The sequence below is a fragment of the Chionomys nivalis genome, chromosome 17 (genome assembly GCF_950005125.1).
Source record: "Chionomys nivalis chromosome 17, mChiNiv1.1, whole genome shotgun sequence".
Taxonomy (NCBI): Eukaryota; Metazoa; Chordata; class Mammalia; order Rodentia; family Cricetidae; genus Chionomys; species Chionomys nivalis.
Window position 1 is genome coordinate 116,621 of NC_080102.1, and position 72,089 is coordinate 188,709.

Below are 72,089 nucleotides of genomic sequence, written 5' to 3' on the forward strand. Positions count from 1 at the left end.
AAAAACAAAACAAAATAAAAAACCTAAAACCAAAATAAAAGTGTTTTTTGTTGTTTTTTGTTCTTAAAGACAAAGTCTTCACTATCTGGCTCTAGCTGTTCTGAAACTAGTGATGGTGAACATTGTGTTTAGAGGATATTTTACTCGTGCTAGGTTTGTGAAAACAAAATGGTTTTAGCTTGTATAATCTGTGAGGCAGTTGCTCCTATCTTGAATGTTCCCTGTCAGGAGGCTGGAGATGGGTCAGTTCCTGGTGCAGTTGGGCTATTCTTAAAAAATTGCTCATTGTTACAAAAATATTTCACTGCCTCAGTGCTCCCTACAAGATAATGGGTCACAGTATTCAACAAGTTAGCTGTTAAGTTCTGCTTTTGTTATGAAACACTTGGGGGCTGAGGCACCTGCTGGACAAAATCAAGCCCTGGGTATGTGGGGAAGGGGGGGGGGGAGATGCACACTTTTAACTCTTTGGGAGGCAATGGCAGCCAGATCTCTAAGAGTTTAAGACCAGCCTGGTCTACAGAGTGAGTTCTAAGATAACCAAGGCTTCACAAAGAAACAGTGTCTCAAAAAGAAGAAGAAAAACCCACAAAACAAACCACAATCAAGCCTTGCCTGTACCCAGACAGGATCTGAGTTAATTTGGCTCCCAAAAATTATAACTGTGGGTTTTGCCTTTATAATCTTTTGGCTAACAATGGCCAGTGCCTTACTTAGGAAACTCTTTGGTTTGGTTCTGGCCAGACTCTTTGTAATAAAAAGCCTCTAATTTACTAAAACTGAAACTTGAGTCAGACTGGTGGATCTCTGAAGGACTTTAGACTCACAAGGAATTAATTGTGTAGATCAGGCTACCCTCCAGCCCACAGGGACCCAACTGCCTCTGCTGAGTGCTGAAATTAAAGGTGTTGCACCATTACACCCGGCTTTGGTCTGAAATTTTAAAAATTCATGGTAACTGCTGTACTAAAAAAATAAAGAAGTGTTCAGGGACTCTAGTTTCTGAGCTGTGTGACCTTTATCGGGTCACAGAACCAGCTATGAGTACCCTAGGGCCATTGTTTTGAAACGGAGAAAGACTACAGTTCCCAGAGTGCCCTTCGTGGTTGCCAGGAGCAAACACAGAACGCTGACGAACAGAGGCTGGAGTCTGAGGAAAAACTGATTCACTGCTGTCAGCCATGGGGATGGATTACTATGCTGTACTCCAGGTCAATCGCAACTCGGAGGATGCCCAGATCAAGAAGGCGTAAGTCGACGGAATCGGAGCCTGGCTCCTGCTGAGGCAGCCCCACCCTGAAGCCACCCAAATCGCTTCCCTGTGAAGCTTAGGGCAGGAAAGGGGCACCTCTTTCCTCTTGCATACCATATCCTGGCTTTGAGCTGGTCAGGACGCAGACTGGAAATTCAGACACACCTGTAGTGCACCAGTGGGCTCCCCGTGTCCAGTCCTCGGCCCCATTATGTCCTATTGGGTCATGTTCGAATTCCTAGCTATGAAATGAGGACAACGGATAATTTGGACCTTATCCTGAGTCTCATAGAGATCACAGGACGGTGAACCAGAAATGACTTGGACAAGAGGATGTTGCAGTTTCCATTCTGGCCATTATATGGGTTTTTGTCACTGATTGATACTCATCTCTGAATATCTCTGTCAAGTCTCAGGGACTCTGTGAAAGTCTAGATATGGGTGTGATGGTACCTGCCTGTAATCCTCAAATAGTTGGTGCACAGCCTGAGCTACTTAGGCTGCACAGCAAGGCTCTGTTCAAAAGTGTGTTTAGGGGGGCATCTAGGACAGAAGTCAGACTGTATTGTTGAAATTTTTTGATCTTTTAAATTTTTTTCTTTGAAAAAAAGTTTTGGGCAAGAATTTATTGAGTACTAATTTCAGGTTGTGCACTGTGCAGGCCATTGTCATGGAATATGTATTGTTATAAAAGAAGTACCTGGTGCTGTCTTGAGAGGTGAGCGGCTTCTTGGGAAGCTGTCCTGATAATTAAGCCAAAAAACAAGGCTTAAAGGAGGGTTAAGGTGCTCTTTCATGGGCTGGAGAGGAAGAGAAGAAACTGAAGTTGACAATTGATTGTGCCATTAAAGGCATGAAGGAAAAGGAAGCATCAAGGCAACTCGAGGTTTGGGGACATGCTAGTTGCTTGTATTGGATGTGGAGAAGCTGTTCTGAGAGCTTTCTATCATTGTTTTACTTAATCCTCAAGTGACCCTGAAAGGTAAATGCCATTTTTATTCCAGGAGCTTGTATGTGACGAATGGAATCAGAAATTAGACACCATCCCTACCTCCCTAGGTCAGGTTCCTGTGTGGATTGAAGGGAGTGTCGAGTGGGGATAGAGAAAGATGATAAACTCATTTAAAAATTGAGAACAATTTGGTACAGTGGAAGATGCCACCCATTGCTCAGGGCTTTCACTGGCCAGTGAAAGGTTCCACTATCAAGTGGAAGGTTTCCATGATAGAAAGCAGGTAGTCAGTGGGACTCATCAAACGAAAAGTTAACAAACATACAAGCACAGCTTAGTCACTGCAAGACCAACTGCACTGGCTAGTTTTATGTCAACCTAGCACAAGCTAGAAACCCTTGAGACATCAAGTATGACACACTCAGGCAAGTCAACCTTTCTGAACCTCAGTTTCTATCTCTAAAAGAAGCAAAAGTGTGGAGGAGAAAAGGATATGGCCCAGTTGGTAAAATGTTTGCTGTACAAGCTGGAGGACCTGAGTTGGATCCCTAGAACCCACATTTAAAAAAAAAAAAAAAGTTGTGTTTTGCTTGTAACCCTGGCTCCTGGGAGGAGAGAAAGGTAATGAATTCCTGCGGTTGCCTAGACAATCAGCCTAGCTACTTGGAGAATCCCAGGTCAGTGAGAGACTGTGTTAATAACTGAGGTGGACAGAGGAACAACAGGAGAGGTTGTCCTCTGACCTCCACACGTGTGTGCCCACATGTGTACCTGTACAGATGCACACATACTTCTTAAAGAGCAGGAGTTGTGGTATTAAAATAGGATCAGATGAGATAATCTGTATGAAAATGCCCAGAAATCTAGCATATGGACTCATGGAGATAAGAGCGATAAAAAGAATTGTATGTTCCCAATGATAGCCCATAACTCTTCTACTGTAACTACTTTTAAAGTTTGAGCCTTGTGTATGTTACAGTCTCTCATGGGTGTGTCTTGAGACAGGCAGATCATTGGCACTTGAGAACCAGCAGCTGTAGTAGAATTTATGAGACAGTGAGAGATTATCTCAAAAAAAAAAAAAAAAAAAAAAGGCTTGGCTCCTAGCACGTTGTGCTACTGGGAAACAACTAGCTCATGAGGGTATAAACTTCATCATTAATTAATTGTTTGTTTGTTTGTTTGTTTTGGATTTTCGAGACAGGGTTTCTCCGTAGCTTTTGGTTCCTGTCCTGGAACTAGCTCTTGTAGACAAGGCTGGCCTCGAACTCACAGAGATACGCCTGCCTCTGCCTCCGAGTGCTGGTATTAAAGGTGTACGCCACCACCGCCCGGCCCTTCATTAATTAATTAATTGATGGGTTATTTTCTTCATATTGGAATAGGCTATCACAAGGCAGGGAGTATTAGAAACAGCACGTCTCTGGAGGTTAGCCTTTGATGTCTTGTCCTTGGACCTTCCCTCACCGTGTTTCTCTCTTCTCTCTCCTCTCCATACTATTTCTTTCTTTTCTCTTCCCTATCCATCCCCATTTTCCCTGCTCCCCCTCCCCCTTTCTCCTCTCTTCTCTCTTTCTCCCTCACCACTTTTCTTTCCGGCTGTCCTTCCTGGCTGTCATTCAGGTGATCAGCTTTGTTCTTGTTATGATGTTCAGCCTGAAAGCAGCAGTGCTAGCCAACCATGGATGAAAACTATTCGCCAAAATAAGTTGTTCCTCTTTTTAGGTAGTTATTCTCAGTTATGTTGTCACAGTGACAAAAAGCTGGCATTGGGGGTGTCCCGTGTCTCACAGGTGAACTATCACTAAATCTTTACTGAATTAGGTCTCGGCTGTGGGAGCTAAGAGGACAAGCAGCCTTTAACAGTTGTCTAGGTGGCAGCTGTCAGGGCTGCTGGCCAGTTGTGCTCTCTACCCCAAGGTCTCTTCCAAAAGATCCAAGCAGCACACCCCACAGCCACTGATATCCACACCACTCTCCATGGTTTGTACCAAAGCTAGACAGAAAAAGTCAGCCCTGAGCCATGCTCCAGCCCTCAGAAGCAGGTCAGAGGCAAGGGCTTGCATTTTCTCCCTCATCTAGGTACCGGAAACTTGCCCTGAAGAACCACCCATTGAAGTCAAACGAGCCATCTGCACCAGAGACATTCAGGCAAATAGCAGAAGCCTATGATGTGCTGAGCGACCGTGAGTGATGGTGGGGCTGTCACTCGCTGCTCCGTTAGGATCATTCCTCGAGTGTCTAGGCTGTCAGTAAAGAGTAAGCAAACAGCCGGGCTGTGGTGGCGCACGCCTTTAATACCAGCACTCGGGAGGCAGAGGCAGGCGAATCTCTGGGAGTTCGAGACCAGCCTGGTCTACAAGAGCTAGTTCCGGGACGGGCACCAAAGCTACAGAGAAACCCTGTTTCGAAAAACAAAAAAAAAAAAAAAAAAAAAACAAAACAAAAAAAAGAGTAAGCAACCATCCTCCCTGCACAGTATCTAGATAAACTGAGTACAAACCAGGCCATTAGGTGGGTGGGCTTATTGCTCGCCCCGCTGAGGCAGTTCAGCAGTGGGGCATGTTCCCTTGCCTCCAGCCAGGCAGAGAGGAGCCTCCCTGAGGTTCAGAGGAGGATGCCAGCTTCTGGGGCAGACGGCTGAGAAGGAGCAGGCACTCATTTATCCTTCCCAGACTGCCTTCAGGGACAGAAGGAGCAGAGAGCCACAGAGAGCCTTAGAGCCATAGGAAATCAGTTATGCGGGGTGAGGGTGACTCACGACCCAGCAAAGAACAGCAGCCCAGCAGGCCTCCTTAGGGCTGCTTTGGTGACTGTGATTGTGGCTATTGTTCATGAGAATAGCTAAACTATGACTCCCAGCCCTGACTTTTCAGAACTCTAAAATTTGCAAGTTCAGAATTCTTAGATTCTAAAATTTTAATTCTAGTTTCCCTTCCAAAAATGAACTAGGCCAAATCAGATACATACCTGACCTTCCAGTTCCAAACCAGGCAAATTTTTCTCATTGCTTTTCTGGGCTATCTGGCCATACTATAGACTCTATAGGATAGACAAATGACTTGGAAACTCACACAGTGATAGTGATACTGAAGCTCTAACTTCTAGACAGTTCCAGGCAGCAGGATGCAGAAGATAAGGCTGTCCTGGCCCATCACCTTCCCCAGCTTTCTCACTAGCTCCCAGCCTCTCCAGCCTCACAAGCCCCATGTCCCTCCTCAAAGTCACATGTATCCACAGCCGTGAAGAGAGGCATCTATGACAAGTTTGGCGAGGAAGGCCTGAAGGGTGGGATTCCTCTGGAGTTTGGATCTCAGACTCCATGGACAACAGGCTACGTCTTCCATGGCAACCCTGAAAAGGTGTTTCACGAGTTTTTTGGAGGAGACAACCCCTTCAGTGGTAAGAATCCCACCCTACCCCTTGCCTCACTGGGAAAGAACACAGCTGGAGAAAATACCTTTTTTGGTGGTTATGTTTGGTTACTTTTTATTTATTTTGTATTATTATTATTATTATTGAAACATGTATCCCACACCAGCCTTAGACTTGCTGTTTAACCAAGGATGACCTTAAATTTCTAAATCCTTGCCAGGCAGTGGTGGTGCATGCCTTTAATCTCAGCACTCAGAAGACAGAGGCAAGTGAATCTCTGTGAGTTCAAGGCCAGCCTGGCTACAAGAGTATGTTCCAGGACAGACTTTCATTGAAAAACAGAGAAACCCTGTCTTGAAAAAAAAAAAATAAAAGGGGGGGGGAGTGAAGAGATGGCTCAGTGGTTAAGAGCACTGACTGCTTTTCCAGAGGACCCAAGTTCAATTCCTAGTACCCACGTAGCAGCTCACACCTGTTCATACTTCCTGTTCCAGGGAATCTGATAGTCTCACACAGACGTACATGCAGGCAAAACACCAGTTTGAATAAAATACAATTAAATAAATTATTAAAAAACAAAACAAAACAAAAAACTCCTGGTCCTCCTGCCTCCCAAATGCTGGGATTATAGGCATGTGCCACTACACCCAGTTTTCTTTCTTTTTTATTTTTAAAAATTTTATATTTGTTTTATGTGTGTGGCAGTTATGCCTGTAGGTATGTGCACATGTGTGTGCTTGGTGCCCAAGGAAGTCAGAATAAAACATCAGATCCATGGAACAGGAATTAGGGATCGTTGTAAGTCGCCATGTAGGTACTGAAAACTGAATTTGGGTTCTCTGCAAGAGCAACAAGTGCTCTTTTTGTTTTTGTTTTTTTAAAAAAAATTTTTTGAGACAGGGTTTCTCTGTGTAGCCTTAGCTTTCCTGGAACCAGCTCTGTAGATCAGGTTGGCCTCAAACTCACAGAGATCTGCCCATCTCTGCATCCCGAGTGTTGGGATTAAAGGCACGTGCCACAACCGCCAAGCACCAGAAGTGCTCTTAACCACTGAGCCATCTCTGCAGCCTCCTAGGCTTGGTCTCTGTAGTGCATGTAGTTCCAAATTCATTTTGTAGTCCAGCTGGCTCTGTATTCATGGTGATCCTGGATTAGCCACCCAAGTGCTAGGATTACAGGTGTGAGTCACCACATTCAGCCCGGTTTTCTCTATTTGAAAAATAAACACAGTACATGGAGGGGGAAAGGATTACTTACTTATCTGAGTCAGGATCACTCTCTGTAGCCCAGGCTGGCTTCAAATTCTTTAGCCTCCCAAGTCCTGGATCACACATGTAAACCATCACACCAAAATCATAATGAAAGTTACTGAAAAATATTCTAACCCTCCATTTCTTTTCCTCTCCTAAATGCACCTACTTGTCATTAACATCTCCCATGTCCTTCCAGAAATCTTCTGTCTTTAAAAGTAGTCTCTGATGGGGGCTGAAGAGATGGCTCAGTGGTTAAGAGCATTGTCTGCTCTTCCAAAGGTCCTGAGTTCAATTCCTGACAACCACATGGTGGCTCACAACCATCTGGAATGAGGTCTAGTGCCCTCTTCTGGTCTGCAGACATACACACAGACAGAATATTGTATACATAATAAAAAAATAAATATTTTTAAAAATTTAAAAAAAATAGTCTGTGATGCTAAGAATTGAAATTGGGGCCTTGTATGGTCAGAGCAGTGGTTCTCAACCAATGAGTCACAGCCTTTCAACAAGGCTCTAACTCCAAAACTATTTACATTATAGTTCATAACAGTAGCAAAATTACAAAGTAGCAACAAAAATAACTTTATGATTGGGGGTCACCACAACATGAGGAACTGTATTAAAGGAAGGATCGAGCATTAGGAAGGTTGAGAACCACTGTTCTAGGCAAAGACTTTATCATGGAACTACGTTCTTGGTCATTTTTTTAAAAAGGATTTTTCTTACATTTATTTAGAGAGTATAAATCAAAGGACCACCCTCAGGAGTCAGTTGTCTGCTTCAACCTCAAGGAATTGGTCACAGTGCCCTTATTTGCTGAGCCGTGACACAGGTCCCTGGGCCATCACGTCTTCAGCCACTGCACATTCCCTACTGTTGAACATTCACCATCTAACTTGACACATTCATCCCATGACATTAGTCATGAGAAACTGGGTACATAACAGCCACCTCTGCAGAATACAAAGGACCCTCTCATTCCACTCTACAAAGGACCCCACATCTAGCAATATATCATAGTGACCAAGGCTACAGTTTCTGTGGTGAAGTGGTCTGGTGGTAGAAGTCCTAACATCATTACTCACTAGCTGTGGAGATGTGAGCATTTTGTTGACCTCTCTGAGCCAAAAAGTAAAGAAAGTCACTGGGTACAGAGCCTGATTCACAACAGGCTCACCCAAGGTTAGCTGTTTCTCATCTTAATGGTATAGATAGGGCAAGCATTACCCCATACCACAGGCTAAAGAACTGAGATCCAAAGAATTATAGTACTCTACACAGATCAGGAAGGGTATCTCTCTTTTGCTGCATCAGGCTAAAGGCAAGGGCATCAGGCAGGCAGGGGTAGATGAAGCTGACGGAAGGTACTTGAGACATGCCGGCAATCATTCACAGTTGCCATGGACCACCAAGTCCTTCTTCATATAAACTAGTAACTCTAGAGCACTTGACCCTGGCTTGTCTAGAATATTCTTGGGAGAGACGGAGAGGGGCCAGTGGGGTCTGAGGGTAGAGTAGATGGGCGGTTCGAACCTACTCCACCTGAATGGAGTCTTCTCTGCTCTACCAGGATCTCCCCCTTAGAGCGATGTCTCAGTGTGTTCACGCAGCAGGAGCTGGCAGCACCTCACTCCGTGGGAGTCCCAGGAAGCACTGGGGCCTGTCAAGCCTGATGCTCACTGGTCTGAAGCTAAGGGTAGTTTCTTAAAGCCAGTGTGGTGGCTCATACCTGTCATTCCAGCATTCAGGAGACTGGGACAGGAGGATTGCTTTGAGTTCAAGGCTAAAACCAAAATGAAATGAAATAAATAGCCCCTTGGTCTGTAGCTCTGAGAAGTGGAAATGTTACACTGAAACTTAGCCCTGGGTCACTGAAGAGGTTGAAGGGAATACGTGTGTGTGTGTGTGTGTGTGTGTGTGTACCTGTCTGTGTGTCTGTCATCTGTCTTCGGACATTATTTCTGTTACTCATCTTCCCATCTCCTTTTAGAATTTTTTGATGCAGAAGGAAATGATATAGATTTGAATTTTGGGGGCTTCGCGGCCGAGGAGTCCAGAAACAAGACCCTCCAATCGAACGAGACCTCTATTTGTCCCTTGAGGACTTATTCTTTGGCTGCACCAAAAAGATTAAGATCTCCCGAAGGGTGCGTATTAGCTTGCTCCTCTTAGCAGGCGCCTTCTAACCCTACAAATCTCCCTGTCACCTCCCCTTCGCCTAACTGTTGGGAAACTCGGTGATCCTTTCTGACAGAACCATTGGATCTTAGACCAAGAGACTCAGCAATTTTAGATTTTAGATTCTAGAATCTGACATTTGAAATGAATAACAGAGAGGATTCACCTTTCCTTCTGGTGCAGAAATCATTTCTGCAGCCTCCTCATGGGGACAGGATCCTTCCCTTTTCAGTCCAGTCCCACCATTTTGGAAAGTGGAGAAGTAGGAGCAGAAGGAATCTCCTACAAGCTCCATTCCAGGGCATTTCCAGACCACATTCCCAAGAGTATGTGTATGGCCACAGGGTGGACATGGAGGTGGGCTGGTACAGTCTCTAAGGTGACAGCTTAGGGAAGACCCTTGTGAATATTCATTCAGTACTTGGCCTGACCATGGTCTGTGGTCCAGCCCTCTTCCTCCCTTTGCTTGGGGGAGATGGCCACTTTGGCCATGCTTCCCAAAGGCAGTTCTCTGTGCTCATTGGATTGGGGACAGGATGGTGGGATGCTTTGTATGAGGTTCAATAGCTTACCTTCAGAAAGTCTGCTGCACTCTTGTGACCAGCCCCTATTTTCTTTATATCAACCAATAATTTAAACTATAAACTGAAGTCTGGGGTCTCTAGTGGGCTTGTACTAGACAGTAAAATGCCATGGAGCCTGGAGAAGGGTTGAGAGAACTTTGAGATAAGGTCAGACTTCTGGGATTTGGAGAGAGGAACCTTTCACTGTGTTCCTGTTGGTGACTGTTGTCTCAGGCCACAGCTTCATCAGTCTGAGGACATGCTTTGCCTTGGAGAGTCACAAGTTCTTAGATCCAGTGGCAGTGGCAGTGGGATGGGAGTGGGAATGGCTCTGGCAGTTCACCCGCATTGCTATGGGTACTGTCTGAGCACGAACTCCACAGAGACATCCCGAGTCGACTCCTCACTCCCACCTCTATTGCTGCAGGTGCTAAATGAAGATAAATATTCCTCAACCATAAAGGACAAGATTCTGACAATCGATGTGAGGCCTGGGTGGAGGCAGGGCACACGCATCACCTTTGAGAAGGAAGGGGACCAGGTGAGAGGGTGAGAAGCTAGCTGGGGTGAGTCTCCAGGCTCACATGGTGGGAGGACTGAGAGGGTAGGAGACCATGGTTTGTTTCTTTTGTTTTGTTTTGTTTTTCTTATTCCTACAAGTTCTGGTCTAGTAGAATGAGGTGGTCTCTAGAGTTCCTTCCCAAGGACAGAGCCTCAAAATGCTTCTGTAGATGCAGTTTGGGGTTATTATCATTTTACACAGTGGGAAAACTAGGGCTCCACATGGAAGGGACTTGCTCAAGATAAGAACACAAAAAGCACCAGATAGTGGTGGTACACACTGTTAATTCCATCATTCAGGAGGCAGAGACAGGTGGATCTCTTTGAGTTCGAGGCCAGCCTGGTCTACTAAGTTCCAGGCAGCCAGAGCTGCACAGAGAAACCCTGACTCAAAAAAACAAAACCAAAAAGAAAAGAACACAAAAGCTAAAAGAAGGGTTTGAGGAGGAGGTTCAATACCAGCCAAGGATGGAGACCTGGACTTGATCCTCAGCACCACTCCTGTAACCCCAGTGCTGGCAGACAGAGAGACAGAAGGGTCCTCAGCTTCCCCTCCAGTGTTCTTGGGTAGTAATCCCTAAGAAAGCCCAAGGAGAGAGGCTGCTCAGAAGCATTCTATTAATGATGATTTGAAATTAAAATACATATCTGTGGGAAAACATCGAATTACTGTGCTAAGGATGCTGAGTCCTTATGTGCTGAGATGAACTGAAATAATGGAGGGCTCAGAGCTGAAAGAGATTAATTCCCTTGCCTATACCCATTCTCTTTCTCACCTGTAGAATACCTGCTTCCAACAATCACTCTTCAATATGGTTCACTGGGAGTCGAAGCTACTCAGGAGCCTGAGGCAGGGGAATCACTTGAGCCTAGGAGTTCAAGTTCAGTCTTGACTTGGTGACTGTGTCAACTTGGGCTACAGAGCAAGACCCTGTCATAAGAAAGCAGGCAAACAACAGATACCCAAAGCCAACATCCCCTGCTCTGAGCAGCATTTCCCAATCTTCCCATATGACCCTAGAGTCTCCTCAGAGCCCAGCCTTTGGGCCTCCCTTTATCCTGGTCTTGAGCTTGCTGAGGAATAACTGTCGGGTTATTTCTCACACTGGGAGCTGCAGAAATAGCTTTCTTTCTGTCTACAGAGGCCAGAAGAGAGGTTTGAGTTCAGGGTGCCTTGCTGAAGCAGAGAAATAGTTTCTGAGTTACTGACCTGCAGAGAAGTTGTCTGGGCCAGCTCAGTGTCCAGCTGTCACACAAGGAAGTCCCTGCCCCATACTGAGTAGGTTTATATGGGCATGCTCAGTATAGAAGTACTTTGGGAACGGGGAGTGAAACAGGGTAGGCTTCTCTAGGAAGTGGCCCTAGGCCACCCTGAAAACTGGGCATAATTCTCCATTGCACAGGGGAAGACATGGAGGCAAGCAGCGGCTGAAAATTGGCCAAACCATGCAAGCAATAAACCTGTTACCCCTTGGCTTTTCCTGCCCAGGGCCCCAACATTATCCCGGCTGATATTATCTTCATCGTAAAGGAGAAACTGCATCCTCGCTTCCGCAGGGAGCTTGACAACCTCTTCTTTGTGTACCCCATTCCTTTGGGTAAGGTGAGTGGGTACAGTGAAGAAGAAGAGCATGGAGACCCAGAATGAACCCCACTTGTAGCAGCTTAGGCTTCATCTCCACCAACCAACTTCTAGAAATCACAGGGTCTTGTGTCTCTCTCCTTGGCACTGGGTGGATCTGTGGAATAGCTTCTCCTTGCCCCCTTCCTCATTTTTCTACACACTGTCCTGACCCTGCCGCCGTCCCCACTGTCTCTTCAGGGTGCCCCTGTTGACTTGTTCTTTGCCCTTCAGACTTCAGGGTGAGCACACCTGCCTGGTTGAGGCACTTTCATACCTGTCCACCTCACCCTGGAGGCTCTTCAATTGCTGTTACTGCTGTATGGTTCTCCTCCCACAGAACCTGCCATTACTGCCTCACAAAACCCTTACACTCTGTTATCACCAACCCGACCTACCATACTTCAAACTAGAAGGCAGGTCATGACTCATTCACAAGTAGTTCCTGAACAGCCTTTTGCCACCCTGCCTGGTGTCCAGCTCAGGGTTGGAACCCAAGTAAGCTCCTGAATGCCTTTAAAATAGAATGGCTGTGGTGACATTCTGCATATCCACCTCTCATTCAAACCTCTCCAGGCTCTCACCTGCTGCACCGTGGAGGTGAAGACCCTAGATGATCGTCTGCTCAACATCCCCATCAATGACATCGTCCAGTAAGTATATCTACCTGGTAACAAGTAAGGATGGACTGAGACTTGGACGGTGGAACTGTACAGGCTGCAGCCACAGGACGGCTCCCTCAGGCTGAAACCCAAATCCACCTTTCTCTCTGAGCTGTGGGGCTGTGTTCACTACAAAGAAGGAATGCTTTTCTCTAATATGTATGAAGCCCCCGTAGAGGCCTGAGAACCCCAGTATCAGTCATTCTCTTGCTTCCATTCTCCAAACTTCTCATCAGAATATGCAGGAGTGGCCCCCAAGTGTTTTTCCAAGAAAAGTCCCTGACAGGAAAGTTATGATTCTGCCCCCAGAGTCTGCTCTGCTCCCTAGGAAGTGTCGCACGGCCCATTCCTGTGGACCTGTGGGTTAGGGCGGTGTGGACCCGTTGGACACTCTCTCTCTGAGACTTCTATGCTTCTTTTCTCTCTCAGTCCCAAGTACTTCAAGATGGTGCCAGGTGAGGGTATGCCACTGCCTGAGGATCCTACCAAGAAGGGGGACCTCTTCATTTTCTTTGACATCCAATTCCCCACCCGCCTCACACCACAGAAGAAGCAGATGCTGCGCCAGGCATTGCTGACCTAATTCTGGGGCACCTGGACAGGAGCAGGGATGGAGAGGGCTAGCTGGGCCTTACACACTCAACTCCCACAGTGAAGATGGGGAAGTGTGAGACCTTAGGCCAATATAATAAAGATTCCTTTCCTATCCTCTATGACCTGAAGTGTGCTGGAGAGAAACTTCCTGCTTTGCCTTCCTTTGGACCCTGAAAAGCTAGGCACCTGGGGTACCATTTGGCTTCCTAGGCATGGACTATTCCCTGAGGGTTTAGAACCTCTTGCTTACATCTTGGTACATGGGGCAGGGCTATGTGACTGACCCTGTCAAAGGTCCCTCTGCTCTTGCCATTTCACAACATATATATACAAAGGAACCTTCTAGGAACTGTGCTGCTTCGGGAAACAGGAAACAGGAAGCACAGAAAGACGGCAGTTGTACCTGTGCTCCGGTGTCTATGGCTGAGCTGCCACCAGACCTTAGGCCAATCTGTATAGACTCACAAGCTTCAGTTAAAGTCACACCCAGGACACAATGCCAGAAGAGCTCTGTCTGCCTCTGGCTCTGGTTCTGTGTCTATGAGATGGGTCTCAGGCTGCTTTTAGGCCAGTGTTCTGGGAGGCATGGCACTTGGGCTCTGTCCAGGTCTGTCCCTGACTCTTGCATTTGTTACTAACTTGCTTAGTAGAGCTTACACCCTGCCTACAGGTGTGAGAACTGGGTCTTTGGTGTGAAAGCTCTTGGTAGACTCATGGTTAGATTATAGAGAGGGTAACTCCAGGTGGCCTGAAGGAGATCCTGCTTCCGGGTGCAGCCAGGGTTGTGTGGCCCACACCAGTACCTTCAAAGTTGACAGGACTGTGTTTCTTTTCCATGCTGGTATTTGAGTTTAGGCTGTGATGAGGTCTAGGCAACAAGCAGATTCAATGGCTTCCGAGATGTGAGAAAAAACAAACAAACAAACAAATTATTCATATTGCTTAGAATCCTGCCATTCAAAGTGCCCTATTAGCTTAAGGATTTGTCCTTTTGACTTTTCAAAAAAATTTCTTGCCGGGCGGTGGTGGCGCACGCCTTTAATCCCAGCACTCGGGAGGCAGAGGCAGGTGGATCTCTGTGAGTTCAAGACCAGCCTGGTCTACAAGAGCTAGTTCCAGGACAGGCTCCAAAACCACAGAGAAACCCTGTCTCGAAAAACCAAAAAAAAAAAACCCCTGATCTCCCGCCTCAGCATTCCACACACTGGATTATAGGCATGTGCCACCATGACCAACTGAAAGATTTTTTTTGTTGTTGTTGTTCATTGTTAAAAATGGGTGTTCAGCTCTTGGCAAGCATTTTGTTTTTGAATATGTTCAATCTTGTCCCTGCCGGCCCCAAACCCCTGAGCTTGTTATCCTACTGCCTGCAGTCACCTCTGATTCTTTTGTTTTTCAAGACAAGGTTTCTCTGTGTATCTTTGGGGCCTGTCCTGGAACTCATTCTGTAGACCAGGCTGGCCTTGAACTCAGAGATCCACCTGCCTCTGCCTCCCCAGTGCTGGGATTAAAGGTGTGCACCATCGCCACCTGGCTACAGCCATCTTTAAAACACCATGAAGGCAGCGGCAGTTAAATCTTGAAATAGGGGTTAAGGGTGGTGGCACACGCCTTTAATCCTAGAATTTAGGAGGCAGAGGCAAGTGGATCTCTGAGTTTAAGGCTAGCATGATCTACAGAGCGAGTTCCAGGACAGACAGGATTTCTGTATAAACAGAGAAACCTATCTCAAAAAGCAAGCAATAACAAAAAAATGAGACCTTGAGACAAAGGCTCTGGGACTGGGGCTCCAGGAAGCATCTCAGTATAACAGTCAAACGTGGGCCTTAGGTCAGATACCAGGACAGGGCAGGTCACTTCACTTCTCTGGGTCCTTTTTGTTGTTGCTTTGTTTTTCAACATAGGGTTTCATAGTGTAACCCTGGCCGTCCTGGAACTCACTCTGTAGGCCAGACTGGCCATGAACTCATAGAGATCCTCCTGCCTCTGCCTCCCAAATGCTGGGATAAAAGGCATGTGCCATCACCACCAGATGGTCCTTTTTAAAAAATAAAATCTTTTTGTTGTTTGTCTTGAAGTGTTTTTCCTACATTTGGTGCACCATGTGCATGCACTATTCTCAGAGGCCAGAAGGGGGCGACAGATCTCCATGGAACTGGAGTTACAGATACGGGTACTGGGTCTGCAAGAGTAGCTAGTGTTCTTAACTGCTGAGACATTCCTCTAGTCCTCTGAATCCTTTTACATATCTCAACCCCTTCATAATGACCTTGGAAAGCAGATGGCAAGTGAATCACTGCTCTGTGGAACTGACAACTGATTGTGACTGCCTGCTGTGAGGGCAAGCCTCGAGCTATAGGGAGGTTGTGGAAGTAGGACTTCTGGCCACTGCTACCCACCCTCCTGAAGGGCTCTGTGGGAAGCCTGGCTTCCACCAGACCTTTATGAGATTCCTGTCACCTCAATAACTGGGCTATCTAGGGGGCAAATCATCCACCCACTCATATTCCTGAGGCTTCTGCTACATTTTTAAATAACTGCCTCCCCTTTCTCAGATCATCTAATAGCATTCTCCATCATAAATCCAGTGGTCCCACATCTATACCACATGTCAGAACACATGGCTGGCATATTGTGTGCCCTCACATGACCTGTTTGTTAGCTGTTGGTAGACATGCCTAAGGTAGACATTCCCTGAAGGACTTAACACAATGGCCAGACCTCCATTTGTTATGTCCTTGTGTGGTGAAGCAAAGAGCCCAGGTTGCACTGCTGACCCACCCTCATTGTGGCTTGTTATCGGGCCTGAGACTGTGGCTGGAGTTATGAGAAACCGAGGACTGGGCACACTGTTCTCTGGGAGTCAGTCTAACATCCTGGCCTCTTGTCAAGCACTGGGAAGGTGCAGTCAGCCCTCTAGCTATGATCCACATCCTGCTAAGGAGTGGAGGGCCAGAAGGCGGAGCAGCTTTAGGTTGGGAGGACATCCTGTTCTCCAGGCCTGGCTTCACAGTGGCCAGACTCAGTTCCCCAAGGAGCCCCAGTACTGTATGCCTTGTCCTGGCCCTCATCCGAAACCTGTGTAAGATGGGCCTCGGAGACTTGACACAGTCCAGATCTGGGACCTTCACTACCTGAAGACAGTGGAAAGAGGACGAACTGAACAACCTAAGCCTTGGCTGGTCGCCAACCTCGGAGAGGGTAAGACTTCCAAGAGAGGGTCCTTAGAAGTCAGGTGTGGTGCTGTAATCTCAGCACTTGGGAAGCTGAGGCAGAATCGTAGTAAGTTTGAGGACAGCCTGGACTACAAAGTGAGTTCCAGGCCAGCCTGGGCTACAGTGTGAAACCCTGTCTCAAACATCAAAACAAAATCCCTACAAGCTGAATGTTTGCCAGGGACTCAAGTCCAGTCCTTCAGTGGGTCAGGCCTGCCCTGTCCTGGTTCAGGGCACGCCTAAGGGTGTGACTATAGTCAGGGAGAGCTTAACTTGCCCTCAGGAGTCTATGACTTGGGGAGGTAGATTATGTGTTTTAAAACAAGCCCTCCCAAATGGAAGGTTCTGGAGTTTGTCTACATCTCTCAACAAGCTGATGTTCGGGGACAGGAGTATTTTCACTGTGCAGATGGGCAGGTCTAGCCAGTGGGGGTGGGGATGGCAGTTCTAGAGTGCCAGGTGCTGAGTGACAGCTTACAGAGCCCCAAGGGAAGGCAGGTGGGCAAGGGTTCTGCTGTTTCCCTGGGCTGTTCCACTGTCCCCTCAATGTAGGCTGGGTCTGGAGGAATGGACTAGATGACCCCATGAACCCTTCCCATGATGTTACCATCATCCCCTTTTAAAGTCACTGGCTTCCTCCCCTGCCTGTCAAGGTGCTGAAAAGGCCCATTAGCCCAAGACCTCTAGACACAGTTTATGAGAGATAGAAGACACCAACGTTGAGCTTGCTTTATGGGCGGAGGCTGGCTGAGCTGGGCTGGGAATGAAGACAAAGATTTGGGTTTAACAGTTAAAAATGAGTAAGGGCTCAAGGTCTTGACTGGTGCCAGGCCTTCTCACTGTGGGGCCATCGGCACTCACCGCCGATGAGGGGAGATGAGGTGGGAAGGGAGTAGGGGTGAGGGAAATGAGGGACTGGAAAGGTGTGGGGCTGGGCAGAGGATGGAGAAAAAGGCAGGGCAGGGAGGTAAGCAGGGTCCAGCATCAGTGGAAGATGCTCAAAAGGGTGCCTCTCAGGATCCGTAGGCAGCCATCAGAGCCCTTTTGAGCTGCTCATAGGTGACAAACATCACTACATTCCAGGACCCCAAGCGGAGGAAGGAAGGCATGAACCTAGAAAGAGAAAACACAAGTCATGGAGGTACGTCCACCCTCTGCTTCTAACATGGGGCCTAGCCATCCATTCAGCCCATGGAATCTATATCAAAGGAGGGTGAGAGGACCTGGAGAAGAGCCCCACAGCTCTGTGCCCAAAAGCAAGAATCTCCAGCAGCCAACTCACTGGTTTTGCTGTACTGGTGAGTAGAATCCTCCAGCATGCTAGGCAAGCACGCTACCAATGAGCCACTCCCCTTCCCCTCTAAAAAACAGAGGTGACCACAACTTTGGGATGTTTGGCACTTGGCTGCATCTCACTTCCTGGTGGTTCCCTCCCTTCTATGAGGCCTGGAGTTGGGTGGGGGTCAGAGGCTCACCCCTTGTAGAAGGCTCGGGGTCCCTCCTTCTGGAGCATGGTAAGGGCACAGTGACCTGCGCTGCAGTACTGGCCCAAGGCAGAGTTCATATATCTTGTCTTGACCACATCGACGGGGGAGGCGATGACCGTGGTGCAGAAGCCCGCCCCGAAGGCGGAAGTGAAGTGGCAAGGGAGGTCATCTGCCACAGAGCAGCAGGAAAGGCGGTGAGTTCTCCCCAGCCAACCCTACCCGTGATTGCAGCAGGAAAGAGTTGTAAGGAGAGGTTTAAAAGACACAGACTGCAGCTAGGATCCCTTAGAAGGATTTAAAAGATTCTTTTGGCCAATCTAGCCTGTTCTGTTATGTACAAAGTGAATTTGAATGGTGAGAAATATAAACTATAAGCAAAAGGCAAACAAGATGAGAAGATGTGGTCTTTAGAGAACAATACCCACCCCCAGCTCTTACCGACCCTAACATACCTGTCATGAAGTTGGCCTTCAGGAGAGTATCCTTGATGAGGTCATAGGTCACTAGCTCAGCACAGTTGACAATGGCATTACGGGCAACATTGGGAGAGGTCCCTGTAGAGGAAGGAGAGTTTGTGTGAGTCCAGGGTGTGAGAGAAAGGAGGGGAGGACAGGAAAGCAAACACCCAGTATTCACCTTTCCAGAGGCCCCGGATGCCCTCCTCTCGTGCAATGGTCTTGTAGGCTTCGACGGTGCTCTGGTATCTCCGACCACTGCCAGCCCGGGCCTGAGCCTGGAAACGGACCTTTACCACATCTGTAGGTTGGGCCACAGCGACAGCTAGGGCACCTGTGGTGCTACCTGCCAGGAGGCGGCTCCCAATGCCTGCATCTGTGGGCACACAAAGGGCCAGTGGTCAGCCAGGCTTACATTCACATACACCATACTCTTGCCAAACCACCATGCAACTAGACTACTCTTGCTCTATATAGTCCTCACAGGGGTATAACAAGGAGTAACACAAAATGGAGACAGTACTTTCTCAAATGTGCTCATTTAAGCTACTTTGCAGCCTTGGGAAATCAGTCAGTTCCATTTACCAAATGTGAAACCCAAGACCAAGAGAGGTGACTTCTCCTAGTAGAACTGGACTTGAGACAGGTTGTCGGTGGAGCTCTACCTCTTCCTACAGTGTCACCCTGGGAAAAGCATCCTTGCCGTAGGTGCTCAGTTTCCTCACATGTCAGGGGGCTGTGGTGACACATACTTAATGTCAGCACTTGGGAGGCTGAGGCAAGTAGAGATGGCCTGACTCCAGGCCAGCCAGGGCTGTATAGTAAGAGCCTGTCTCAACCCCCTACCCTCCAAGGAAAGCTTATTAAGGAGATAAAAGAATGCAGGCTATCAGGGCAAAAAGGTGTGGTTGCTGTCTCTCCAGTGTGCCTTTGGCCCACTCCTTCCCCTATTTCAAGCCTCAGGTGACCCAGGAGGTCACCTACTGCCATGGTGGTTGTGAGGACTCTCATGGGCTCATACCCTGCTCATAGCCTAGACAGCCTTGGTGGGGTCCCTTCCACTTCTCTACTCCTCTGATCCTCCCAGGGATCTTGGGAAGCCTAAAGGAGCCATTCTGCTAAGCGAACTAAGGTCATAATCGGCTGGGTCCTAGCTGCACACTCACGTTCTGAGCCCTTGGTGTAGAACTGCTTTACAGAGTCATAGAGGCCAATGCGGACCGAAGCAAAGCTCATCTGGCGTTGCAGGCCGGCGACCAGCCCATTGTAGAGGCTGCGTGGACCCTCGGTGCGCACCATGGTTAGGATGGTGCCCAGCACGCCACGGTACTGGGCGTTGGCTGCAGTGTGCACTAGGCCTTGATTTTCTCCTTGGATCTGAAAGGCCAAGATGGAGTGGCTATAACCGATGGTTCTGCCAATCTCATGCCAGCTCTAGGCTCCTCATCGCTCCTGACGGGTCTGACCCAGGGAGGGAGCTACATTTTATCCTACCTGCAGCCGCACTTTGGCGGTGTCTAGAGGAAACGTGATGAGATCTGCAATGCAGGCAGCTGTACCAGCTCCCAGGAACTTTACGGTGGCTGTCGGGGGCACGTCTGTGGCCTTGAAACCAACCATGATTCTGGTCTCCTTCTACCTCCCAAAAGATGGAGAAAAATCGGAGAAGTGGGAGCCTTTGATCAGCAAGACGAGACAGAGGAACTCTGCCGGAATCTAAGCCAAAAGAAGAGAAGACCTTGGGTAACAGCATCCCCCAGCCTCCCTCCCTCTCATCGCCTACCTATCCCTGCCCACTTTCCCTATAGGTACCAAGGAGGTCTCAGGGGTTACAGGAGGGAAACCAGGAGAGATTCAAGAGTAGTCACAGGGTCTGGGAAGCAATTCCTGCAAGGAGCTGAGATTCTGTGAAGGGTTCCCTCTTATTTAGTGTAGGGACAATGGCTTCCGGGTCATTCTAAGACTGCCTCACAGCCACCAATGGGCTCCTGGTCTGCTGGCACAGACTCCAAAGAGGAGGCCCACAATCCTGTTCTGTGGGTCTATCCCAAGGGCTACAGAAGTAAGGGAAAGTTCTGCCAGAGCAGGACCTGGCAGGTCAAACCCTACAGGAGAGGTTCTGGCTGGTATGTAATTACTGAAGAGACATGTTAATTCCATCCTTGCCAGCCCCCACAGCTCAGGTCCTTTGCTTCCACAAGTGTAGGTTTACAGAGGTTCACCATCCACCTCTCCAGGTTTACTGGCAGGCACAGGGGAAAGAAGGGAGACCTGGTCCACCAGGAGGCCTGTTTGTTTTCCTCCAGTGGGGGGACATTCTCAGTTCTTTGTGGTGGGATGGGAGGTGCAGGTCACAGCTATACAGAGGAGATACAGGAATTGGAACACCACCCTTCTCACTGCCCCAGGAGGAAGTGAGCCCAGCACCCAGTGGGGGAGGGTGACCTGCTTCTTCTTCCCTAATTTCACTTCTCTGATTTCATGGGCGCAACTGTTGTGAGCTCAGTTTGATTGGCTGCCTGTGTTGCTAGGGCTCAGGAGGAGAGCCCTAGCTGGGGGAGGGAGGATGTGGTGGTAGTCACCTGTGAACACAGACAACCATGGAAACAAAACAGCTGGGACAAACAGGGCCACCAGAGCAAGTCACCATGACAACGGGTTCTCTTTGAGTCTCGGGCCCCTGGGGCTTAGTGAGACTAGGAATCAAATGGCAAACTGTAAGGGTTCAGGTGCTCCTAGACTCCACACTCCTGAGAGCAGCCCATGAGGCAGCTGCCCTTCCTAGCTCCCCGTTGTCCGCAGGCTCCACAGCTGCTCATTTTGTTCTGTTCTACACTTAATGCCTCAGTTTTCTTAATGCCCAGGCTCTGAGGGGCCCTTTCACGCAAATTCAACAGTTCTGAGAGGCGTTGAGCACACCTCTTCTCCAGGCGTTAGTGGCATGATGCATGCATGTCTGCCTGATTGAGAGCTAAAGGGTACCACAGTGGGAAACCCAGAAAGATGAAGTTTGCTGTCCAGACCAAAAACAGGTGGCTCAGCTGCCATTATGAATGCTGTTTCGGGTTTTCCAAAGGTCAGGCCCTTTAGGGTTGGGTATAGAGGCAAAGATCACCTGTACTAAAGCTATTGCTACAACTAAAACCCAGACCTACAAAGTTAATTGTGCTAGGCATGGTGGTGCATGCCATTAGTTCCTGGACTTGGGAGGCAGAGGCAGGTGGATCTCTGAGTTCAAGGCCAGCCTGGCCTACGTAGGTCAACCAAAGTCGTGTGGTGAGACCCTGATGACCGCCCACAAAATAAAACAAAACAAAAAACCATTTGATAGGACCAGACAAGTAAAACTGTAGGTAGTAAAAAGCTAATCTCATTCACAGGGATGGTAAAGAAGGGAGTTCAGATCAGCAAGATGGGTAAAGGTGTTTGGCACTGAATCTGAGGAACTAAGATTGATCCCTGGGGCCCAGATGGTAGAAGTTGTCTTCTGACCTCCATCTACCTGCCCTGGTACCCACATACCTTCACACACACACGGACAAAATACGACAAATACAGAACCAGATGCCCAATAAACTCCTGCCCCCTCTGCTGCTGACTGTTGAGTCTAGTCCCGCTTGGGTTAGAATTTCCTTTACACACCGGAGACCGCCATCTTTAAGGACCAGAAGGTGACCAGGGTGGCGAGAGTGCGTACTGAACTGTAAAGAGTCACTTGCCAGGGTGGAGGAGGGTAGTTTTGATGACCTGTTGACTGCAGTCCTGGACTACAGATCTGAGGGAGGACAGCTGGCTTCCTTAGCCTGGCTCTTACCTGGCACAGAGCTTTGAGGTCTCACGTTGAGGCCTCCAGGATCAAGCTTCTCTAAAGGTGTCTCTCTCTTCAAAACTGCCAGTGGCTATCATGGCCTGATCCCCTCGATTTTCCATAGAAAGTGGCTGGGAGACGAAACACTTAAAGATCATACTATGTGTCCTGTGGGTGAGAGGAAAGAAGCCAAGTTTAGAACGGGTTGTTCTCTTTACAGGAATACAGCCTACAAAGGAAGGGTCACCAGCCTGCTGGGAGGGACCCAGGGCCTGTTTCACTCAGGGTAGCCACGTCTCCCACACTCTGGCTGAGTTCCAAACTTCTTTCCCCCACAGTTGTGTAGATAGGCAGCCCGGCTGTGCTGGGACACAGTCACTTGACTGTTGAGTGGAGCACTGTGTCTCTGTGTGCAACCATGATAAGCAAGCTCAGTCCCTCTGTGTGTCCCTACTCCCACCTCTGGTCTCAGGCAGATTGGAGAGTCTGACAGTGTCCAATTAGCACAAACAACCCCAGAAACCAGAACAGGTTTGAGGGCACATGGCACAGAGCAGCCTGGTGACAGTCATTCTGGTCACCGCTGACGTGGAAGTCCCCTACCCCCACCCCCACAAACGCAGGCTGTATGCATCGTGGCCAAGGGGAAGGAGCGGACGGATAAAGGCTAACCTACAACCAAATGGACGCCAGAGACACAGAACAAAGGAACTTGGCAAAGGAAAGGGACAGAAAGGAAAAAGAGAGGGCAAACTAGGCCTCCAGGGAAGGGAAAAGAAAGAGCAAAGAGAGATGGAGTGGGAGGGTGCAGGTGAGGCTGGCGCAGGGCTAGAGCCACGCTCACCGGACCGCAGGAGAACACGCTAGTGAGGGCGGCGGTGTCCGACGACGGGCAAGTGACGGCTGCCTAGGAAGCGCTCGATCCGAAGGCACTCACTGCGGGCGGGGCTGACAGTGGCTGCGAATCCGCGGCTGAGGAACTTAAGGCTCGCGGGCGTGGTCGGGGTGTGGTGTGGCCGGGGCGGAGCCAAGGCGGCCCACTCCCTCGGGTGAGAAGCTGTGGTGGTTGTCTGGGCGGCTAGTGTCGCCCTTGTTTCCGCGAGGGCAGAAAATCTCGGCCCTCTGGTCTCTGGTCCCGGCGTCTGGTCTCTGACTCTGCCCCACTGTGAGGACAGCCAGACTGACTGGACCCAGCTCTGGCTCGCGACCCTACGCTCTGCAAGCCACCTGCGGACCGGGCGGGGCGAGGGCTCCGGGGACCGGAACCAACCCGGGCGCGGAGGTGGGGTGAGGCCGACGTTCCCGCCTTCTGCCGCTCCCTGAGGACCCGGGTGCCCAACGGCTGGGGTGGGGCGAGGGCACCCGGCCTCCCCCTCTCCGTACGGTCCGCAGCCAGGCCGGCGCCCCGCAAGGGAGAAGGCAGGGCAGACAGAGCCAAGCCTGCTGCAGTCCCAGCCCGGGAAAGACTCAGCAGGTGGACCGGACCTCAGCTAGATAATGGCCATGCAGGGGTGACAGACATAAAAATAATACTTGTGCCCTGAGTTCGAACTAACGGGCATTGTGGGAGGAAGCAGGTCTCAATTTATCTTTGGACTGTGTCCCTGCTTTGGTACGCGGCAGCGTTTCTTCTTTTGTTTTCATTCGTGTCTGCCCAAAGATTTGCTTCAAAGAAGTTAGATCAGGGCGTGGAACTCTTTTTCTTGCCAAGGAGTTAGTTAGGCGCCCTAAGAGCAGGAAGCCGGAACCAAGGGCCTGAATATTCGTTAACAGAGGCTCAAGTAGGTTTGATTTGCTGTGGAAAGTGCAGTGGGAGGAGAGGGTTGAGTGAACCCTTGTAGAAAGCATTGCTATGCACCAGGTAGGCGCGGATACCTCATTTAACCCTTCAGGCTGTTGTTAACCTTTATTTTCCAGAGCAGGAAACCGTAGCAGGCACCCGACCTTTGTAAGCCCTCAGACCTTAGCACAACTGACTCCATGATGGAAGTACCATTCAGGCTGTAAAACTCAACACACAGAGAGCACCATCTGCCAAAATGAACATAAAGGTCTAATCCATCAAAATCCACAGTTCTTCAAAAGTCTCTAAGTGCGCTAACCTTGCCTTTTGGCTTCTGTCATTCAGCTTCTACCTAGTTTTGTAAATTGAAGTATGCCAACTCCGAACCATTTTTGAGCTTAAAAGCTCACCCAGAGAATGGTTCCGTGCTGCACTGGGATAGCTACCCAGTGTAATAACGCTAGTAGTAATCGGTATGAACCATCTTCTCTAGTGGATACTCCACAACAAAACCAAATCCAGGGAGATTAAATAATTTTCGTAATGACACATAGTGGCACACTCTGGTTTAAACTCTGGCCACTTGGGAACCAGGTATATAATGTGCCCCCCCCCCAAGAAGTAGGAATTATTGCAGAGATGTTGAGGGGGCTTGAGCTGGGAGGGGCTGGATAACTACTACTGCAGGAAGTAGATGCCAGGAGATAATGGTGGCTGGAATCACCTCTAGAGTCACCTGGCTGGAGACACCTGGTGTTCACCTTTTGCCTTGGGTTCTTACTCCAGCTGTGGTGAAGAGACCGCCAGTGTTCTTGGCGAATCTGTGGTAGAGAGGGAGATCCAGATGGATCCAAAAGCCTGCATACCGAGGTCTTGTTCTGCTAGTTAGAAAGAGAGAATTTCAATGCCAAAGACACCCTACTGTCCTTCGGATGGATTCCAAGATTATCTCTCCTATTTTTTTCTTTTGTAAAGTTCAAAAGATTGTCAAAAGCACACAAATGACAGAGAAAATTGAAAATATCAGGTAATAAACATCAGCATGAGAAAGTCAGACATTTCCAAAGTATCTGGTAATTCTTGTGAAAAATATTGAGTGGATGCTGTCAATTCCTCTCCTCAACATTATCTGATTCTTTTTCTCCTTCTCCACCACAGCCTGGCAATTGTACTTAAGTCAAGAAAATTTGGTGAATATATACATAAAGTTGCAAAACAAAACAAACAAAAACATCTGTTAAAACCATGTCTCAATATGTAGCCCATGATGTTCCTTAATTTATAGTCATGCTGCCTCAGCCTCCCAAATGCTGCCGCCACATCTTGTTTAAAGTTGAATTAATTTTTCTTCCTTATTCTAAGACAGGGTCTTGCTGTGAAGTCCTAACTGGCCTGGTACTGGTCATGTAGTCCAGGTTAGCCATGAACTCGAGGCAAACATCTTGCCTTGGCTTCCCCATTGCTGGGATTATAAGCATATGCCTCCTGTCTGGCAAAAGTTGGTTTCTTTACAAACTACTAGCTGGGCAGTGGTGGTGTACACAACTTTAATTCCAGCACTTGGAGGCAAACGCAGATGGACCTCTGAGTACGAGGCCAGCCTGGTCTACTGAGAGAGTTCGAGGACAGCCAGGGCTGCACAGGGACACCCTGTCTTGAACAAAAATTAATAAGAAAATATGTTAGAAAATGATGCTAATCTTAAAATATGTCTGCTAGGTTTTGAAGTTTTAAATCTTTGGGCAATAAAATAGAACTCCGACTTGCAGGTGTAACACTGGATAATGATACACAGAGGACTCCTATTCAGGTGGACTGGATTCAAAGGGGAAAGGAGCCATGGCAATAAGTAGGAAGCAACTTAGTTTTGTTTTTGGAGGTTTTTAATTTTTTAAAATTACATTATAAGTTGTAGGGTACACAGAGTGTGGTATGCCTGCCAAAGTCAAAGCAGGCAGTAAGTGCATGTACCTGCTAAGCTGTCTTGTCAGCTCCAACATGCAACTTCATTTAGATCTCTACTGCAGGTTGCAGGGTCTAAATCAAGGAAGCCTCCCTCCACAGTATAGGAGACTCGGGGAAAAAACTGAGTTGTTCTTACTTGTGAAGTTATATTTTTATTATGATGTGGACATGGAATTCTGCTTCTGTAAATCTCTTTGTACTCCATACTTGTCCTTTGCCAGTGTTTTGAAACATATGAGTTCTTTGTTTAGGAAGCTGCTAAGCACTAAAATTAGAGTTTGACAATTGTTGATGAAAGATTTCCTATCAAAGAGTTGAGCAAAATGGCAAAGCAGCTTGTGGGGACTCACACTTTTGGTCAAGCATTTGAGAGGCTGAGGCAGGAAGGTTATACAAAGACTCAGTTTCTTTCTGTCTGTCTACTGATCTATCTATCTATCTATCTATCTATCTATCTATCTATCCATCCATCCATCTATCATCTATCTATCAATCTATCCATCCATCCATCCATCATCTATCTATCTATCTATCTATCCATCCATCCATCTATCATCTATCTATCTATCTATCTATCTATCTATCTATCTATCTATCTATCTATCTATCTATCATCTATCTATCCATCTATTATCTATCTATCTATATATCTACCTATCATCTATCTATTATCTATCTATCTATCTATCTATCTATCTATCTATCTATCTATCATGTATCTATCCATCTATCTACCAATTATCTATCTATCATCATCATCTATCATCTATCTACCTATCTACCTATCTATCTATCTATCTATCTATCTATCTATCTATCTATCTACCTATCTAACTTTTTGTCTGCCTATCATCTATCTGTCTACATCTCTCCTTCCTTGATGCCACGTGCCTCTGCATCACCACCGGCCTCCAGAACACCTGGGCCAAGTGAGTGAGTGGAAGCCTATGAGACACCTCCTCATAAAGTTGATTTATTCCGGGCATTTTGGGACAGAGTTGGAACGATGACTAACAACACTAGTCGTTAAGGAAATCCAAACCAAAACCATGATGGGGTGCTACCTCATACTTACCAAGATGGCTATTATTTCAAACCCCAAAAAGTAATACACACTGATTAGAATATGGAGAAAATGAAGCCCTTGTGAGCAAGTAGGAGACAGTCATGGGGCGGGGGGGGGGGCAGCTGTTCTCCATCTTTAAATTTTTTTTTCCCGTTTTTGAGACAGGTTCTCACTTCATAGTCCTGACTGGCCTAGAACTTGGTATGTGGACCAGGTGGCCTCAGACTCAAAGATCTCCCTGTCCCTGACTCCTGAGTGCATTAAGGCATGTGCTACCATGTTTGTCTGTCTTAGTTTTGAGACAGGGTCTCACTGATTTGACTAGTCAGTCTGGTCATTGAAGATCAGGCATCCTCTTGTGTCTGCCTCCTCGGCATTGAAATTATGCAATTGCAGAAGTGCAGGAGATTTGAACTCAGGTCTCCATGATTTTGTCACAGAGCACCTTACTGACTGAGCCATCTCATCACCACATACTTCTTTTAGAGACAGGGTTTTACATAGCCTGGGTTTGACTGGAACTAAGAAGCAAAGACTGTAATTGAGCCACCAGTTTGGTTCTCTTCTTCTAATGGCTGAAGCTACTGGGGGCAGGCATTCAGCTACTTGAGCAATAGCCGCCAAACCCTTCTCCTATGTTGGCTGTAGTGGTAGTGACCTTGGAGCAAACCCCATGTCTTCCCCAAAGAAGGCAGAGATCAGAGCCCAGTTGGAATTATCCTGCTGTTCCCGAGTCCAGTAGACATGTGAGCCATGTTGCTGTTACTCTTGAAGTTAAGCAGGTGGTAATGGTATGTGTAGGGTGTGTGGGGGGGGGTGGGTATGTCTGTAGGGTATGTATGTGTGTGTGAGACACAACTGCTTTGATCCAACCATTTTTGTGGAGACTGTAGGAGCTGTCAGTTGTACAAGTACTTTTCTCAGGACTCCCCCAGATGTTGTCATGGGAACCTTGGCTGCTTTTAATATCCCATGGCTACCCAGAAAGACCTTGATTCATTTTCAAATGCCCAGTTGTTTATATACACAATAGAGCCTAACTTCCAGTGTGTGTGCCTGGATTCGTGTTTGTGCATGTTGGGGTGGAGGGATGGGTGGGTGGGGTAGCAATAAGATATAAAGGAGAAACCAGACCATGACAGGAGAAAAGGTTTAAGGAAGGGATGTGGGGAGATGGGCAATCGAATCAGGTGACGTGGTGGTGGTAAAGGGGCCCGAGCTGTAGGGAAAACATGGACAGAAGAGCAGTGGAGGAGGAGCAAACAAACCAAGTGTTTGTGAAAGATCCCAGCCCATAGGAAGGTATGTGTGCAGTGCACAGAGGAAAGTGGACCTCTGTGAGTGTGTGTGTATGTGTGTGTGTGTGTGTGTAGTGCACAGAGGAAGGTGGACCTCTGTGAGTGTGTGTGTGTGTGCAATGCACAGAGGAAGGTGGACCTCTGTGAGTGTGTGTGTGTGTGCAGTGCCAAAGGAGGACAGGGGGCGGGGTCAGTTACCTTGGACCTGGAGTTACAGGCATTTATGAGCTGCCTGCCATGTGAGTGTTAAGAACTCTGGTCCTCTGCAAGAGCAACTTGTGCTCTTAATTGCTGAGCCATCTTTCTGATCTCCTTCCCTGCAAGGTGTTTCTAGTGGGGCAGGAGTGTCACTGACACAGAGAAGCAAAGGGTCTCTGTGGCTAGTCCAGTGAGGTAGGATGAGGCTTGGAGACTGATTCTGCTCTTTCTTCTTTCTTTTTCAGACCAGGTCTCACAGGTCTCAGGGTGACCTTGAACTCCTGATCCACGCCTTCACGCCTTCCTCTACCTCTTGTGTGTTGGGATCACAGGAGAGTGTCACCAAGTCTGGTTTATGTGGTGCTGAGGGTCACACTCTGGGATGTGCATGCTAGGAAAGTGCTCTAGCAGGTGAGTCCATCTCCAGCCTGGAGCCCCTTCTGACTTCCATCAGAGCCAACCAAGCTACGGAGAAGCAAGATGAGACATTATATATCACGTGTGACAATGTAAGACATAGCTTGAAAGATGTGCACTGGCTGTGATAAAACACCATGACCAAGGCAGTTGCTTAGAGAAGGAAGTTTTATTTGGGGCTGACAGTTCCAGAGAGAAAGCGTCCATCTTGGCAAGGAGGTCTGGCATCAGGCACAGTGGCTGGAGCAGTCACTGAGAACTCACATGTCAAATCGAAAACAGGAAATAGAAAAACTGGGAATGGCACGAGTCTTTGGATTCTTAAAGCCAGTCCCCTTTGACACACTTCTTCCAGTAAGGTCCCATCTTCTAAACTTCCCCAAACAGCCACTAACAACTGGGGACCAAGTATTCAAATGCCTGAGGCATCTGGGGAACATCTCCTTCAAACCGCCATGTGCAGTTAAACTTTCTTTCTACTTATTCCTCTGTTTGTTGTGTTTGTACATATGTACATTCACATGCATGTGTGGGTGCCCGTGTGGTGGTCAGATGACAACTTGCAAGTGTAAATTTCTGAATGAAAAAAATTAATTAATTAAAAGAACAAAATACAAGATAAAAGACTTTTAAAGAATCAATATATACCTAAAGCAACTCTGTTGAAAATTGTTTCACAAGCTTTTGGTGGGAGGAGGGGGTTGAGAGAGGGTTTCTCTGTAGCTTTGGAGCCTGCCATGGAACTAGCTCTTGTAGACCAGGTTGGCCTACCTCTGTGTTATGAGTGATAGGATTAAAGACATGCACCACCACTGCCTGTGTACAGGCACTTTTGAAAACAAGTTTATTGCTATTTTTTACAAATCTTTGCACATGAGAATGAATGTTCTCTGCACGTATACAGGATATGGAATAATAGATATTTGTGAGCCTCTAAACCTGAATGTTGGTATTGGAATTCAGAATATATGAGGAACCACCTACAAAGACATTTTAGCCAATAAACCAAAATCTTTCATAGATTAACAGCAACAAGAAAAACAAAACCTCAGTAAATGAAGAAGCAAATAACCAATTCTTGGGAACATTATGCTGTGTATAGTAAATTGGAAGCATATAATGAATATATTTCAATGACGATTTCAAAAAATTTATAACAGAAAAGTTGATTACAAAGCTACAGTCACAGTGGAAACACTCAGAGTGATCAATGAGGTTATTAAAAAATAATTATGAAAAATAATTTAATATCTGCTTCCTGTCACAAGGATTATATCACAAGATACAGATTCTGCACTATCTACCTGCCCAATAACATGAACACCTGAGAAACTTTGGTAGTTCCTTTTGTCAACTAGAACTAAAGATCACTGAATCATATCATTGTGGCTGGTGAGAGCAGAAAGTTAGAAGCATTATAATCATGTATTGCAAAAAGACAATCAACACCACTATAGTTCTACCACCTTTTAAAATATTTGAGACATTTATAAGAAAAACTTGAAAGTGGAATGCAATATTCAAAAATTTTAGAAAACGTATCATCGGTTTTCCAATCTATCTTCCCACTGCACACCGAAAGCATGACCCTGTGTGTAGACTCTAAAATGATATTACAAGCATAATATTCTACCATACGAGAGCTGCAGAGTCTCCCTCTTCCCAGAAAATCCATACTCACAGAGGCTCAGAGGACAAGGACCACTGGCCAGGTCACTACGCAGAACAACAGAAACATAGCCTGGCTCATGTTCCATCCAAATGTCAGCAGATATGCCAGCTCAACAGACCTTATATGAACACCCTACACTCACCAGGGCATAGATTGTGGTCTTCCATACAAGTCATTACAAGAAAACCAGCAAAGAATCATGAAAAGAACCACCTGTAAGCTAGCACACATTGTTATTCCTGCTTACTAAGCCTTCGCAGAGTCCATCACTGGCTAATACCACCCTGCTGGGCCTCAGAATATTATCAGCACCAATAATGGATGATCAGAGAGCAAATTACTAACATATAACAGAACTTTATGTTCTGCCCTTACAGACCAGGAGGCAGGGCCTTTGTGCAGAAAGTCTGTATTTTAGTACGGGTTTCATCAACGTTCCGAGAGCATATCCTGTTCCTCATCCAAACCACAGGGATGTCCTTTGTGTGGACATGCCATTAAACACTCAATGTGCAGTGTAGCCAACCCATCATATAATACCTGAGAAAACCTGCAGCCAAACACAGGTCACATTCACAACTATTGATAAAGTAAAGAAGGCCATAAATTAGAAGGCACTGGAGGGTCATAATAGGGCTTGGGGACAGAAAAGAAAATGTGGATATGATATAGTTATAATCTCAAGAAATTATTTTGAAAAGTTGAAACAGGATTTATGGCCATGGGCTCCATAATCTAGGGATTTGTAATAAAGCACATCAAAGATATCTAAATCTTTTAACTCAGGGTATATATCTAAAACCAGTAACAGTCCTGTTAGGCAGGGACACAACATTTAACTATGATCTATTTTGTTTGAACTATTGTAACTATAGCAATTGGGTTTCATAATAAGGTCAGTCAAGATTCTTCATTGCCTATTCTGTGGACACCAAGAAATGACCATCAGGACATTTATGGAGCATCAAAAATTAATTAACTAATTCCTAATTAGGCAATCAGTACATAGTTAAACATTGCTAATCTCAGTTACTGTTGAAATAGGAAAGTTCTCCTGTCTCTCCTTTTCTGTACTGTGAATCTACCAGCTTCAAACTTTGTCTATGCACTCAATTCATTCACAGATCCGTCTTTATCTACAATCACACAGGAAAAGTCAGAGAGACAAGAGGTCACTCATTAGCTGGTTTATTTTGGCTCTCATAGACCAGTCAAAGCCTAATCCTGAAATATAGCCAGCATTGTTTAAAGAAATTCGCAATTACAAAGCATCAGGAAACAATATGCCAGGATGGCAGAGCCTCCACCACACTCAAAAAAGCTCAGAGTTCAAGAGCCACTACCCAGGTCACCACAAAGAAGAACAGAACATGTCTGACTCCTGATTCATCCCTATCCAAGCAGTTCTGACAGCTCAGCCAAACTGCTCTTCCTGGTCTGAGGACAGTAGCTCCTAGATTCAACATAGCATGGCTTGTGGTCCTCCAAACAGATCCTTAGAGCAAAACAAGAGAATCAGGAAACAACCTGTTTAATTATGTTTTTATAGAGATTCTTGAATGCAAAGTTTGTGGTGTGTCACTACTCATTGCTAATGTCAACTACCGTCCCAGCAGGAAAACTTTCATACTCTTTCCTGCCCATCCATTTTTCCATTGTGACTATGTTTGCTTTACAGTTGCTCAGTGAACTAAATCTTACATCAGTCCTACTACACTTGTAAATTCACAATAAAATCTAGAGAAGTTGGAGTGTACTCATTCATTGATCTATTTCTCCTTTACACAGACCAGTCAAGGTCCATCCTGGTTGGAGTTGCAGGACTATCTTTCCAGCACTGGGTAGCAGAGGCAGAATTAGGTGTTCAAAGCAATTCCCAATTAGATATTGTGAGGTAAGCCTGAGTTACAGGAGACACTGATACAAACCAGTTGTTGTCGATCTTCCTAATGTTGTGACCATTTAAAAGAGTTCCTCCTGATGTGTTGAAACTCAACTAAAAACTTATTTTCATTGCTACTTCATAACTATATTTTTGCTACTGTTATGAATTATAATATAAAATATCCGTGCTTTCTGATGGTCTTAGGCCAGTCCTGTGATAGGATCATTTGATCACCCATAAGAAGCTGTGACCACAAAAGTTAAGAAACCCTGCTATAAACTGATATAAATAAACAAACAGCACTTAAGAAAAAAATGGAATGAAATTCTTAAACTAGAAAACATCGAAAAATATACCAGTAATGCATCTAAATTAAATAAATGCTAAAAATGACACCAATAAATGATGCTTTAAAATGATAAAAAAAATTATAATAGAACACTTATCTATCCTAAATTTGAAATGGAGTAGTCCCTTCCCTGAGAGAAAGAACGACATTAATAAGAGACTGTATGACTTTGTTCCACTAAACAGCACTGAATCATGTCATTGTGGCTGGTGATAGCAAAAAGTTAGAAGCATTATAATTATGTATTGCTAAAAAGACAATAAACATCACCATAATACTACCAGCTTTGAAACATTTATAAGACAAACCGGAAAGTGAATGCAATATTCAAAAATTCTAGAAACCACACCATCAATTTTCAAATCTCTCTTCCCACTGCACACCAAGAGCATGACTCTGTTTGTACACTGGACTGTGGTATTACAAGCATAATCTCCAGGCTTGCAGAGTCTCCCCTTCCACTCCCCACGGCCATCCAGGACACCGGGGGCATGGGCTCTGGTGGAGGGAGGGAGGGAGGGAGGGAGGGAGGGAGGGAGGGAGGAAGGAAGGAAGGAAGGAAGAAAGGAAGGAAGGAAGGAAGGAAGGACCCGGGCTGGAAGCCCGGGGATCCTGGGAGAACGAGTCCGTCACAGACTGGTACCGGACTACAGGAAAAATGGCCGCCGAGAGGAATCATGGTAGACGTAGTCCTGGACCGGGAATCGGGTCCAGGAGCCCCAGGGGCTACGGAGAGCGGCAGGGCCGTCCATGCAAGGCTCGGGGGAGTGTCCACGGTCCCGGACACGCACCGCGGGGACCACACACCCCGCCCCCGGCAACACAGTCACCCCGAGTCCTTAGGGCCCCTCCCCGGCCCTGGCAACGCACAACCCCCGGCACCACCAAACCCTAGCAATGCCCCACCCCTAGCCAAGCCTCAGCCATAGCCAGGCCATAACCACAGCCCCCCAGTCCCCCTAAGGGCCCGCTGACCCAGAGTGCCCGGTCACCCGGCCCCCACCCCCCGGCCGTGGCAACGCCCCACCTACCCAGAGCGCCAACCACCTCTACCAACGCCCCACCCCTAGCCCATTACAGAATTAGTGACCAGTATAATAAACCCTTTCCCTTATAGTGCAAATAAGTTGGAGGACACTCATCTATTTTCCTTCTCACTGACCACTTAAGACCCAGCCTTGCAGCGGTTACAAGAATTTCTTTCCAGCACTGAGACACAGAAGCAGGACTAAGTGTTCAAAACAATTCTAAACTACATAGTGTGAGAAAAGTTGGTCTATATAAACTCAAGGTCAGCCTGGTCTACAAAGCTAGTTTCAGGACAGCCAAAGCTACACAAAGAAACCTTGTCTTAAACAACAAAAATTTATTAATTTAGTTGTCTGTGATGTGCCCAACTATAATTCAGATACATTGGAGATAAGGTGGGCAAATAACGCTGATTTTCTACAAGATTCTAGTCTATACAGTGAGTTCCAGGACAGCCAGAGATTCATAATGAGGATATTTTTTAAACAAAAAGAAAAAAGAAAAAATTATAAATAAAAGTAATAAACATGATATTTTTGGTATGACTAATTTGGAACACTGATGAAGATATAAGGTGATTAATTTATCCTTGAGGTCCTAACAGGTTTAGATAGATGGCAAGGGATATAAACAACTAAGTTAACCCAGGCTTACAGAAAGTACTAGAAGGAAATCCCAAACAAAGGAACTCACTTCACCAATAAAAACTAAAGCAACAGATATCCTCACATCAGCAAAACCAAAGGAAGGGAAACACACAACAACTCCGACTGAAAAAGAACAGGAATTAACAACCACTGGTCATTAATAGCACTTAATATCAATGGTGTCAACTCACCTATAAAAGAAAAGAAAAAACCGTATGACCAACTCATTAAATGCTGAAAGAGCATTTGACAAAATATGATACCCCATCATGATAAAGGTCTTGGAGAGATCAGAGGTACAAGAAAGATATCTAAAAAATATAAAAGCACATGTCAGAATGGCTAAGTCCAAAAACACCAATGATAATAACATAAGCTGAAAAGGATGTGAAGTAACTGTTGGGAATGCAAACTTGTGCAACCACTTTATAAGTAACTATGGATGTTTCACAGAAAACTGGGAATCAAAGCACCCCAAGATCCAAAAATGCCACTATTGGAATTATAACAAAAAGACGTGCAATCATACTACAAAGATATATGTTCAACTATGTTCATAGAAGCATTTTTTTGTAATAGTCAGAACCTGGTAACACACTGAATACCCCTCAACTGAAGAATGGATAAAGAAAATGTGGAACATTCACATAGTTAGATTACTACTCAGTGGTAAAACAAAAAGATATGTTAAATTCTACATGCAAATGGATGGAACTAGAAAACACCATCCTGAGTCAGGTAACTCAGACCCAAAAAGATGAATATGGTATTATGTACTCAATGATAAGTGGATATTAGCTATAAAAAGAGGATATTGACCCTATAGTTCATGATCCTAGAAGCTAAGTAACAATGTGAACCCTAAGAAAAACATATAAATCCACTTGGAATTCAAAATATAAAAGATCAGCTGAAATAAAATGGGAACACAAGGATGGGGAAAAAGAAAGGTAGGAGAAGAGAAGGGGGAAAGGGGAGGGGTGAAGAGAACTTGAGGAAATGGGATCATTGAGATAGAGGAAGGTCAGAGATGAGAGCAAGGAAAGAGATATCTTGATAGAGGGAGCCATTATGAGGTTATCAAGAAACATGACTTTAGTAAATTCCTAGGAATCCACAAGGATGACCACAGATAAGACCCTAAGCAATAGAGAAGGGGGGACCTGAGCTGGCCTTCTCTTGTAGTCAGAATGATGAATAACTTAAATATCACCAAAGAACACACATCCATCGAATGATGGAAGCAGAGGCAGAGACACACATCAAAGCTCTGGACTGATCTTTCAAAGTTCAATTGAAGAGTGGAAGGAGTGAGAATATGAGCAAAGAGGTCAAGACCATGATGGGCTCACCCACTGAAACAGTTTAACTGAGCTAATGGGAGCTAACCAACACCACTAAGACTGGGAATGAACCAGCATAGGTCCAAACTATTCATTTGGAATGTGGTTGACAGTGATATGGCTCAGGAAGACTGATGGGTCACTGGGAGTGGAACCAGAATTTATCTCTACTGCTTCTACTGGCTTTTTGGGAAAGTATTCTCTTTAGATGGATACCTTGTTACATCCTACCTAGTAGAGAATGCCTTGGAACTTCCACAAAGCAATGTGCCTTACCTTCTGTAAGGATTGGATGGGTGGATGCTTGTTTCTTCCCAAGTGCTCAGACCTGAAATAATGACAAAGAAACCATATTATTAGTAATGCTGTTTTGTAACATGAACGGCCAACATTGAAACAATTCAAAGAGAGCATAACAACATTTAGTAACAAGATTCCCTGTGTATTTTCCATCTTTATGTGGCTTTACTGAACCTGTATTTCTTCTATTTTCACTTTTACTTAAAAAGACAGGTTCTCTGTGTAACTTTGTCCTGGAATAACTCTGTAGGCTGTCCTTGAACTCAAAGAGATCTGAGTTAGCAGTGCTGAGATTAAAGGTGTGTGCTATCATGGAGACCTGTCTGTCCAGGCCTCCCAGGCATTGGGATTAAAGGTGTGTCCTGCCACACCTTGAAGTCACAAAGGTCAATCTTCCTCTGCCCCAAGTGAGACTGAAGTCTCACAACAGATCTACTTCTGGCTCCCAAGTGTTGGGATTAAAGGTGTGTACTACCACCACAACCAAGTACTCTTTTTTTTCCACTTTAAGAACTTTGAGCCAGGTGTACAGAGCTAGTTCCAGGACAGGCTCCAAAGCCACAGAGAAACCCTGTCTCGAAAAACCAAAAAAAAAAAAAAAAAAAAAAAAAAACCTTTGACCTTTGCCATGCATATATTTTAAACATACCATAAACCATTTAGTGGTTTTCTTCAGCTTTGAATCTCTCTTTACTGTATATATCAGCTGGATCTAGCACATTCCTTAGCTTTCTGTGATGCTAGCCTTGTGGCTGAGGTACCAGCCAGAGCAGCCTTCATTGCCACAACTCTACAGTGTTTCAAATTTCCAGACAGCAAGAAAGCAGCAGCATTCTGCTCACAGACCATAATCACTTGCTTTCTTAGTCAGAATGCCTGCCTGAAAGAATCAGAGTTTGCCCTGGCAGGAAGGAATAGAAAGCAAGCATATTAAAATGGTGCAGCTTTTTTTCTGCTGCAGCTGAAAACCGAGAAGCACATGTTCAGGTTTTCATCAACACCATTTAAGTGTTTCAAAGCAAGACCTCTTAAAGAGCTTCAGGGTTTGGCAGCTAAAACTGAGTCAGGAAGCTTCTCTTGGATGAGAGAGCTTGCTTGCCTCTAGGAAGCAGAACCAAGAAATTGCTGCTACCAAGAAAACATGCTAACTATATTCGTTCCAAACTTTATCAGGCTTTCTGTAGTTGCAGTTTACACCATAGACGCCATTCTGTAACATGGCAGGGACCTGCATGTTGGGATTTCTTCACTGCCCAGTTCCCCACAACTGGCAAACCCTAAGGAAAATCACACAAAGATCTACATAATATATAAAACTGATTGGTAAATTAGCCATGTGGCTCAGTACCTTTCACAGCAGGGCAGATCACATGTTGCTTCTTAGGAGTCTGGGCAGGAGTATGGGAAGAGCTTCCTTCTTCCCAGAATACTCCTGTCCTCATCACCACACCTCTACTTCCTATCTGGTTGACCCACCTATACTTCCTGCCTGGCCAATCAGCGTTTATTTAAAGTATGATTGACAGAATTCAGACAATTCTCATGCACCACTGTTTGGCATAAGCCTGTTTCTGGCTAACTCACATCTAAGTGGTGGTGCACATCTTTACTACCAGCACTTAGGAGGCAGACACAGGCAGATCTCTGTGAGTTCAAAGCCACAGAAACCCAAAACTCAAAAAAAAAAGACCTTAAAACAAAGGTATAGCAATCAGGAACGGGATAAATATTAAGGATAAATATAAAAGTATTTAGGATAAGTATTTATAAAAATATTTAGGATAAAAATATTTAGGATAAATATTTATAAAAATATTTAAAAAATGGAATTTAATTTAGTATCCTGGAACTAAACATCAATGAAGAATACCATTACAACTGGTGGTAACAGAAAGTTAGAACAGTTTAATCATGCATTGCTAAATCAACAGCACTGTAGTTCTACCAGCTATTAAACTATTTTAAACATTTATAAGACAAACTTGAAAGGAGACTGTAATATTTAGAACTTCATAGAAACCATATTGTCAGTTTTACAGTCTATCTTCGAACTGCACACAAAAAGCATGACTCTGTTTGTACACTGGACAGTGATATAACAAGCAGAATATCCTATCACACCAGGACTGCAGCTCCCCTTAATAGACCTGGATAGAGGTGGGTGGTCCTTGGACCTCCCACAGGGCAGGGAAACCTGATTGCTCTTTGGGCTGAGGAGGGAGGAAGACTTGATTGGGGGGGGTAGGAGGTGGTGGGGGGAAGAGGCAGAAATCTTTAATAATTAAATTAATTTAATTAATTAATTAATAAAAATAAAATAAAAAATTTTATTAAAAGCAAAAAAAAAAAACAATTACGCAATCCTACTTCACAGTTTAGCAGACGAGTGCTACTCTACACAGGAGAAACCATTTACAAGCTCCACCATTTGCAGCTCCAGGCAATCTGCTCCCTGCAGACACAGCCCATGCCGTGAATTTTTTCAGAGGCTGCAAGCAGGGTGTTGCAAGGATCACTTAGGACTACTTAGAAATAGGCAGGAACACACTAAACTCTGACTGTCCACTGGCTCCCACCCAGCCAGGAAAAGACGCACCACACAACAGCCACAACTCAACCTAGTTTGGGAACAGCGACCCCCGACTTCACCCGCCAAGCCAAGCCACTCCTCTGCACATGGGGAGAGCTGCCACGTGCACAAAGACCGGCCATTACTCCCCACCTGGGGACTTTGGCACCTCACTCACCTTAGCCCACCGCTCCTCCCATCTGTGGAGAACAAACACTAACCGTGGTGCAGCTGCCTAGCTGATAAACTCTCTCTCCCTACAGGCGCAGTGCATGGAAGAGGATGTGGTTTCTTCGGGAAGCACTAAACCGGAAGCCTGGCTCCTGGAAGAACCCTCCCATTTGACTGTAGGGTCGGCTGGAGGCTCTCATTGGTTAGTGAGGTCAGAGTGACAAAAGCAGTTGAGCAGAAAGAGACACGGCACAGCATTCGCAGCACTGGCTGCTAATCTAAGGACAGACCTAGCCCAAATTGACTGGAGGTTTCAGTCAAATTCAACAGAAAGTCTCTGGCAAATGTAAATAAATGGGTTCGGTTAAAAAGGAAGTATACAAATTCAGAAAGGAGCTAACATATTAATCATGCATGAAAGGTTTGGCTCCTCAAAGCAGCATACTGCTGGCACTGTTTTCTCTAGAGGAATATAAATTTAAAATAAAACTAAAACGTCAAGTGGACAACTTTTTTTATATCTTCTAAATGGCAGCAGATATTAAGCTAAAATGATACAGTCATTTCTCACAAAGCTTAATCAGGCTTTTGTTTAATTAAGAAGGGCACAGAGGCTATACTGCTTGCCTATCATTCCTACTGAAAAGATGGTACTTTTCCAAGAAATATATAACTTACTCAGTTAGTTTGGTAGTGACTTTTTGACATGGAAGGTTACATGCTAAGATTTAATCTGAGATATAATTACAAAGAACACATTATTCCAAATACTTAGTACAAATAGATTCATTCTTGATATAGTAATTATACCAGATGAGTCATAAATGTTTTAACCAAAATAATGAAAAAGAAAGCCTGAGGATAAGCTAATAATGTCAATATCGACTATTACCAAAATGTTCTCCAGGACATGATTTGTAGAGAACATCAGAGATGACCAAAGGCTCCTGCACAGTGAGTGACAGATCAGGGATGTGGAAAAGAATGCTGAGGACATGCCATGTCTTCTGTATAGATGCATTGTTAGGGTTCTGCCTGGGAGATGCAGGAAAACAATTCTAAACTATATTAACACTCCTACAGCAGCACCCTGAAGTCTTCCCCAACCATCATCACCCAAGTTGTCGTCTCCATAGAACCATTTGACAGTAAGAAAATTGTACAAAATTTCAAAAGTAGATATCAAATTAATAAAGCCATACAATGCACATGTATGTATTAGTGAGAAAAATATGATGGTGCTATCATTCAATTTTACAAAAAAAATACAAGCCATATCAAAAAAATTATTGCCATTTTTATTTTTGATGAAAACTTGATGAATGGTCTGACTCAAAATGTGTAATAGAAGACTATATAAAAATAACCTTAGCAAGAGAAAATATTTGTTTCTTAAGACAGGGAGATATTAAGTCAGTGGTAAAGTCTTCTTAAAAATAAAAAAAAACAAGGTAAAAAGAAAGTGAGCAGATTTTCTATGTCCATCTCCTTTGATCAACCAGGCCCTGCACAGCTAACAAACCACCCAGAACACACGCTTTTCAACTCATGTCTTAATTTCCCTCTGTGCATGGGCTTGGAAGAACAGAAACAAGAATAAGAGCAAGCCCTTCATGTGATTGTGCAGTTACAAGTAGTTAACTCCTTCCCTGTCCCCCCTTTCTATTCATAATGTCCCTACTAGAAACATGTAGACCAATTCTATAATTTGGAAATTTCTGAGTCAAGGTGTCCACAGAATAGAGCTTCACGCTTCCATGGTGTGCATGTGCACATACAGCTTTCTGCACACTGAGCTTACAAGATATTGGTTTCTCATCATTCTCTAGTTAGTTAAGAAAGTTTTTTTATTTTTAATAAATTAGGTGATCTTGTTCCTTCAGCAGATCCAAGCCTCACCCTGGTCCAGCTGAAACAATCACTAGTAGACAGGTTATAAAAGCATAGGTAAAGTTTTTACTTTCCCTAGTTACTCAAAAAACAAAGCCTGGTTATAATCTAGGACATACTAGTGGTTCCCAACCTTCCTAATGCTGTGTCCCTTTAATACAGTTCCTCATGCTGTGTTGACTCCCAACCATAAAATTATTTTCATTGCTACTTCATAAATGATTTTGCTAGTGTTATGAGTCATAAGTAAATATTTTTGTTTTCCAGTGGTCTTAGACACTTAGAATACCCCTGCAAAAGAGTTGTCCAAATTCTAAAGGAATCACAACCCACTAGTTGAGAACTGCTGACATAGCCACTTCTTCCAACACCTTTGGCTTTATAAAAAATCTCTTCTTCGCCAGGCGATGGTGGCGCATGCCTTTAATCCCAGCACTCGGGAGGCAGAGGCAGGCGGATCTCTGTGAGGTCGAGACCAACCTGGTCTACAAGAACTAGTTCCAGGACAGGCTCCAAAGACACAGAGAAACCCTGTCTCGAAAAAAAAAATAAATAAATAAATAAATAAATAAATAAATAAATAAAATTAAGATTAAAAAAATTAAATAATCTCTTCTTTTTGGGGCCCTCAGTTGCTTATGGGGTGAGTGTGAGTATATCCTCCACCTCCTGAAGTAGAAGCTTTGAAGTTTTCCACTATTGAGAGTGATGCTGGCTGTGGGAGAACTACATATGATTTACAAAGTAGGGAATTCATACACCAGCAGTTTTAGACTACTTGTGTGTAAGTCAATATCGTTCTCACATTTGCTACAATTTAATTATTTAGGTCACTAACTAGTTTATAAATAATCCTGACATTCAAGTCAAATTCTGTGACATGAAATCTGGAGCCCATGGTTTTACTTCATTCTTGTAGAAGGAGCAAGCAGACAACCTTATGAGGTAAACAAAACCTGATTAAGCCTGAAACACAGGCTCTTCACTCCTGGAGAAAATGACGGACATATTGAAAGACATGCATTCATCACACTTAAAGAAGGGAATGCAGAAGAAAACGTAGAAAGACATTTAATAGTTAATACTGGTAAATCTTAGGAATTTCAATGCTTTCCTAATTTTCAAACATAAGGTAAAATTTCCCCAAAAGAATGCAACCAAGGAAAACCACATTCAGTTATGTGTGCTCTTAGTGAAGCCTAATGTGGGTGAGCTTCTGAGTGGATTGTAATCAAAGATGCTCATTTACATCAGAAGATGAGTACCCCACATAGTTGCTAAGAAAAATACAGAGTAGGAAAAAGTAAGACTGTTTTATTCGTTTACTGTGTCAAACGATTTAATTGGGTTTTCTAACCAAACTGTGCACTGGCTGAAGTAAAAATTATGGGAAACATCAAGATAACACAAAATCCCCTGCTCCAGCTGCAGTACTATGTGCACTGAACCCCTGTGTCAGGCCCCAGGAGCATCCCTGTCACTTCCATCTGTGGTGGACACAAAAGGAGGTGGGTGACCTCTATGACCACATTTTCAACACATCTGAAAGCTAAGCACAGTCCTCTCCTGAAGATACATCCAACTGTTGGGTTTATGATCCTTTCCACCAGGGAAGGTGCAGAGAAGCTACTGTGGATTCAGATATGAAGAAAGGTATGTCTATATACAGAGGTTTCCACATAGAGATATAGGAGTGGGAGCATGATTAATAAAAACTCAGAGATAGGTATTAGGGTTCAACCTGAAGACCAGAAAAGCAAAGCAGTCAGTCACTGACTCTGAACTTAACCTCCGTCTGAAAATGGTGATGCTGCCTCTGGGAAGTCTCAGAATGAGACTGTGACTGAGAGCTGTCGCCTCCCTTTTTATAATCATCTCTAGTTCCGGGATTAAGGGCATGCACCACCACTGCTTGGTTTCTATGGTAAACTAGGATGGCTACTGATTAAAGGTGTATGTCATTGTAACTACTGGGATTTAAGGTGTATGTCATTGTAAATACTGGGATTAAAGTATGCTGCATAGTCAGTAAGACTGGCCAACATGGCTGTTTTACTTTTCCAAGCTTCAGGCAAGCTTTATTTTTTAAAATACAAATAAAACGACAATACAGAAGTTTGTCTTAAGACCTAAGAAATTAGCTAAATGTGAAAACTGAAATTCTACTAATGAGAACTAAAATAATTCTCATGCAGTAGTGTAAACTAACAGATCCGTGGTCTGCCTTCAGTTCCCCAGACCTGGTCAAGGGTAAGATATCCTTAGAGTTCACAATGGGAATTTTAATTTTGTGTTGGTTTTTATGATAAAATGTATGCATCACCCCATTGAGAAATACATCTAAATAACTACTTCTAAATGAAGCACAGACACACAAATTACTACCCAAAGCTCTAACTCTTTGAGTGCAAAGTATGTAACTTGGAGAGAAAATAGTTGGGAAAATAAGATAATACCTAATATAAAGATATGCTCACAGCAAGTTAAGGGCAGAGAACATACACTTACTAGGAATAGAAGTCAGTTAGCTATATAGCTGGCTCAGTGCATGGCATTCTGAAGGCCATTACATCAATTCTACACACCAACATAGCATTAAGCACTGAAGGGAACCGTGAATAGCAGTTCAGTTAGCACAAACAGTACCTGCAGCTTTATCCTGCAAGCTTACATTTTCACAGGTTGTGAAGGTTGCCCAGTTCTTTCATGGCCACTGTGCTTGGATAGCATTGCAGTATGGAACCTTTGGATATCGTATTTATATTTATAAATATCTTTAAATTGCAATTCAGTTAGCAATATCTATCATTTGTATGCAAGATTTTTATGTAGATTGTTTGTTTTACCACTATTAGTGGTGGTGCTCTAGAGCAGTGGATCTCCACCTTATTAAAGCTGTGACCCTTTAAAGTAGTTCCTTACGCTGTGGTGACCCCAGTCCATATTTCACGGTGTACTGAACAAAGCTTGTCTAAAGATTCTAGTGCAGAGCTAAACCACTAGAAGCCAGGGAGTGGGGGCTCACACCTTTGATCCCAGCAATAGGGAGGTAGATAGGACTAGACAGGACTATAAGGAGGGAGGAGTCAAGAGCACTGCAGTCTGAAGGTTTAGTGGAGACAGATACAGTCTGGAGATGCACCTCAGTTTGAGCCCTGGTAGAGGTAAAAAATCTGTAATGGCTGACACTCTGTTTCTCTGATCCTCAGCATTAACTCCCAGTATCTGACTCTCGGTTTTTATTATTAATAGCAATTAGAATTAATGCTACATCATTGCTACTTCATAACTGCAATTTTGCTACTGTTATGAATTGTAATCAAAATATCTGATATGCGGGATATCTGTTATGTCCCCTGTGAAAGGGTCATTCAGCCACAGGAGGTCATGACCCACGGGCTTAGAACCACGAGCTGGAATCTTGTAAAGCAGCCCTCTACCACTGAGTTAACCCACCTACCTTCCAGCAGCTTGTCCAAGCTGGTGACCTTCCGACTGCCATCTATGGTGTAGATTGTTCGGACGCCCTGAGGCAGGTTCACATTGTCAGACAGGAAGCAGGTCAGCTCTATGAGGAGCACATCAAAGGAATGAAAGCGATCATTGGAGATGGCAAAGACCAGGCCTCTGAAGTAACGGTCCCCATTCCGGTAGAAGCATGCCTTCTTGGCCTTCTTCTCTGAGTTTAAGTCCTGCAAATCCGAGGTGCAGTAGAAGTTGCAGTGAGCAATGTGCACCAGGCTGAGGAAGAGCCCATTGCCCTTGGGGCTAGAGATGCTGCTGGCCCCGGAGGAGCTGGGAGCACCTCTCCGCGACCCTGGCCGTGGCCTTCTGTCCCGTTCTTCCAAATTGCTCCAGCTCAATGCTCCTGGTGCTGGCCACCGCGGATGCTCAGAGATAGCTCTCCACAAATAAATTAATAAAGGAACGTCCCAACAGCCCCAGCCGCAGTGCGCCGTGATCTGGGTGCTCCGGCCTTAAAGCATTGGGACACCTGGTTCGAGCATGGCCATGCTTGCAGATGGACCCGCTCAGCAAGCTAAAAGCGGTTGCAGCTTGTAGCTGCCCAGCTCATTATCCCGCGCGCCCTCTTCGTCACCGCCGCGGAGCCCCACGCCCAACAAGCGCTTCCTTCGCCGGGTCACACCTCACAAATAGCGCGCGGGCAGCGGGCCAGGTACCACTAAGTTAAAAGGCAAGAGGATTGCCCAGGTTCGGATCCAGCCCGCGCTTGCTCTCCGGAGTGCAGAATGGAGGAAGGAAGCTGAGGGGGTGAGGTGGAGCGCGAGCATTGACGAGGCGCCTCGGGGCTATGTTGCGCGGCCTGGAGTCCTGGTCCACGGCCAGTGAGAGGCCAGGCTGACCGTGAGGATCCTCACCACAGCGCTGGGCCCCTGAGGGAAGAGCGCAGTCGCCTCCCACGGGCGCACGCTTGCGGGCATTCGCGCTCCCGGCAGCCTGGCAGAGCCTGGACCCAGGAGGACTCCTTCTGTCCCTCTTGCGATACCACAAACCACAGGGAAAGGGAGGTGGTGAGGAAGAGGGCAGCGCCCCACAACGAGCGGCTCGACCATTCTTAGAGGCCCCACCCACCTTGCTGCGTGAGCTACGTGCTCCCGGGCTTGGCAGCGCACCCCGAAACCGCCGGTGGGGGGGGGGCGGGGCGGCGCTAGTATAACCAGACTAGCCAAAATAACTACAAAGGAAGGAGACTCAAGGGCAGCAAGCACATCCTTAATCCGGCTCTCCGGGGAGAACAGAAGTCAACCTAGGGCAGAAATACAAAAACATAGCACTAGGTTTAGACGTGATGTTTATTTTTTTATAAACAACCCATGCATTGTTTCATTTAGAGATCCTTTGGGGAGAAAATCCTTCACACTTTCTATGGAGATTAGCTAACGCGCTAGTTCCAGTAACTTTGAATGAATAAATGACTAGAAGTTATTGGTTGGGGGAAGGTCAATTTAATCAATTTGTTGAAAGCTTGCCATTTGACAGGCATTAATCAATCCCATCATTGGGGATGTACAGGCAGAGAATAGAACCCATGGGCTCTTCCCAAGGTGTTCAATCTGAACTCACAAAAATGGACTGACAAACATCTACCATGCAGAAATCTTTTCCTTAGCGGTGTGTGATTCACAATAAAAGCGTATTTAGTAATTTCACTTTGGCGTTGAATATCAAAGACATTTGGCCCTAATCTGACATATGAAATTAATGATTCAGCACCTGGTTCTTCAGTGGTGATGGGGAAACTGTCCTTTAAGGTAGGATGTCAAGAGCTGGAGTCCTGGAACCACGTGAAACAGGAATGGGTGGGAACACAATCTTCAGTACCATCAAAGCAAATCACTTTTCTTAAGGGATTTAATGAATATGATACAGATCAAGACCTTGCGGGCCACAACTTGAGAGCTCATGAAGGTAGAGGGAAAAATTGTTCCATGGTCATCAAAGATGACTCAGTAGGTAAGAGTACTTGCTGCCAAGTCTGATCACCTGGGTACAATGACCAGAACCCACGTGGTGGAAGGAAGGCATATATTCCTGCAAATTATCCTCTGCCCTCTGCATGCATGCCATGACATACAGTGCAGTAAATAAATGTAAAAGCTTTTGAAAGAAAAATTGTTCCTGCATTCCAGTTCTAATTCAAACAAATTGGGGGCAGGTAGGCTTTAAAAGAGACAACGACTAGTTAATCTGGATTGCTTTATGAATTAAAATTTATAGAACCATAACAGATTTTCCTCTTTCACGAAATTGTAGAATTTCTTTACTAAGAGGTTTAAAATTAGCATTTCCCTTGTTGGGATTTTCCCCTTCTCAGAAACACAGTCTGACATGCTAATTGTTCACCTGCTGTAGACTGTCTGGCAATTAGGTCACTTTCTGAAAACTGGCAAGTTGACTTTATTTCTCTCTTGGTTGTGAATTTTCTCTGTCCTGCTTTGTAACTCCCCTTAGTCTAGCATTTACTTGAATAAAAAATTGGGGGAAATATTTCAAATACATTTCCATTTCTCAGTTACAGGCAATTTAAGAAATTACATCTCAAAATATTCCCTCTATCATATTGGATGACTCCTTTCTGTTCTTAGTAAGGAATTTATAATCATAGACTATCTAGTGAGTGCAAAAATTTCACTGACAATCTGCAACAAGAATTTTCTAGAAACTTGACAACAGGTATGGCTCCAAATAAGAGATCCTGACCTAGGGAGTGGTTAATTAGTAGTTTGAATACAGAGGTGGATTTGTTCCACCTTCACCAAAGGTTAGAGAATTCAAATCTATTCCTGTTCCTTAAAGGGGGGGAATTGGCAGGAGGTTCCAGGGAGTGGCTGCCTGCAGAATACTTGGTCTATTCCTTATATCATGTTAATGAAGTCTCTTGCCTCCCCCTGCCCTTTTAGACTGGAGTATATAATAAGCATGTGGAAAATAAATGTGGCAGATTTAGTATTCACTAAATTTCCCTCCCAGTGATGTTCTGTGTCTCTGTCTCTTATTTCTCTCATATATCTGTTACTTTTGCTTAATAGATTTAATCCTCATGCCCCTACCCTGGAATGTGTGAACATCATCAAGGATGAACCATGACAAATGTCACCCCAATGTGTGACTTATAACATTCCTCCAGCACAACCATATATCCTAAACCCTCCTGGTGCCAACAAATGCAGACCAAGTATTCACATGTCTGAGCCTATGGGAGATGTTTCTCATTCAGACCACCACACTTTTGAAATTTGTATTAAATCACAAACAAATGTTATCAGTCAGTTGTGAATATATTTTTCCTATCTTATTTTGGTAATCCTAACCAGCATACTCAAAGCTATTTTTATCCCCAGTTTTATCCCTTTAAATTTTTTCTTGCTTAGTTGATAAGTGATTACTTTCTCTACACAACCTCCAACACCCTATAACCTGGTAGTAATATGTACTGAGAAATACTATTTTAAGGCATGTTGCTTTGGTTTATGCTGCATTTGTATAACTCAGTGAAGTTGTGATTCTTTGCCTGTATAAAACACTTGATGGTCTAAGAACATACAGAATAAAGAAAGAATATTAAGAGCTGCAAAGGAAAAAGTTCTAGTAACTTATAAAGGTAAACTTATCAGACTTACACCTGACTTCGCTATGGAAACCATGAAAGCCAGAAGGTCCTGGATAGATGTACTGCAGAAACTTAGAGACCATATATCGAAGCCCAGACTACTATATCCAGCCAAGTTTTCACTCACTATAAATGATGAAAACAAAATTTTCCAGGATAAAAACAAATTTAAACAATACGTAGCCATAAATCCAGCCTTCCAGAAAGTAATAGAATGAAAATCACAAACCAAGGAGTCCAACAATGCCCACAATAACTCAAACATCTAATGACCTTTCACCAGCACAACACGAAGAAGCTAAACACACAAACTCTACTACCAAAAAAAAAATGACTGGAGTTAACAACCACTGGTCATTAATATCACTTAATATCAATGGACTCAACTCGCCTATAAAAAGGCACAGGCTAAGAGATTGGATACGAAAACAGGATCAAACATTTTGCCATTTACAAGAAACACACCTCAACCACAAAGACAGACATCTACTCAGAGTAAAGGGTTGGGAAAATGTTCATCAAGCAAATGGACCTAAGAAACAAGCAAGTGTGGCCATACTAATTTCTAACAAAGTTGACTTCAAACTAAAATCAATCAGAAGAAATGGGGAGGAACATTTTATACTCATAACAGGAACAATTCATCAGGATGAAGTCTCAATCATGAATAGCTATGCCCCTAATAAAAAATGCACCCAATTATATAAAAAAACATTACTAAAACTCAAGGCAGTCATCGAACCACAATCACTAATAGTAGGAGACTTCAACACTCTTCTCTCACCAAAAGACAGGTCAACCAGACAGAAACCTAACAGAGAAATAAGAGAATTGATGGAGGTAATGAATAAAATGAACTTAGCAGACATTTATAGAACATTCCAACCAAACAGAAAAGAATGTATCCTCTTCCCTGCAGCTCATGGAACCTTCTCGAAAATTGACCACATACTCAGTAAGAAAGCAAACTTCCACAGTTACAAAAAAATATTAGTAACCATCTGTGTATTATCAGATCACCATGGATTAAAGTTAGAATTCAAGAACAGTGCTACACCCAGAAAACCTACAAACTCATGGAAACAGGACAGTCAAATACTGAACCACACCTGGATCGAGGAAAAAGAAAGAAAGAAATTAAAGTCTTTCTTGAATTCAATGAAAATAAAAACTCAACATACTCAAACCAATGGGACACTATGAAAGCAGTGCTAAGAGGAAAGTTCATAGCACTAAGTACCCTCTTAAAGAAAACGGAGAAAGCACACATTGGAGACTTAACAGCTCACATAAAAGGTATAGAAAAAAAGAAGCAGACTCAAATAGGAGGAGTAAAAGACTGGAAAAAAATCAAACTGAGGGCTGAAATCAACAAAATAGAAACACAGAAAAAAATCCAAAGAATCAATGAAACAAAAATCTGGTTCTTGGAGAAAAATCAACAAGATTGATAAACCCCTATCCGCATCTCATTTCTAAAATGGAAATACTGAAAAACTAAACATAAATGTAAGCCATTTTTTGTCAAAAGTATAGATGTTTTTTATGAAATATGTATGCAACATTGATAGCGTGCTATGTGATCAGTCAGATACACACGAGAATACACATATGCTTCATTGAGCACTATGCATAAAACAGGTAATATTTCAGATTCCAGATTCACAAAGGGTGTGTTTCAAGTTCTTGGTTTTGTGTCTATCCTGTGCCTTATTCTGTCACCATTTTCTCTTCTATGCACTCAAGAGAAGTATGCTCCTGTCTCAGAACTATTCGGAGAGCTAAATGATCTCATATTAGAAAGTGGTTGAAAGAGGGGCCAGCAAGGAGTGAGGGTTGACTTTATAGTAATTTGTTCTCAAATATTACTGCATAGTAAACTTTCCATCAAACCATGAAGAAAATAAGAAATGTGTACAGCTTATCAAATCATTCTCCAGAATGTTATATGCCTCTTTGGTGAATTAGGGAAACTCCTGTGACCATGGACCACTGAAATTCTCTGGGTTTGTGACTTACAAATACCAGAGTAATTGCCTGGGGACAGAACTCACAGGATTTCTTCCCTTTTCTTTTTCTTACCAATAAGAAAAAAAACTGAATAAATTTTTGAATGAGCACTAAGAAAAAGGACAGTGTTAAAAGCTTGATTTGTATATTGGTACTTTTGAAATTATTTCTTTTTTATTTATTTATTTATTAAAAACATCCACCTCCTCCCATCCTCACATTTCCCTCCCAATTCCGCCACTCCCCCTCCCCTCCCTCTCCAGTCCTAAGAGAAGTCAGGGTGTCCTACCCTGTGGAAAGTCCAAAGCCCTTGACCCTCAATCCAGGTCTAGGAAGGTGTGCAGCCAAACACACTAGGCTCACAAAAAGCCAGTACATGCTTTCTGTATCATTATCGTTGTCTGGTATCATTATCATTGTCTTCTCAGTCCGCCCTCATTGTCAGCTACATTTAGAGAGTCTGCTTTGATCACATGATCATTCAGTCCCAGTCCAGCTGGCCTTGATGAGCTCCCATTAGATCAGTCCTGCCACCTCAGTGGGTGGTTGTATCCCTTGCAGTCCTGACTTCCTTGCTCATGTTCTTCATCCTTCTGCTGTTTCATCTGGGCTTTGGGAGCTCAGTTCTGTACTCCAATGTGTGTCTCTGTCTCTATCTCCATCCATTGCCAGATGAAAGTTCTATGATGATATACAAGACATTCATTAGTGTAGCTATGGGAGAAGGCCAGTTCAGGCACCCTCTCCCCTGCTTCCCACTGCTATTGTCTGCAAATAGGATAAATGATTCACTGAGGTTTAATTTGCTTTGGGGGGTCTTAAAAAATAAACCAAACAGCAGTATCATTAGATTCCTCAAATTTCATTTGATGAAACCCTCATTATCCATAGGTTAATGACAGGAATAAAGAAAGCCTAACATGCCATTACTACATGGGAGGTGAGCAGGCGTGCTTGCAGGGAACAACTCTGGGTGAAAAACTCTTGGAAAGAGCACACAGACCCACATTACAGAGGCTACTTATGAGCCTTCTTTGTTATTATTCTACCTCATTATCACATAGTATATATTTCTACATTTGCAAAACAACAGGAACATTTTCTGAAATCTGTTTATGTTATATTGAGACACAAACACATATAAATACATATAAACATAAATATGTATGTATATATACATATGCCTTCCTGTACTTGAACTTAAAAGCTTTAGTTCACCTCTGCTTACAAATGAGCCTCTTTAAACTCATGTAGCATGCATTTTTACACATGTATTTGAGACAATTATGAGAACTAAGTCCCTTGGTATGTCATTACAATGCATTTTACTATCGTGTAAGATAAACAGACATGTTAGAAAGGTCCAGAGTTTTGTCTGAGATGATGAGTACACAGTGAGCACTCTTCCCCCTTCCCTAATATTTCCCATTACCTCATTAGTATTTGTTTAGATACAGTATGCAGAGCATCCCTGTGCAACATCTGTTTGTAGAACACGGTTTTGACTGAATCACAATCAGTCACAGAGAGCTGCAATACAGAAAATTATGAGAAGATAGCTTCGAAAGCTCTCATTTTTTTTGTTTTCTAACAATGAATACTCGTTTACACCATAGAAATGATAGAAATGAAAGAGACATTAAAAGTGAGTCACACTATGAACTCCCAGGTGTGCAAGTCACTAGCTCCGAGAAGGAGAACATCATTTTCATGTTGGATAGTTAAATAAGTGCTTACATGATCAATAAGACAACATTACCTTAAATAATAGCATGAATTCCCAATATTATACACAAAATCAATAAAACACACAAAGAACAAGAATGGAAATTTCCACCGCAACGTTTCCTGCTGATTTGAAAAATAACATTTAGTGGGCTGGGTTTTTGTTGTTGTTGTTTTACTAATTATGATCTTAGTCATAGTTTATTCTACAGTAAATCTGCTGGTGTGAGATTAAACCTGCTATTGAATGGAGTTATGCATCTACGGCGAGGCACTCATCACTGCTGGAGAGTGAACATTGCTGTTATCTCATTTAGAATTTTGCCAGCAAAGCAGACCATTTGTTTAAAAGGCAATTAAGCTGGTGTCTTGAAGAGAAATTAGCAAGGAGAAGTTCCTTTTGGAGGCATAAGAGGTCTGTTCGCAGACACATTAATTCTGCGATTTGGGACGTCAGTGCAATTTGGGACTGGAAGACATAAGCACAAAAGGGGAGCACTGGGTAAGGAAAGGAAACAGGTCTGTTCTTAAACAAGAGGAATCCTGTCTACCTGCATACAGAGCAGACATTCAGCACAGCCACTGGTTTTCTAGGAACCAAGGCAAGAATTTAGGATGTGAATTTAAGGAAGATAACTGTGGAGCTGAATCCAAAGGTCCATCATTTTTCATGTAACTGTACCTACCAAAAAACCTGATTTTAGAAGAAAATATATAGTAATTTCAATTCTGGGTAATTGTTTTAAAAACACTTTAGTACTGAAATAGTTTTAATTTCATGATGCAATAATTACTATGAAAACAATGGGTGACTATTTCACATAACATCAGTTACATGATGCATGAAAGATTTTTTTTCCTTTCTAATAATTGTATTTCTGGATCTCATTTGGGAATGCTCCTTCTAATTCTACACACACAATACTTATGATTATATCCCAAACATAACATTTACAAAAACAAAGACTGTATTTTGCATCACAATGTGAAACATATCCTCAGGTAGAAATAGCAATAAACTGCACTACATAATTGCAAAGAGAAGCAGAGGTCGCAGAAAATGACGTATGTACTAGCAGTAAGAAACAATTGAAATTACGGTATTGGTTCATAGAAACAACAGATTTCTTTTTGATGTCCTTAGTACCATGTGTACATCCTCACTTTTGACTTTTCCTGAAGTGATTGTCCTTATGCAAATTGGTGTGCTGCAAAAATTAAACATGTCCTATTTCTCCTTCCTTGATATTTGATCTGCTCTCAAAGGCAGTAAAAGGAAGAGTTCATTGGAAGGCTTCTGTCTTGCATTCACAGACAAAACCTAATCCTAACACTGCAGAGCTTTGAGTTGACTCAGATGTGTGTAGCTTGAAATTTAACTCTTCAGAGTCTGAATAATTATTTTATGTCACTTTTACTTCAAATCTTTGGAAGATAGACACTTTCATAGCTTGTAATGTTTACAATATAACTAGTTCAATTTCATACTTTCTATTGAATCCATTTTATCATGATCAACTTTAGTTTTTCATATGAATTGGGACATGTAGGAAGGAGCATTTGCAAGGGACTGGGTAGAAGTGCTTTAGGTAAATTTAATAAAATCCTATTCAAGAGGCCAATTTCTAATTATCTCATCAATATCTTATTCAGATTATCAACTCACCAGTCTAAGCACCTTAAAAGCAGGAACACGCTGTATTCATCTTTGTCAGCTTCATTCCAGCCTGGACTCCTAGATTGTGTTCAACATGAAGAAAGATGTTTCTGAAATACAAGAGACTAGGCTCCCCTCCACTCTCTACTCACTTCCAGTTCTAATTAGTGATGACCTCAGAGCATCCCTAGACTCGTGTATCTCTGTTCCCCCAAATTTCCTTGTTTCCTTTCCACACCACTCCTGGAGTTACTGGTTCGGGGTTATGACCCAACCTCTCCATGCCCAGTTTTTCAATGGCATACGAAGGGAAAGGGCATACTGTCCCTTTGCCCTTTGTATGTTTCTTAGTATGTTCACTATCATAGAAACCTGGAAGAAGGCTGTTCCATGTTGTTTGTTCCTCAATGCTCAGTCCTGAAATAATCACACAAAACTATAATATTTGCAATACTGCATGGCCAACAGCTTATGCATATTTCTGGCTAACTCATATCTTAAATTAACGCATCTCCATTAATCTGTATATTGCCATGATTCTGTGGCTTACCAGGTGACATTCCCGCAACAGTCTCCAACTGGGCTACTTGGCTTTTCACTGACTCCACCTTCTTTGTGCCAGCATTCATTTGAGATTTCCTCATCTAGCTCTGTTCTGGCTTGCTCTACTATAGGCTCAAAGCAATTTTTCTATTAACCAATGGTATTCACAGCATACAGAGCACACCTCCCCCTTTCTGTTTAAATAAAAAGGAAGATTTGTAACTTTAACATTGTATAATTATATATAACAAGACAAGTATCAAGTAAGAATTACAGTGACATTATTTCCATCTACTTTTTCCTCTATCATAACTAAGGAAAACTACAACTATAAATACGTATTTTTGAACTCCAGCAAAAACTACAGAAAAATTTAATATTACTGAAGTAAACATGAAGTGTATTGAAAGCCACCTCCAAAATTCTAGAATTGACAGACACATTTCACTGCCTATACAATCACCCAAAGTTCTTCTGTACCATTGGGGCATCCAATCTTCACCCAAATGCCCATAGTTTCTAGCAGGTTTTTCAATAAAGCAGGAAATTTAAAGACCTTTTCTGCCTTGTAATGGCAAATTCCATCAGTTGCTTTCTTCTGTGCTTGGCAGAATGTCTTGCAGACTCTTTCATGAAGCAGGAACACCAAAAGACTGTCTCTCTTTTTCTGGCAACTTCAGCAATCATTTTTGTGGGTCTTGTATTTCTAGAAAATAATAGATAGTTATAATTATACTTTTTCTTAGTTATAATGAAAGATAAAGTAGATATAAATGTTGTAACTGTAATTCTTACTTGACACCTGTTTTGTTATATGTAATTTTACTATGTTAAAGTTAAAACCTTCCTTTTAATTTGAACAGAAAAGAGAAAATGGCATGATAGGTCCTTAAGTACATGTGTTGCTTTTATAAATTAATGAATAAAAGAAACTGCTTAGGACTGTTGATAGGGCAGAGTAGAACAAGATGGGAGAAACTAAACTGAATGCTGGGAGAAAGAAGATGGAGTCAGGAGAATGCATTTAGCTCCCCAAAAAAGACAGAAGCCAGAACTTTACCCAGTAAACCACAGACTCATGGCCATACACAGATTACTAGAAATGGTTAAATTAAAATGTAGGAGATAGTCAATAAGAAGATAGAACTAATGGGCCAAGCAGTGATTTAATTAATAAAATTTTTGTATGGTTATTTCAAGAATCTGGGAGGCAGGGAAACAAACAAGTGCCAAAGCAGATTTCTTACTACAGAAGGCTTTTTTGGCCTTAATCCAAACTACCTTTGGTCATAAATATTCTACCATATTGGAAATACATTTGTTTTTAAATAACTTTATGTATTCTTGAGTTTCTTTTTTTTCTCATTTTTATTTAAAAGCAGCAATGGAACTAGGACTGGAGAGCTGAGCTGGTGGTTAAGGACACTTGTTGCTCTTCCAGAGCACCTTGGTTCAGCTCTAAGCTACCAGGTGGTGTTTCATAATTGTAACTACATTCTAGAGAATTTAGTGAATTCCTCCTACTTTCATAGGAACTGTATACATGTGATGCACAAATATATGTGCAGGTAAAACAGACATACATGTAAAATAAAGACAAACAAAGACCATCTTTAAATTAAAATATAGTTGTTAATTTGTCCTATTTTTTCTTCCACATTGCCCACCCTCTTCCTTCCTTATTATCCTCCCATTTCACTTCCCTCTCTCCACCCTCTCTTCCTTTCTCTCTATTCCTCTCCGTCTCTTGACCCTCCCTTATTACCTGTCTCTCTTTCCCTCTGTACTTTAATCATTGAGTCTCAGATATTCATGATATTTGCATATTAAAAATGTTATTTCAGACATATATCTTCAAAGTTTAAATATTTACTTTAGTTTTATTTTTATTGTTTAAATCATTTGCTTTGAAAAGTTCAAAGTATTCAATTAACACATGGATCAATCTGCATATCTTCCCATTTAGATTTCCAATACCATAAAGATGTAAAAAAAAACATTAACAAACATTATATTCTATTTCCTTGTAGTGAGAATTTTTTTATTTTAACTTTCATTTTACTTTGGAGCTAATATTCATGAATGTCTTGAAAACAAAATCTGAATGTGCTTTCATCTAACTAACCTAACAATAGCTACAATTCTTTTCTCTTCATTAAGTCATCTCTTTCATTACTCCCAGGTGTGTTACAACTCTTTTGCAGCCCACAATTTGTTACTTAAGACACCTAGGATCCAGCTATTGGATGGTGTAGAGATTATGACACTTAGAATACATAGAGACATACACTCTATACATAGGCTTCTGTGGAGTTTGCTATAGGATATTAACATGCCATAAATACTTTTTACATGGTTTTATTAACATAAAGTCAGATTTATATACAATGAAATGAGAATGGGCTATCCAATGGAACAAAGTATCATTAAGAATGTAGGTGAGTGAACCACTGGAAAAAGCGATGTAAAAAAAAAATATCTCCAAAGACATGTTTTCAGGCTGTATGCTTGTTTTCAGCTGAATGCTTATTTACAATTACCAGATATACCAAAAAGGAGGGAGAACTCTTTATGAAAGAAGACCTATGTCTGAATGATAGTGAGATAAAGGTAGAAGATTCCAGAGAAAGAGGAAGAAAGGTAGAAAACCTGCTTTGAGAAAGACATACAAATGAAAGACATGTGATGTGCTACTAGTAGCTGGGGAAATCCATATAGAATGCTGTTAACCACCAACAGAACGTTAAAAATAAGACAAATGGCAAGTGTGTTTGGAGATTGAGGGGGGGGTTAATAATCTGCAAATCTCATCCCCTGCTGCAGAATAGAGATTAGTGCAGTCAATTGGTAGCTGAATGAAGATATCTACTGAATTATCCAGTACAAAACTTCTCCTAGGACTCAGAAATTAGACTCCTTGGCAAATGCTCAAAGGTCCTGCATTTTCTTTATCACCAAATGTTAAATGCTAGAGCAATCAAAGATTTTTATACTATCCTCACTTAAAAAGCAGCCCAGAAGTCTATCAGCTTCCTAGTAACTCAACACAATGTAATCAATGGAAAAACTAGTACATAGTGACATTTCCAGATGTTAGTGTATATTAAAACCACGTGGCTATAGAACAGCAGGATCTTCTATGGCTTGCACTGCAGCAATAAAGAAAGAAGAAAATTTATCTACATGGCATGGAAGCCATCAAAAATGTTGAGTCCTGTAGGCATAATGTAGATTTCATATTTTTATGTTTAGAGTGACTGACACATGACACCTACATAGAAATGCATTGGTACTGAGGGTCTGACAAAGGGAGGAAAGAAACCCAGCAAAGCCTAAGGGACTTTCCCAAATTCTCTAAAGCATCCTTCCTCTAGGTATGAAACAAGACCTCTATGGAAAAAGGATACCATGGCCTTCTATCAGAAAAAATGGGTCAAGAAATTCTGTCATGGCAAACTCATACATAAACACATAGAGAAAATGGACTTATATTCCTACTTATATAATCCACCATGGAGAAGCAAAAATTCTGGGTCACTCATGAACTCCTAGTAAGAAGATAAATGGTCAAAGATAGATCTCCAGGTCCGGCAAATGGCCTTCAGCTTAAAATATATGTGTTTCAAAGTCACAACCTATAGGGATGCTAAGGTTCAACAAGCTAAATGCTGTGCACAGGTTTTGCTTCTCCATGACAAATGCCAGGAGTCTCTATTTCTAGCAATTTTTTTTCTAACACTGATGCTGATGGTCTGGAGACGTTATAATACTCTTAGGACACCTACAATGAGAACAGAATTCAAAGGCTCCCAATAAAAAAAAATGGGTAACTATATTAGTTTGCTTTCTCTTGATAAGTTATAACAAAGAGCAACTTGGAGAGTGAAAGAAATTAATTGTCTTATGTATTAAAATCGATCCATCACTAAGGATATCAGGGCAGGAAGCTACAGATATGAACACTAAGGCAGTGAACATAAAGAGATGCTGCATACCTGTTTTATTACTCCTGTCAGTTTGTTCAGTTTTCTTTAATATAAGCTTCCAGATCACCTGCCCAAGAATAGCAACAACAACGGTGAGTTGTGCCCTTCTCAACGAATCACCAATCAAGACATTGCCCCACAGACAAGTAAATAAGTCAATCGGATTAAGGCACTGTCTGAATTGAGGTATCCTTATTCTCAGGAGACCATGACATATTCCAAGTTGACAATAAATTGAGCAACACATTGACTATTAGCAAGTCAGGGCTGAAAAGAAGACAGACACTGATGTGAAAGGAAAAGGAAAACAAAAAGCAATTTTTGGTACTACAATTCACAGTGATGGTTTGCACAGGAAGAGTAACAGCGTAGAAGGCTAAATGACTCCACCACAACTTATGATCCTCATGTCTTTCTTACACATGAACAATATATAATACATATTTATGTACATGTTATATATACACATGGATAACATTTACATAGGAGCTAAACAATTCAAGCTAGAAAAATTTTAACATGGAGAGGGGAAGTGGGCATCTAATTTCACTGCTAGTTAAGAACCTAGTGACAATTGATAGCTGCAGGGAAAAAATAAAATCAATGTTCTTTAAGAGTGTAGCCCCTTGTCTGTTTCCCAATAAATACAAGAGTTTATGGGCAGCACAAATTGGACTTCACAGGTTAAAAAAAAGAAAAAGAAGACATGGTTGGATGGGAAGCAAAGAAGGATATTGAAGGTGTGGAGTAGGGTTAAGTATGGTCAACATATTTTAAAAATGAAAAAAGAAGAAATAAAACTTAAATTAAAGGGCAGTGATGATTCAAGCCAGGTAATCTCAGCACCTGGGAGGAAGAGGCATGTGGATAACTGATGTTGACTAGAAAGATCTGAACTATGCAGGAAGTTCTAGGATACAGGGTAAAAACCCTGTATTAAAACACCCTCCAATATAAAAAATAAACATAAAAAAGATATTTAATTGAAACAGAAGCTGGCTAACTGTTAAACACAGGATTAGTGAGGTGGTTCGGCAGATAAACTACCTAAACCATAGTCGCATGTCATTAGTTAAGAGATAGCCACAAGTTATCCCCTGACAACCACACATGGATTTTAACATGTAAACACCATTCCTGTGTAACACACACAGAGAGAGAGAGAGAGAGAGAGAGAGAGAGAGAGAGAGAGAGAGAGATTAAATAAATAAAAACACTCATCCAATATCTCCCAGGTTAAATCAAATGACTATAAAATTGAAGAACTCTACAACAGTGTACATATTTATGTAATTAATAGTCAGAATTTAACCTTCAGCCTAGGATTCCAACTACTGAAACTGAACGCAGAACAGCACTGATTCTTTCTGCTGCAGCTCTGATGACATAAAATCCTATCCATCTGCATGCACAGATCCAAGTACAAGGTGGGCTAGGGTCTGCATCCTTAATACATGTAACTTCCCGACTTTCCAAGCTGATGCGCTGTTAAGATATGCCAGGTGGACTTCAGGATGAGGAGAAAAGAAAAATTGAAAACAGTCAGGAATAAGCAGGGGAGGAGATGAATTATTCAAAGAACAAAGAAAAAGAAAAAAGCTTCTTACTTGGGCAGGAAACAGCAAGGTCCTTCTCCATCAATGTTAGTGCCCACAAGACTTACCTTGATGACTTTTTCCAGGAGTGGAAACCCCTTGGTAATGTTCCAAACTAGGTTCTGAATCTGGTGTTTAAAAGCAGTTTCTGGTCCTTTATGCTCAGCAGCTGCTATTGTTTGCCTGGCAATGTCATTCTGTTTCAAAGACAGGCTAAATACATCAAAGTACAGTCTTAAAAAGGTTAATGTTGCTTTTATAAGACGAGAGGAAGCCCTTCCATGAAGACCCTAGATTGTCTGTCCCACTCCTTCTGCTTTCAGGGATTTCACCTGGCCTGAAGGTCAACTGCCTCTAGCTCCTGGGACTCAGCCTCAGCATCCTCTCTATTACTTTCATGTATTTCTTCAAAGATGGCCTCATTTGGCCAAGTAGTTAGCACCTGTGAAAGGAAAGACTTACCTGCATGTGTGAAAGTTTTGTAACCAAGGGTTTGATCCAGAGAGTGGTGGCTCACGCCCTTGGGGAGTAGAAGAGGGGGATTTGTACTCCAAGGCCAGCTTCTACTAAATAGCAAACCTCAAGGCCAGGCAAACCTACATAAGACCCTGTCTCAAAACAAAGCAAACAAACATTAAATGAGAAAAACAAACACGAGAAAAAAGAAATTAGAAAAAAAATGGGGCAAAAACCTTAAAGTATCAAATAGAGGGGGGAAATTCCTGAATGTGTCTACATTCCACATTGCTCATTTTCCTGCAGATTATGTTGGGATTTGAGATGAAGTTATTATATTTACATGTGATATTCTTTCTTAAGATGACCAAAATACTTTCAGTTGCTGAAAGGAAAATAAATAAAAGGGAAGCATAAAATAAATAAAAATTGCAACTGTCACTTATTTTCTGCTGAGCCTCAGAAATCTACTATCAAGACTCGCCAAAACAAGATATGAATATGAGTAAATTTTCTTTGAATGCACAGCTGGAAGATTGGTCGCTTCCCCTCTGCACTTTTACAGAGGCACAAGATAAGCAATATAAGATAGGAAGGACTGATTTCAGCTTTCAAAAGGCACCAACCCATTCCTATGAACCTGGGGTGAAGAAAAACACCCTGGTGCAGGGGCACAGGGTGAAGGAACCTGCTCACCCCACGATGGCCAGGAAGCAAACACAAAGGGAGTCTAGATAAAAAGTCCTGATTTCATAAAAGCTGATTCATCCGTGAGCACATTTTAGGTTTCTCCAGTGTTACCATGACCATCTCAAGATTCAATTACCTACTTTTATTTAATTTTTAAGAAAGAAAACTTAGATTGTCAACTTTCATTGAATCAATGTGGACTTCACATCAAGCATTGTTATTCCCCTCTTCTCCCAGTCCCCTTGAATCCACCCTCTGCCCTTGCAACCTCCCCTAATAAAATAAAATAAATTTTAAAGACAAAACAAACAAAATAAAGAAACAAAAACAAACCAAAACTAACAGGATAGAGGCAGAAACAAAGAGAGACCGAGAGAGAGAAAGAAGAATCTGACTATGTAAGTTGTAGGGAGGCCCACTAACACACACATTTCACCCCTTAGTGCTTTCTTATTTACTTTCAAGTGTTCATTTCAACTCATAAATCTTTGTCCTGGTTGGAGGCTTCTGCCTTTTGTTACACCACCAATAATGGGCTCTAACTGGGGTCCCTCTTCGATATGCTGTTGTTGTCCTGTGTCCCTGAGTTTCTACAGGTTTTGATCTGTAGGTCCATCCCCTTCACATACTTCAACACTTCACAGATAATGTGACTGTTGGGATGGGCCAACTCATACTCCTGGTTCTGGGCCTGAGTTAGATTGTTCAGTTTGCCAGACTTTCTTCATTTTCACTACAATGCTGAGCTCTCCACCACTGTCTCTGTTAGCTCACCAAGCATAGCTGTCAGCAAGGCAGTCAGACCCCAGTAACCCATGCTCATACAACCAGCTCTTTGAATGCACATTACATACATTATGTTTTTCCCTGGAGAGATGAGGGTCCTCTTTCCTGATTGTTGTGGTGGGGAGGAAGCAAATGAGGCCAGAGCTCCTACTCTCAAAACCACAGGGCTGGCTAACTGAAGCCCATGATAGAAAGTCTAGTTCTAGTAGGCTACCCAGGTAGGGTACAGGGCCTGCTTCCCTGTGTGTGGTGAAGGGCAAGGCTAATTCTTTGATTCTACCCAGCCCTCTAACCTGCTGCAGGGGGTAATGGGTGAGGGAAAAGATCTTTCTCTCACCCATGCCACCACATGACACACAAGAGGAGACAGGGTAAGTCAATTGTCTATTACTACCACTTGCCAGGCACCAAACTACAACACGTGAACATTTAGTTTTATTTTATGTCGAAACCATGACAGAAATAGAGTATTAAGAAACATACAGTAATGTTTCACTGGATACTGTATGTACAGATATTTAGAGGAAAATTAATGCTTGAAAGGCATTAATAAAGTCTCTGACTTTATTAAGTGTTCTGTAAAACACATGTACACAAATAAAATAAACATAGTAGAGTGTGAGGTGTGTAAAATACTCTTTCTACAACTATACTATACTTAAAAAGAGTAGGTGTTTAAACTTGAACATTCTGCAATGCCAGTTTGCAGTGCTTCATTTTTTCCTTTCATTGTAAATAGATTTTTAACCCTCACATAATGTATCCTGATTAGTTTGCCTTCCTTTACACTTGCCACTTCCTCCCTAAATCTCCTGCAATCTAAATGTAGTCCTATTCTGTTTCTCATTAGGAAAGAAAAGGCTTCTAAGGGATAATAACGAAAATAAATAATAGTATAACTAAATACACTAACGTAAGATAAAAATACTGCCATCACATCAAAGTTGAACAGGATAAACCAAGAAGAGAAAAATAGTTCAAGAGAAGGCATAGGTATCAGAGATCCACTCATTTCAGACTCAGCAATCCCATTTAAAAGGACAACTAGAATCATTGAACTCAAATGGAAGGGATTTGATGAAGACATCCTATTCAGTACTGAGTGTTTCAAGTATTTCATTCTCTGTGTAATGTTTGGTATGGGTCTCTGTATATGTTCCCAACTTCTGCAGGAGGAAGATTTTCTGATAGTGGCTGAATGAGGCATTGATATATGATTATAGCTGAATATCATGAGGAGTCATTTTATCACTATGTTGCTGTCTTTTCTTTTTTTAGATCAGTGCGTAGTATTTGGATTTACCATAGGTCCCTGGGTTGTCCGATCTCTGATTTTTGTCACCCAGGCAGCATCGAATATGGGTTACAGTTCATGAAGTGGGTCTCAAAAAAATGAACCATTGGTTGCTTATCCCTACAAGGCTTTTGTGACTATTCCAATAATGTATTTTTTAACCAGGATGTAGATCAAAAGGGTTGTAACTGGATTGTTAATTGATGTTTCTCCATTGGTAGAATGTAAAATACCTTCCTGTTCCAAAGATCCTAGCAAAAAGAGGTGAAGGCTCTATGTAAGTACCAACTCTGCTTCTCTATGTTCGAATTGTGTATGGGTTTTCTTGAGTACTGTGGCCTTGCTGTCAGTTTATGAGGAACAAGCCATTATCTTAGCAACAGACTGGGTAGTTCTGGGACTCCCATAGAACCCCTTTGACCAAAAGCTCAATTAGATGTAACCCAGTGACAGTACTGATTTGGTTACGAGAGAATTATGTGAAAATTAGATTTAGATAACCTTCATAACTATGTATAATTTAGGAAGTTTACACTCTATTAGATTTCTTTATTCCTCCTCAAATACCCCCTTAATTTTAGCTGTCTCATTATTACCTCATTCCACCCACTCTTCCCTCCCCCTCCCTACTTAATGCCCCCAATTCCAGCAACCCCTATTCATCTATAACTACCTATTCTATTCTCCTCTGCCAATAACCACATGTGAGCCAATAAATACCATATTTGTCTTCCTGGGTCTGGATAGCCTCACTCAGCTATGAGATCAATGGCATCATATGACCCAGTTGAAATCATTGTGGGGACCCATGTTTTTCCAGGAGACTTCAAAGATTACTGGAGGAAAAGTTATTGTCCACTGTGGAAAACTTAAGTGTTGTTTAAATCAAAATAGTAAGTGTGAATTTCAATAGATATATAATCAAAGAAAGGGACCCCACAGAGAAAAATGGGTATGAGAAGTAAAATTTTTGATAACCTTAGTCCCTAGATTTCAACTTCCTTCTGTCCCATACAGATGACTCCTCATATGAAAGAATCCATGAAGATTTCTTTTAACATCTTGCTTGGATTTGGAGAAGGAGAACCACCACACAATTTCAAAGACAGCTTTCATTTTTAAGTGAGTCGTGGCTACCATCATACAGAGAACCAGGGAAATTTATATATTTAGGCAGTGAAATTTTGCCCTGTTGGAGATAATAGTATTATAGGTCAAATTTTGCTTTGCTTGTTGATTCTTTCTAGATAGCTATCTTTCCTTCTTTGGGCAGTTACATGTACAAGGGCTCTTGACTTTTGCCTCAAAGACAAGAACAAATCTCTGCAAAAACCTTATGATGTTTCCACCTATTTGGTTGAGTTAGCATTTCACTTTCTGAAGAAGTTTCTCCTTTTCAAACCTAATTTTAATTAATTTTGATGATATTTATAGCTTTTTTTCTCCTGAGGAAAACAGAACAAAACATCTTTCCTATTGTCCCACATCTCTTAGCTTCCGTTATGAGGTCAGCACATCCTTGAAGTACACTGGCAGGTTTAATTCAGAAATTTTTTCTAGTATAGAATGTCTCTGTGAAGCCATTGTTCATTTCTCATTAGAATTAAGAAAATTCAAGTTTAATTAAGCATTTCAACAATCTATTTCTGGGAGTCTATCATTCCTTTCTGTTTCATATAGACTTGATAATTCAACTTTATCTTTCTATAACTGCCTGACCTGTAGGATTGTTTGGTATAATGTAATATGTTTTATATTATAATAACCAAAAAACTGTTTCATTTTGATAATAACTTATACTGCAGAAGAGCCTATCTTCATTTGACAAGTATACTAATGGTGGCCATAACTTGTAGCAAATGTGTGATTACCGAATGGCCCATTCTAATCTCAAAGCAGATGCCCATTGAAAAACTGAATAGGTATCAATGGTATGCTATACATGTTTTAATTTTCCAAGTGCTACAAAATAGAACACACCCATTGGCATTAGATTATTTTTAAGTGCCTTTGGGTTACTTCAGCTGGTAATGGTACTTAGTTATATAAAAAACAAGTAAGAATCGACTTATAATTGGCTTATTGTCATGAAATAAAAAGTCCTTAATAAAACTTTTGTTATTGACATGATGATTTTTGTAAAATTCTGAGAACTTCAAATGTTTCCAAAAAATAATTGATCAATATCAGAAATAAACTGTGATAGAGGACCTGGAAGAACTGTAAGGGATTATATGTATGTTATATATATGGAACGAAGCCTATTCCTAATTATATCTTATACAAGAATAAATATGAAGTCAATTCTGTATTATCTGATACAAATTCGGCAGAATAAATATGAAAAAAAAGATTCTACATGTTACAAATTGGTAACTATGTTGAGAAGTACTTTAAAATATCGTAGAAATATGACAGTAGAACATAATTCAGACTTTTGAGAGAACAATAAGTTATTTGTACTACTCTGCATAAACCATCGGATTTAAACATGTACTTTATGATTTATTTGCATTAGCACAGAATAAAAGGTACTAGTATGTCTCATACAATGTGAGGAGGAATACAATTACCACTCTTTATAAGTTTAATTTTCTTTCGTTTGGGATGGTAGCTCTTACAATATCACAAATGAATTAGAATTATATCTTCATTACGGATAACTATACTTACATAATATGTTAATTTCATCCCTGATAAAAAAGAGGTTTATATGTTTGTATTTCCATCCTTTCTACCTCCTTCACTCTTGACGTGGGCTATGGGTTCCCAGGCAGTTAGCACCTGCTGATTTATGAGCTGGGACGAATCAGTTAGTTGGAGGAGGTAGTTGAGGGGTAAAGATATCTGGCATCTCTTTGAGATGGCAGCGCAAAGTCGGTCATACGACGACTCAGCAGCTCATGCTTTACTGCAGATTATGGATGGAACGAGAGGACTTGATCTCAAGGATCGGACAGAGTTGAAAATGTGGGCAGGTTATCTGCATCAGTGGCAGGGGTTGTACTGCACAACTGTGGATGAGAATGGGGCCTGGACCGCTAGGGTCAGAGGTAGAAGCAGAAACCCTTAAGGAGACTATCTGCTTCACTGGCAGGGGTGTCTGGTGGATTTGGGGGCTGGGACATAACCATGAGGTGGAGGAGGTTACTGGTGAGGTAAAGTGTCTGGGATCTCTTGGAGATGGCCACAGGCGGTGGGGTTAGAGGAACTCAAACACAGATGTTCGATTCCAGGTCTGTCCATCGAACTGGGCAATTGGATCTGGTGGCTAGGATGTAGATTGACAATCTGTAATTCTACTACCAGTTCCACTGTAAGGAGTGGCCTGTACACTCCAGTGAGTTCCTCTTGCATTTGGTATCTGTGAGCAATCGGTGACTCAGAGTAGGTAAGTGACAGATGCACATCTGTGGCATCTACTGGGGAGGAGTAGTCTGCTTGAGAGGGGGAATTAGCGGCAGATACCCTCCTGCAGATCAGTGGATGAACCACGGGGACCGGATCATGGCATTCAGAGTTACAGCTCAAGATCCGCAGTCATCTTATTTGAATCACCGGTATGAGCGGCCTTATGTGTGCTAGGGAGTTTCTTGCTTTGGGGACGGGTGTCAATCAATGAGTGGTTGGGTGTGGGATTTCTGGAGTTGGGATATGGGTGTAGGGACTCATAGGCAGATGTTCTGCTACAGATCTGTGAACGGAACTCAGGCACTCAGTGACTCGCTCTCCAGGCTCAGAGGTGGAGTTGTATATCTCTATTCCTCCTACCTGCTTCACTGCCATGAGAGCTATATGGTTTTACAGGGAGTTCCAGGCCATTGTTGGGGCTGGGGCTGGGGCTGGGGCTAAGCTGGGGCTGGGGCATGGGCTGGGGCTGGGGCTGGGGCTGGGGCGGGGGCGGGGGCGGGGGCGGGGACAAATCAATGTGTGCAAGGAGGGAGGGGATGGGAGATGTCGATGAGGTCTACTGGAGATGGGTGCACCCATGGTCCCATAGAGCGAGGCGTTAGGCTTGAAGCCTGCCGCGGATCGGTAAATGAAACTCGGCTTGACTGACAAGGATGAGAGACACAAGGCAACATCTGTGTTCATGCTACAGCGTCACTGGCAGCAGTGACCTGTGTGTTCCACTGACTATCTTAGGATAGAGACAGGGAACGAGATCTTGAAGATCAGAGTTAGAGGTTTACATGTTTATATTTCCATCCTTTCTACCTCCTTCACTCTTGACGTGGGCTATGGGTTCCCAGGCAGTTAGCACCTGGTGATTTATGAGCTGGGGCGAATCAGTTAGTTGGAGGAGGTAGTTGAGGGGTAAAGATATCTGGCATCTCTTTGAGATGGCAGCGCAAAGTCGGTCATACGACGACTCAGCAGCTCATGCTTTACTGCAGATTATGGATGGAACGAGAGGACTTGATCTCAAGGATCGGACAGAGTTGAAAATGTGGGCAGGTTATCTGCATCAGTGGCAGGGGTTGTACTGCACAACTGTGGATGAGAATGGGGCCTGGACCGCTAGGGTCAGAGGTAGAAGCAGAAACCCTTAAGGAGACTATCTGCTTCACTGGCAGGGGTGTCTGGTGGATTTGGGGGCTGGGACATAACCATGAGGTGGAGGAGGTTACTGGTGAGGTAAAGTGTCTGGGATCTCTTGGAGATGGCCACAGGCGGTGGGGTTAGAGGAACTCAAACACAGATGTTCGATTCCAGGTCTGTCCATCGAACTGGGCAATTGGATCTGGTGGCTAGGATGTAGATTGACAATCTGTAATTCTACTACCAGTTCCACTGTAAGGAGTGGCCTGTACACTCCAGTGAGTTCCTCTTGCATTTGGTATCTGTGAGCAATCGGTGACTCAGAGTAGGTAAGTGACAGATGCACATCTGTGGCATCTACTGGGGAGGAGTAGTCTGCTTGAGAGGGGGAATTAGCGGCAGATACCCTCCTGCAGATCAGTGGATGAACCACGGGGACCGGATCATGGCATTCAGAGTTACAGCTCAAGATCCGCAGTCATCTTATTTGAATCACCGGTATGAGCGGCCTTATGTGTGCTAGGGAGTTTCTTGCTTTGGGGACGGGTGTCAATCAATGAGTGGTTGGGTGTGGGATTTCTGGAGTTGGGATATGGGTGTAGGGACTCATAGGCAGATGTTCTGCTACAGATCTGTGAACGGAACTCAGGCACTCAGTGACTCGCTCTCCAGGCTCAGAGGTGGAGTTGTATATCTCTATTCCTCCTACCTGCTTCACTGCCATGAGAGCTATATGGTTTTACAGGGAGTTCCAGGCCATTGTTGGGACTGGGGCTGGGGCTGGGGCTAAGCTGGGATTGGGGCATGGGCTGGGGCTGGGGCTGGGGCTGGGGCTGGGGCTGGGGCTGGGGCGGGGGCGAGGGCAAGGGCGGGGACAAATCAATGTGTGCAAGGAGGGAGGGGATGGGAGATGTCGATGAGGTCTACTGGAGATGGGTGCACCCATGGTCCCATAGAGCGAGGCCTTAGGCTTGAAGCCTGCCGCGGATCGGTAAATGAAACTCGGCTCGACTGACAAGGATGAGAGACACAAGGCAACATCTGTGTTCATGCTACAGCGTCACTGGCAGCAGTGACCTGTGTGTTCCACTGACTATCTTAGGATAGAGACAGGGAACGAGATCTTGAAGATCAGAGTTAGAGGTTTACATGTTTATATTTCCATCATTTCTACCTCCTTCACTCTTGACGTGGGCTATGGGTTCCCAGGCAGTTAGCACCTGGTGATTTATGAGCTGGGACGAATCAGTTAGTTGGAGGAGGTAGTTGAGGGGTAAAGATATCTGGCATCTCTTTGAGATGGCAGCGCAAAGTCGGTCATACGACGACTCAGCAGCTCATGCTTTACTGCAGATTATGGATGGAACGAGAGGACTTGATCTCAAGGATCGGACAGAGTTGAAAATGTGGGCAGGTTATCTGCATCAGTGGCAGGGGTTGTACTGCACAACTGTGGATGAGAATGGGGCCTGGACCGCTAGGGTCAGAGGTAGAAGCAGAAACCCTTAAGGAGACTATCTGCTTCACTGGCAGGGGTGTCTGGTGGATTTGGGGGCTGGGACATAACCATGAGGTGGAGGAGGTTACTGGTGAGGTAAAGTGTCTGGGATCTCTTGGAGATGGCCACAGGCGGTGGGGTTAGAGGAACTCAAACACAGATGTTCGATTCCAGGTCTGTCCATCGAACTGGGCAATTGGATCTGGTGGCTAGGATGTAGATTGACAATCTGTAATTCTACTACCAGTTCCACTGTAAGGAGTGGCCTGTACACTCCAGTGAGTTCCTCTTGCATTTGGTATCTGTGAGCAATCGGTGACTCAGAGTAGGTAAGTGACAGATGCACATCTGTGGCATCTACTGGGGAGGAGTAGTCTGCTTGAGAGGGGGAATTAGCGGCAGATACCCTCCTGCAGATCAGTGGATGAACCACGGGGACCGGATCATGGCATTCAGAGTTACAGCTCAAGATCCGCAGTCATCTTATTTGAATCACCGGTATGAGCGGCCTTATGTGTGCTAGGGAGTTTCTTGCTTTGGGGACTGGTGTCAATCAATGAGTGGTTGGGTGTGGGATTTCTGGAGTTGGGATATGGGTGTAGGGACTCATAGGCAGATGTTCTGCTACAGATCTGTGAACGGAACTCAGGCACTCAGTGACTCGCTCTCCAGGCTCATAGGTGGAGTTGTATATCTCTATTCCTCCTACCTGCTTCACTGCCATGAGAGCTATATGGTTTTACAGTGAGTTCCTTGCCATTGTTGGGGCTGGGGCTGGGGCTGGGGCTAAGCTGGGGCTGGGGCTGGGGCTGGGGCTGGGGCGGGGGCGAGGGCAAGGGCGGGGACAAATCAATGTGTGCAAGGAGGGAGGGGATGGGAGATGTCGATGAGGTCTACTGGAGATGGGTGCACCCATGGTCCCATAGAGCGAGGCCTTAGGCTTGAAGCCTGCCGCGGATCGGTAAATGAAACTCGGCTCGACTGACAAGGATGAGAGACACAAGGCAACATCTGTGTTCATGCTACAGCATCACTGGCAGCAGTGACCTGTGTGTTCCACTGACTATCTTAGGATAGAGACAGGGAACGAGATCTTGAAGATCAGAGTTAGAGGTTTACATGTTTATATTTCCATCCTTTCTACCTCCTTCACTCTTGACGTGGGCTATGGGTTCCCAGGCGGTTAGCACCTGGTGATTTATGAGCTGGGACGAATCAGTTAGTTGGAGGAGGTAGTTGAGGGTAAAGATATCTGGCATCTCTTTGAGATGGCAGCTCAAAGTCGGTCATACGACGACTCAACAGCTCATGCTTTACTGCAGATTATGGATGGAACGAGAGGACTTGATCTCAAGGATCGGACAGAGTTGAAAATGTGGGCAGGTTATCTGCATCAGTGGCAGGGGTTGTACTGCACAACTGTGGATGAGAAATGGGGCCTGGACCGCTAGGGTCAGAGGTAGAAGCAGAAACCCTTAAGGAGACTATCTGCTTCACTGGCAGGGGTGTCTGGTGGATTTGGGGGCTGGGACATAACCATGAGGTGGAGGAGGTTACTGGTGAGGTAAAGTGTCTGGGATCTCTTGGAGATGGCCACAGGCGGTGGGCTTAGAGGAACTCAAACACAGATGTTTGATTCCAGGACTGTCCAACGAACTGGGCAATTGGATCTGGTGGCTAGGATGTAGATTGACAATCTGTAATTCTACTACCAGTTCCACTGTAAGGAGTGGCCTGTACACTCCAGTGAGTTCCTCTTGCATTTGGTATCTGTGAGCAATCGGTGACTCAGAGTAGGTAAGTGACAGATGCACATCTGTGGCATCTACTGGGGAGGAGTAGTCTGCTTGAGAGGGGGAATTAGCGGCAGATACCCTCCTGCAGATCAGTGGATGAACCACGGGGACCGGATCATGGCATTCAGAGTTACAGCTCAAGATCCGCAGTCATCTTATTTGAATCACCGGTATGAGCGGCCTTATGTGTGCTAGAGAGTTTCTTGCTTTGGGGACGGGTGTCAATCAATGAGTGGTTGGGTGTGGGATTTCTGGAGCTGGGATATGGGTGTAGGGACTCATAGGCAGATGTTCTGCTACAGATCTGTGAACGGAACTCAGGCACTCAGTGACTCGCTCTCCAGGCTCAGAGGTGGAGTTGTATATCTCTATTCCTCCTACCTGCTTCACTGCCATGAGAGCTATATGGTTTTACAGGGAGTTCCAGGCCATTGTTGGGACTGGGGCTGGGGCTGGGGCATGGGCTGGGGCTGGGGCTGGGGCTGGGGCTGGGGCTGGGGCGGGGGCGAGGGCGAGGGCAAAGGCCGGGACAAATCAATGTGTGCAAGGAGGGAGGGGATGGGAGATGTCGATGAGGTCTACTGGAGATGGGTGCACCCATGGTCCCATAGAGCGAGGCCTTAGGCTTGAAGCCTGCCGCGGATCGGTAAATGAAACTCGGCTCGACTGACAAGGATGAGAGACACAAGGCAACATCTGTGTTCATGCTACAGCGTCACTGGCAGCAGTGACCTGTGTGTTCCACTGACTATCTTAGGATAGAGACAGGGAACGAGATCTTGAAGATCAGAGTTAGAGGTTTACATGTTTATATTTCCATCCTTTCTACCTCCTTCACTCTTGACGTGGGCTATGGGTTCCCAGGCAGTTAGCACCTGGTGATTTATGAGCTGGGACGAATCAGTTAGTTGGAGGAGGTAGTTGAGGGGTAAAGATATCTGGCATCTCTTTGAGATGGCAGCGCAAAGTCGGTCATACGACGACTCAGCAGCTCATGCTTTACTGCAGATTATGGATGGAACGAGAGGACTTGATCTCAAGGATCGGACAGAGTTGAAAATGTGGGCAGGTTATCTGCATCAGTGGCAGGGGTTGTACTGCACAACTGTGGATGAGAATGGGGCCTGGACCGCTAGGGTCAGAGGTAGAAGCAGAAACCCTTAAGGAGACTATCTGCTTCACTGGCAGGGGTGTCTGGTGGATTTGGGGGCTGGGACATAACCATGAGGTGGAGGAGGTTACTGGTGAGGTAAAGTGTCTGGGATCTCTTGGAGATGGCCACAGGCGGTGGGGTTAGAGGAACTCAAACACAGATGTTCGATTCCAGGTCTGTCCATCGAACTGGGCAATTGGATCTGGTGGCTAGGATGTAGATTGACAATCTGTAATTCTACTACCAGTTCCACTGTAAGGAGTGGCCTGTACACTCCAGTGAGTTCCTCTTGCATTTGGTATCTGTGAGCAATCGGTGACTCAGAGTAGGTAAGTGACAGATGCACATCTGTGGCATCTACTGGGGAGGAGTAGTCTGCTTGAGAGGGGGAATTAGCGGCAGATACCCTCCTGCAGATCAGTGGATGAACCACGGGGACCGGATCATGGCATTCAGAGTTACAGCTCAAGATCCGCAGTCATCTTATTTGAATCACCGGTATGAGCGGCCTTATGTGTGCTAGGGAGTTTCTTGCTTTGGGGACTGGTGTCAATCAATGAGTGGTTGGGTGTGGGATTTCTGGAGTTGGGATATGGGTGTAGGGACTCATAGGCAGATGTTCTGCTACAGATCTGTGAACGGAACTCAGGCACTCAATGACTCGC

General features: G+C 43.8%; 2 protein-coding genes across 4 annotated transcripts; one reads left to right on the forward strand and one right to left on the reverse strand.

Annotated features, from left to right (window-relative positions):
* The first annotated feature begins 1,122 nt into the window (after positions 1–1,122).
* Positions 1,123–15,044, forward strand: LOC130888345 (dnaJ homolog subfamily B member 13-like). Its single transcript, XM_057791227.1, is given in 9 exon segments — positions 1,123–1,249; positions 4,287–4,390; positions 5,445–5,606; positions 8,826–8,873; positions 8,876–8,982; positions 10,004–10,117; positions 11,627–11,740; positions 12,335–12,411; positions 12,850–15,044. Coding segments are annotated over 9 exon segments (948 nt in total). The 5' UTR covers positions 1,123–1,181; the 3' UTR covers positions 13,004–15,044.
* A 1,900-nt stretch (positions 15,045–16,944) lies between these two features.
* Positions 16,945–45,117, reverse strand: LOC130888565 (dicarboxylate carrier SLC25A8). 3 transcript variants are annotated; one of them, XM_057791638.1, is made up of 9 exons: positions 44,022–45,117; positions 35,908–35,959; positions 21,986–22,147; positions 19,666–19,887; positions 19,338–19,548; positions 18,353–18,547; positions 18,169–18,270; positions 17,705–17,885; positions 16,945–17,342 (listed from the first exon to the last, which is right to left on the reverse strand). In XM_057791638.1, exons 4-9 carry the CDS (start codon positions 19,789–19,791, stop codon positions 17,243–17,245), a joined length of 915 nt encoding a protein of 304 aa, XP_057647621.1. In that variant the 5' UTR covers positions 19,792–19,887; positions 21,986–22,147; positions 35,908–35,959; positions 44,022–45,117; the 3' UTR covers positions 16,945–17,242. The 3 variants fall into 3 exon arrangements, with proteins under 3 accessions (XP_057647621.1, XP_057647622.1, XP_057647620.1); XM_057791639.1 differs by lacking the exon at positions 44,022–45,117 and adding an exon at positions 38,679–38,789; XM_057791637.1 differs by lacking the exons at positions 35,908–35,959; positions 44,022–45,117 and adding an exon at positions 22,824–23,333.
* Positions 45,118–72,089: the final 26,972 nt, after the last annotated feature.

What these genes read in the sequence shown, in the direction of transcription:
- LOC130888565 (XM_057791638.1), bottom strand. Translation starts at nt 19,791, where the DNA reads ATGGTTGGTTTCAAGGCCACAGACGTGCCCCCGACAGCCACCGTAAAG. An exon ending in CCGCCAAAGTGCGGCTGCAG is followed by an intron (nt 19,549 to 19,665) that starts GTAGGATAAAAT and finishes TTGGCCTTTCAG; the next exon opens with ATCCAAGGAGAAAATCAAGG. An exon ending in CTACACCAAGGGCTCAGAAC is followed by an intron (nt 18,548 to 19,337) that starts GTGAGTGTGCAG and finishes GTGTGCCCACAG; the next exon opens with ATGCAGGCATTGGGAGCCGC.